Consider the following 62,153-nt stretch of genomic DNA (forward strand, 5'->3'; position numbering starts at 1 on the left):
TAAGTGTGTGTGTATATATATATATATATATATATATATATATATATACACACATTTATTTTTATATATGTGTGTGTGTCTGTATGTATATATATATTTATACAGTCAGTGGACTTTAAAGTCAGGCACAGAAACCAAAACAATCACATAAACTTCTTACATGATAATTTCATCCATATACTTTTTCTTAACAGTGGAAACAGTGAATTTGCATATAGCATGTGTCAGTATAACTGCAGCATCTCATTACTTTCACATTTTGCCATCCTGGAAGGAGATAATTCCTTTATGCATGCAAAATAGAGCTTTCTGCCTAAAAAAGTCGTAGCACGGAGCACCATGCTTAATGGAATAAAAGTGGTGATAAGCCATACCTGCCTGGAATTTCATGCCTGTATCCAGAACACATAAAGTTACAGTCTTCTGAGGCTTGGAGTTTTCTTGTACATAATCCAAGTGACAATCTAACCTTAAAACAGAAGACACTCCAGATCTTATTCTTCTTTCATGATCCATATTAAAACGACATACCTCTGCAAGCCACCTGGGGATACAGAACACGTCCAGAACGGAAGTGCGAGGAGAGTCACAAAGTCGTCTCTTGATAATACTAGCTTTATTATAAACACTCAGTGTTCTTCCATCTTATATGCTTGTATTGTAAAATGTTTGTCCAGACAAAGTGTTTTTAGAGTAAATGGCTAATGAGAAATAATGAAATGCTGAAATTCCTTCCTTCCTTCCGCAATTTCTTATTTAAGGCACCAAACTCCCAACATTACCTTATTCCCTTCAGAGTCATAGGACAGACTCTGGCTTACTAACTTCCTGCCTAATGGATCTTTCTACACAAATTGGGCTTATAGGGGTTTATTTTTCCCTGGAGAGAATATAGCTGGATTATGCTTTTTTGTTGTTGTTCTTTATTTATTATTTACATAGCAAAAACATTCCTGTTTTTTTCTTGCTGAAAATGTACAGCTATTCCTGGCACCCATAAAAGGATTTTTCTTAGTGTAATAAATGACCAGTTACTGTATTTTTTCCAAGTCGATATATTACAGAAATACATATTGGGTATACAGCAAGTCTAATTTTGACCAGCATAATCGATATAGGAGATGAGATACTGCATTTCGAAATATAAAAGATTTTTATGGGTGTGCCCAAGAAGGTTGGAGACACCTATGCATATTTTCTCTGATCTACAAGCCCTACTTCTCCATGATTCTCCTTTCAACACTCTTTCAACATTAGGCTCAGCTTTAAAATAGTGATATTTTGTAATGTCTTTTAAAAGAAGCTAATATATGCCCACAAATCACAAAATATTTTGGTTCGGCTAAAAGCAGATTAAATATTACTTTGGTTAAGCATTAAAGGGTAATTTTATTGTACTGACACAGAAAAACCATAGCATTGGGAATCTTAAGGTTTTTTTAGATATTCCTATTCTTAATAAAAGTTCCTTTCAGACCGTAGAGTCTTCTCTGCTGACATTTAGCTGTTAGCAAAGGTAACCTCAGTGGCTGACTAATATGAATGCCATGATTAATTGAGGCATTCACTCATGTGGCCAAGGAGACTGATGTGCTTCAGGTGAGATTGTGTCACTGGAAATGACTAGAGACAGAGAGCTGTCAATCTGTTGGTTAACCAGACCCAGAATCTTTCAGTCTATAGAGACCTATTTAAACGTACTGCCTTTCTCTAGAGGAACTCTAAATTTAATTGGGCAAAAAATCACTGATGTGAAAGAGATAATAATGCAGCAAGCAATTTAAATGTGAACAAAATAAGGTATCAAGCTTTCATGACTCGGTAAGGATTTCACAAGGAATGAGACAAATCCTTGGGGAAAGGCTGGTACCACTGAAGTCAAATAAAAATTCCTTTGGACTTCAAAGGAACCAGAGTTTTGCCTATATTTGTTGAAAATCAGTTCACTCCCTCTATAATGCCATTATATTTCACATCAATAGCTTACCTGACTGGGGAGATATAGAAATATTTCATGTATTTCTAAAATTCATGGTGTCTATTCTGAAGGTATGTGCAAATGTAATACTTGGATTGTAACGGATTCAAGAGTACACTTGTTCAGCACGTTCTTTTCAAGTATACGCTGCCTGTTCTGGGCAAAGTGCATCCAAATGCTCAAGGAATTATTACCATACTTGCTGATCCAGCCATCTGGCTCTCAGAAACTCACGTATCTGTATCAAAGGTACGCAATCAAAATCAAAGTTCTGTCTGAGATTAGTGACCAACTGATAAAAATCTGCTGGTTTCTGTAGCTGGTAGGAAAACTCATCTTTTGGAACAACGTGAAGCGTAAATGTGAAAGTCATTTAATGACAGCTCATCTGTAATAACTGTTCACCACTTGCCTGTACACATAACGTTTTCTGTGTGCTCACCTTTGGCATTTGTACGTATTAGCTGAACCCTTATCTGCACCCATACATAGTATTGTATCATTATTATGAACTGCCTGGCCCTAAAAGCTGACACTATAATTTGTATGTTGAGTATCAGCCTAGCAGTCTACGGTTTAAATTACAAAGGGTTCCTTATATGGTATGCTGCTTCACTTTTTCTAATATTTGCATTTTTTTTTAATTAAACCTTCAGAACACAATAGAACGTCTCATTTTTCCAATGCTCTTTAAAGTGACCAACTAATATAGTTTTTACATGCCTTTATAATGTTAAAAGTCTAGTGTTTTTATAATTTCCTTAGAACTTTCCAAGAAAGTTTCTCAGGGAAAAAACTTAAATGATCTGGCAGACCAGGATAATTCTCTAAAGTGGCAAAGTGATGTATCAAGCAAGGCAGGAAGGCAATACAGCTTGAGAGCAATGGTAAAAAGCTAGGTTCTGAGAACATACTGATAAATTGAAGATCAAGAATGCAGTCTTCAGAAAAGTAATACACATTGCTAGTATTATAGTATGTATTCTTTCACTCATTTTTTGATTAACAATATAATCTACTGAAGTTTTTGATATTTTCCATATTTTTCCCGAATGTAATCAGTCTATCTGCAGGTTCTATCAGTTTCACAGACACATGAGAGAGAATGACTATATTTTGGTAAAATTTTTCACTGTAGAAAATAAATATGGTAATAAGCTGACTCTGATCATTAACTCTTGTATAATCATTGGTTTCTCACATTGTCAATACATTGTCAATTACATTAAGATCTATGAAGAAAGCTAGCAACAGTTACGTTGTATGCCTTCCAACCTCCAGCTAAAATATTTTCTCCGATACATTTTCCACCTCTGAATTTTTAATATTGCTCATCTATTTCTGAAGAAAAACCCTACAGCTCACGTGTACTGGTGTGGCAAATGAGCAGATGCTAAGCACTCCTAGTAGATTTAGTTCATCTAGAAGCTCTCGCAAGACATTCTGCAGAGACTGCCATTTTAAAACAAAGTAAAATGCCTCCACTGTTTAATATCAGAAACCTCATCAGATAGCAACAAGCCTTTATTCCAGATAGCTACAATGGAGACCATGGAGCTTTCCTTGCCAGCAAAGCAAATAACTTTGGTTAGAACTCAGACCCCAACAGTAACTTACAATACCCTGAAGCTGGTACTGATGAATTCAGTGGTTCTCTATTGGTTACAGAAGGTAACTAGGAAAAGCAATTTGTAACGATACAGACTTCTGTTTCCCACCATAGGTCTCTGTTTACTGATTACTTACCAGAACCTAATGAATGAATTGTGCTGATGTCTTTCTAACCTGCTAGAATCAATTTCAAACTCTCATATAAATTGCCATATATGGTATGAATAGTTAGAATTTTTCCGCTTTCTATTTTAATGCACTTTAAAAAAATTGATTTTGAATGGAGCAATTGCCCTTTGATCTCTCGTACCAGTCCTTTTGGAGCTAAAAGACAGTCCTCTGCATGGATCACCAAATCTTATTTTCCATAAGGTAAGAAGCTAACATCCATCTGCAAAATAACGGGAAAGGACCAAGAGGAATTCTCTCAGGCCTGCAGAGTAAGAAGGCAAAACAGCTAGGTGTTCAAAGCTGAGCAGTATCTTTGGTAGCTGCTGCTAGGTGGAGAAAATATCTAAAAAGTATATGACAGTTGTTTGCAATTTTGTTTCACTTCTGCATTTTAAGTCTTTTTCAAAAGATATATGACTCCTTTTGGTGTCAGCGTTTTGGGGGAACTTTGGCTGATTCCTGTTTAAAATGAATAATAAGGCCCATTTTCCCACAAGAAGCGTTTCTTCCTTGCCAGAAAATTGCCTCCTGTTATTTACAGGAAGAACTGTGGACCTGGGTGCTGCTACACTCCCAATTCATATTAAAGAAAACGCAAATATGTTGCCATTTGAAAGATAGTAAATTTTGTAATTTTTCCCCTGTCCCATAAGGAAAATATCTTTATGAACACCTGGTGAACTCTCGCTAACGAGATTCCATGCCTGCCAAGACAGTTCCTACCACTGCTAGCTCTGAAATATGTAGTTCCTCTAACAGAGAAGGTAGGTTGGTGTTGAGTTCTAAGTGAATTAAAAATGATTAAGTGACAAATATGTGATATTATCTGTTGAAGAAGTGTATTTTATTAGAAGGGTAAATATATATACACCTGAAGCCACTTTTCTTAAGAATTTTTTAAAAATCATAAAGGAATAAGTGATAGTGAAGGAGCATTCATAAAAAAATTCCTTAACTTCTTAACGGCAAGAGAACTAAATTCTAATTCCATAATTGAAAGATAACTTCTTTCTAAAGTATGTTCAGACTTAAAAGAAACTTAAAATGATCCTCGGTTGTGACATTATACTCTTATTACTACTTATAGGACAATTTAGCTCTAAATAGAAGAAATTTCTAAATGAAGTGACTCAAGTTAATTCCAATTAAAACAATAATATGAAACTACAGACTTCATTTGAATTTACACCAAAAAAGCGTGAACTGTTTTATCTAAAACATTGGACTTTAAAATACAATAACATCAACCAGATGAGAAAGAATGATACAATCTCAGACAATTAAATTATTTTAACAAAGAAGTGATATGTTCTTGCTTCTGTAGATAACGTTACTGCCAGTGGGGCTCTGTCCTGATTTATCCAGCTCATTCTGAAGCCCTTTATAGATGCAACAAAAATATAAGGTATCAGACACAAAATATGAAAGTGATTGTAACAACTTTAATGTACATGTTTCTTTAATCTGCAAAATTAGCTATTCAACAGCACATAGGGAAAGTTATTCATAATACTCAAATTATTTTCAAACTAAGGGAAGAAAAGGTTGTTCTGTGTGATCTCTAGCACAACAGTCAGCATGTAGCTCAGATACCCATCCTAAATGCTTGGCCTAATAGTATGCATGATCAATGAGATTTTTTAAAGTGACTAATAAATTGCGGGTTTGACATTCAAAGGCAGTGGGAGTTGTGAACCTAAATTCATGACTATTTTGAAATTAAAGACTCACAGAATCATTCAGGTTAGAAGGGACCTCAGGAGATCTCTATCTAGTCTAACCTCTTGCTCAGGCAAGGTCAGCTGTGAGATTGGACGACATTGTTCAGGGCTTTATTCAGTCAAGGCTTGAAAACCTTCAAGGACAGAAACTGCACTCTGGGTACAGAGATAGACTCTGGGTAACCTGTTCCCCTGCTTAGCTGTCCTCATGGTGAAAATTATTTTCTTTTTATTTGGTCTGAACCGCCTCTGTTTTAACTTAAGATCATAGTCTCTAGCTCTCCTGCTGTGCACTTTAGTACAGACTGCCTGGCTCTGTCTTCTCAGAAATCTCCTCCTGGGTAGGCAGCTTCCTGTCAGGCTGCTGTGATTCCCCCGAAACCGTCTCTTCTCGAGGATGCACAAGCCCAGCTGCCCCAGCCTCTCCTCACAGGGCAAGGGCTCCAGCCCTGACTGTCTTGTTAGCCCCCTGCACTGAACTCACTCCAGCTTACCAATGTATTTCCTATACTGAGGGACCTAGAGCTGAATGCTGTTTTCCAGGTACCGTCTAATATGGATCTCATCTAAGGTGTGTCTAAAAAGTGCCAGATAAAGAGGAATCATGGCTTATTCCTATCTATTGGCAGTACTCCTGTTAATAATGCGTTCTCCACTGTCACAGAACGGCTGAGGTTGGAAGGGACCTCTGGAGATCACGTAGTCCAACCCCCACCCTGCTCAAACAGGGTCGTTCAGAGCACATTGACCAGGACCCTGTCCACACGGCTTTTGAATATCTCCAGAGGAGGAGACTTCACAACCTCTCTGGGCAGCCTGTGCCAGTGCTCAGTCACCCTCACAGCAAGGAAGGGTTTCCTCATATTCAGATGGAACAGTCTGTGTTTTAGTTTGTGCCTGTTGCCTCTTGTCCTGTCAGGGGTCACCACCGAGAAGAGTCTGGCCCCATCCTCTTGACACCCTCCCTTCAGATCTTTATACATACTATCAGAGCTCTCTTCAGTCTTCTCTTCTCCAGACTAAACAGGCCCAGCTCCCTCATCTCTTTCTTCAAGAGATGCCTTCATCTCTTCATCATCTTGGTAGCCCTTAGTCATGGATAAAGATGTTAAAAAGAACAGGTCCCAGGACAGACCCATGTGGTACTCCGCTTGTAACCAGCCTACAGGTAGAGCACAAACCTTTAGCCTCAGAGCAGGATAACTGATCCATTTTTTTACCTATCAGATAGTCGTCTCATTTAAACCATAATATCCCAACTTGGATCCAAAGATGCTATGGGAGATGGTGTTGAAAGTTCTGCAAAAATCAAAATAGATGACATTCACCTCTCTCCTTTAATCCACAGAGCAGCAGATTCACAGAGTATTTCATCAAAGAGGGCAATCAGTTCTACCTTTGATAAATTCATGCTGGCTATCCCTAATCACCTTTTTCTACTTTGTATGCTCAGAAATGGCCTTGTGGATATGACAGAGGATACAGCTTGTGATTTTTCCAGGACAGAACCACTAGTTCCCCATATACTCCTTCTTGCTCTTTTTTGAAGATGTGTGCAATGTAAGTGCTCAGAATATGACACATAGATGCTAAATAATATGATTTCAGATTTGAGCACTTTTTTATTATTTATATATGGAATACTATAACCTATACCTTGTAGTATAACACAAAAAACAGGAACTTCAAAGAAGTCATAATTCAAACTAGCTGAATTATCATTTATCAAAAGAAATTGAAGTGATTTTTCAAATATGTCTCAGCCCAAATGTGAAGGGATGCACAGTATTATGCCTAGAATAATGTAGTCTTTTTTCTATTGCAAAATAATACATGAGGATTTGCAAAAAGAACTAAACACACAGCAAATTTCATTATGAAATTCTCTAATGTCTGTATGTGAAAACCAGTTACCCACTCTATTTAAGTAGATCTCTCTGAATAGCATAGTAAAACAATATCTGCCAAAAAAACTGTCTAACAAATTTCAGAAGAACAATAACAATGAAAATAGGCTGGCACCACTCCATGTTACTGACATTCATCAATTTAACATTGAACTAGATGTCAGGGGACAAAATCAGTGAATCACCATAACAATATGAATAGTTAGAAGTAAAGAAACATTTTTTCAAATAATATGTGAACATGATTTGGGTATTATAGATTTTTTTTTTTCTTACAGGCATTTTGTTTTCTTTCAGTAAGCAATACTGAAAATCAATATTTACTTGCTTTTGTGATTACACAAACGTTCCCAATCAAAAAGAAAAAAGAATTGGATGGTACTGGCATTTGGTACTAAGCTTCTCTTATGGGAAAACACATGGAAATTGTTTTATCCCTAAAAAGATTGTTCTAGTTCCCAACCTTCTGAAAACAATAGAAAAACAACATTTCTTGGAGAACTCTTCCTTCCCCTTCTTCTTTCCCTTATGCATTCTTCCACCTTCATTTTCAGCATTTCCTGGCAGGAATATTGTCTTTTCTGCTGAAATGAAAATCAGTGTCTGCCTTTACACAGTCACTGTTAAAAGATCTTTATGCTATGCAGTTTACTGTGCTTCCATCATTGTTCGTTCTGACAAATGAGAGAGGAGAGAACACTGTTTGCTGTTTAAGAAGTGCAGAATATTATATTTTCTTGTAGAAGTTTTGGTCAAAAATCACCACTAGCCACTGTAAACTGTATTTACTTCTCCATTTTGGTTGAAGCGAGTTTAGAAGATAACAGAAATCTACACAATTCGTGTGTCCTTTACTTTGCCAAAGTGCTTATGAGTTAGAGCATTATGCAGAAACTTTGCAATCTGAATTTGATGATCTTTTCCTAATGACATGCTAAACTTATTAAATCATTCAGCTTCATTAGATAATGCACATGATGAGATGTTGACTCATCTACTACCCGCTAGTATCCACAGGAGCAGCTGCTCAGCAATTGCATTTTTTACCAGTAGAATAAATACATCTGGAACCAACAGACTTTCTCAACTGCAAATTTCTTCACTCTTGTTCCATTCAAAGGCTAGTACAAAATTATTTGGAACGTGATTCTTGCAATTGCAATAGGAGCTACAGGAAGGAGGGCCAGGAGTTGATAGTACTTCTGGTTGACATTGAGTGTCATGACCAGTATAAAAGTGATTGTCTTCCTGGCATTCTTAAAACACCATGGTTTGTCTGTGATTTTCCTAGTAACAGATTTTTTTTGAGCAATTAATGCCTTACTTGAAAAGATTTTAGATAACTAAATCAACTAAAATGAATGCTATAGCCTTAAGATTTCATAAAGATTGTGAGAATATGCATGTCAAGAAAGTTAATAAAAGTTAAAAAGTAAAGTAGCTTATGCAAATTAATAGCCACGTTAAACCTATGTTCAACACTAAGGTCACCATGGCAGCAGATGGGTCAAATGTTCAGCTGGTATTAATCAATAAAACTATCTGAGTTCCAATAGAGCTCTTCTGATTAGAAGCATCTGAGAATCTGGACTAATTACTTCCAGATAAATTATTCATGAAATAATGGGCAAAATTGCAAATAATTATTTTATTAATATGGCCTGACCATGTATAGAGTTGGCTGAGTAGGAGAGAAAATTTTTGTGAAAATATTACTTGATAATTAATTGACAAAAAAATCAGTTGTCATTCTTATTAACTGCACACAAAAAGAACATAGTATACTGCAATAACGTGATAATAATGATTGCAGACTTGCTTACTGGATAATTACAAGCTACAGAAGTGGAGGTCATGTCTACTACTTGCCCTGAGATACAAGTTCTACTGCTCAATTATATTATAATTACAATTCTATTAATCAAGCTAATACGAAACAGATCAATTTGACTCCAAACATTCAAGTAAAATATCTCTGAGGAGAATATGGGACAAATCTCGAGATACTGTGATTGGTGTAACTGCATGGCTGGATTTGAACTCATGCCTCTGAAAATCTTAGTCTGTTTAATTGAGAATAGAGAGGGAAAAAAGGTGGAATCAAATAAATATTCAATATATACCCATTACAGGGTTCCAAGAACAACAAAATACATTACTCCTAACATCAGGCCAAGCATCAACAGAGGAAATTAGCTGGAAATTTGAAATTAATTAAACTTGCCATGTTTCCATGGCATCCTGGATACGTCCCAAGTAAGTGTAAAAATTTAAAAAAATTTAAATACATTATATAAACATCTAGACCATTAATATTGTCATATACAATCAAATTAGAAAACAGTTACTCGGATTCAGTCAACTTTCTCAGGTACTAGAAAACCAAGCAAGTAAGTCTCATTCGTGTGAGTCAACATATGTTAGACATTACCATAACACAGAAGTATTCAACATAGCAGTTACATAGTCTCCTGAAGGAAATCATTATTAAAAGTAAAAACTTTAGTTTCCATAACTATCTCTGCTTCAGTATCCACGTTATTTATTTGTGAGATTTCATTAGCTTCTGTATGCATCGGCATCTTTGCTAGTCTAGAATATTCACAGAGCATTAGGCCCTAAAGAGTTTATTCAATTAAGTATTCAGATAAAAGTCCCCTAGCATCTGTTTGTATAAAGGGATGGCTAAGTCCCAGCATCAATAGTGATTCAGCTGTTGAGGTAGCTGCTGAATAGAGGTTCAGCTCTTTCTCTCCTTGTGCCCTATTTTGGCTCCAGGTCTGTTGCTATCTTCTCATCCTCTCCTACGGGGCCAGCACAGGTCAGGCAGCATTTATCAGCTTATGCTACATGTTAACAAAGCTCACATTTCTTGAGACCCCCACGGTTCTAGGGGGAGAAAAATGGAAAAAAAAAGAAGGCTTATGTTGGCCCCTTCCACTGCTGGCCCTACATTTACGACGTTCATTTATCAAACACTTTCTATGAAATTGCCACGGAAAGCAAAGCAGAAACATTAGCTTTTTCTGGCCAAGCTACCTAGTAATTTCTTTCCTCTGCTGAATTTTAAGGGCAGTAGTTCTCCACTGACACAGAAAAAAGGCTATACAAGTCCAGCACTCATATCTCACGGACAAGTCTGACAAATGGAAAAGAGAATAATTTTGTTTCAAACTGTTTTGTTGCCTGTATTTCTTCTGTTTAGATTACAGTTTTGCAGTGATTTCTTTTTAAATCTCAGAAAGCTTATTTGAGGATATTTTTGTGGTGAGGAAACCATTACACTCTTCTAGATCTGTCTTTCTCATTCACTGCCATTGTGATGAGTACAGAATGCGATCAGCTAACCCTGACTGTAGAAATGGTGAATGGTAACTACTTTTACTTTTACTTCTGTATACTGTCACATACTAAAACTGTGATTGTTTTAGGACTGCCATAACATTCTGTTTCACAGCCGGCCACATCATAGAATATCTGAAATAACTCCTTTGATTTCAGTAGAATTACATATTGTCTTCGTTAGTGCAAATAATATTGCAATCCAGGGTAAGATTAAAAAGGTGCTTAAATGTTGAAGGCACTTTATGTCACTTTGTCATTCTAAATCTAAATTTGCATTTCTAAATCTCTTACAAATCACTTTCAGCTAAATAGGGAAAAAATATGCAACACTACATTTCTGCCCACGCTCAAATTGAGTAGCAGCTCAGTATTTCAGCTGCAATTAAAATCAGAGGAACTAATTGCATAATAGTGACACTAAACATAAACCAGCACGGAATATAAGGCAGAATATAAGCATAATTTAAGGACTCTAGATCAAAGATGAGACTCACAAAATCCTAATAAGCTCTTAGACATCTGAAAGCCCACAGGGTCTGTGTTTTCCCCAGAAAATGTTATAGGGTTGAATTTCTCTGCAGGTATTGAACCGATGCCTTAAGGAGCCATCTGGTAAGCATGAACGAGCCTACTGAATTCAAATACACAGTTAATTTTGTTTATAAACATACTTAGAAGAGAAGATAATGCCCACTTGTGGTATCAGAGCTCAGACGGGTGATTTTTCTCAGTGGGGTCCGTAAATTGCTGGGCATCCACGGAAGTCAGAAAAAAAAAAGAGATACAAAGGAGATTTCACATCTCTGTTGCTGAAACTGGGGGACTACTGCATAGGATTCAAAATTTTCAAAGCAGTGGGGGGGGGGGGGGGAGATTCTGCAAGTGAGCATGGCTTCCTAATCCAGTGATACAGCTGCTCGCTCAAGAAAAGGGACTTCTGGCCGCTGAGCTCTACAGAAAAACTTGTTCATATATTTTGCCACTTTACCAGTAATTATACAAAAGGTAGCTAAAATAAAATAAATCTTGCTAAACCATGGGATTTTTAAAGGTGAGTGTTTTCACTCTACCGCTCAAAGCTATGTCTAGCCAGCAGCAGCTCAGCTTTTTGCTTCCAATACTATACCATGTTTTCTCAGCTGCTTTGATTATTTGACACTTTTTTTAGAGTTAATTCTGCCCAGCTGAGGGAGCAAGGAGCTGCTCATTGGCTTTCTTGGTGTGTTCCAGCAAATCAAATTTCTGTGGCCATTGCTGAAAAAGAGGCCATAGGTGGTCAAGAAATTGTGGTGACAGAGAAGCAAACATAAGATTCATGTCTTTTTGGTTTGGAATGGAAGTGACATTAGAAAGCTGTTCCCAGGGCTTGTGAAGAAAGCTGCTCATGCAGAAAGGTTGTGTTTATGTTTAATGCGGTCAAAATCTTTAAAACAGCTAATTTTATATCTCTGGAGTTGTCAGCATAGGAAAAAAATCTGTATTCTTTTAGCATGACTTATATTCCAAAAATATCTATATTGTAGTATGCTTCTGCTCTTTTTTTAGGACATGTGATAACATAGTACATTGGTTTTCACCAGAAAGTTTAGCACAGAATGGTATTTGAGATAAAGCAGTATATCCATATGGTAATAAGAAAATCCTGAGGCTTATAAGAATTCTTATATCAATATCAGCATGTATTTACATTTTCAGTGTAAATAAGTTTTCATTAAATATTTCAATAGAACTTTAATAATAAGCTTGATTTGTTTTTGGTTTTGTTTTAAATCATATTGTTATACTCTGTCACTGTTTAATACTTCATTTGTGAGCAATACACACAAACTATTTCGCTACATTTTACACTAAGTAATTACATCTGAGTGGGTCTTTTTTAGGTATCCAAATGATTAATCAGAAAGCAGAGCCACTCTGTGAGAAGTTGAAAAGATCCTCTCAAGATCATCTGCTCCAAATGACAATCTTCATTTTTTTTCCCAAAGACAACTGCAAACGCCTTGCACATGTTTGTCATCAAGTCAAAGCCACTATTTACATGAAGAAGTAGGAGCTGGAGTTATGCTTGCTGTTTTGCATCCATTGTTGTTGTTGTCCAATAAGAAAAGCTATATGTTGCTGTATTTACCTCACCATTTGCAGAAGAACCCGAGTAACAAAAAGGCTTGAAAATGCCTCTTTTTTTCCTTATGAGCAAGATATCTGACATCATCTTAAAGCCTTTATGGCCATAAATCTTTAATATACAAATTTTATGAGGAACCAGAACCACAGAGAGAAAAGCCACAAATTTTTTGTCAAATTTTTGAAAATATCAAAAGAAAAAATGTAGAAAGTCAAACTAGAGCAAGTACCAGAGACTGCAGGCTGACTAATGTAGATCCCATATATATACAGTAGGAAATAATACCAAGAGGAAACTGGATGGTCTAATTCAATAAAGGTCATACCTGATGAATGTCCCTGACGGCACTGGACTAATGCAGCAAAAATGAAGCAGTACACAACATGGATCTTGATTTTAGAAAGGCTTCCCATGGTGTGCAAACAAATCAGATTCCATAACCTTACTGCTGAGGTAATGGTGCGCAGCTGCCAACAATAGACCACTATTTTTTTTTTTATTGAATCTGACTGGAATTGGGCCAGAAAGGTATTTTGACTACTCACTACTGTTTAGGCATATCACTTCTATATCAGTTGGAATTCAGGAGAATAAGAAGTGAATCACCTAAATGACTCTCTGGACTTTGGCTCAGAGGCTTACCTTAGTGGAGGCATAACTCAATATGTTCTATCCTTGGTAACCAAAGACCACTTGAACATCTCCCATTGTTTCTGGCTTGCAAATTTGTATTTTAGCTGTTTAATTCAGAGGAAAATTTTCAGTACGAATCGGTCACTTTTTGAACAAAAAGGAACGTAGCAAATGTGTCAACAGAAATGTTTTAATAAGCTCAACATGGTGTAGAATTGGGTAGCCTGGTTCCTCTTTAGATCCATCTAACCTAATTTGATGGGCTTTTATTTTGGGATTTTCTGTAAGAAATCAATCAGTGCACTGGAGAAGATACATTTCCTTACAGGACTAAAAATGTTAAGAAAAGTTATATGAACGCTACAGGAAGAAAGTGTATGAGTATTTCATATATGTTTGGCTGTTTACCTCTTCTCCACTGTTCCTTTAGAAGCTATGTTGCAGAGTGGATGGATAATAGACAAGGGCTCAGGAGATCAATGTATATTTTCCTGTTCTACTGGCTAACTGATTCACCCAGAAAGCAGACCTGGAGTTTGAGGCCATTCTCAGTTTGCGAATCAGTCGAACGCTCATCTCCCAGCAGGTAGCTGGGATCAGCACATCCCAGGCGATCAGCCAAACTATCAGAAAGCCTTCTACCAAAGTAGGGCCACTGCACTGGGGCGAACCTAGGTCCTCAGGCAAAGACAGCACTTCTTAACTTTGTAATGGGATGGAATGGGTACTTCTCTGCAAGACAACTCAGAAACTGCACTTGTCTTTTGTATTAAACAGTACTTGAATAGGTGGTGAAAGCTAGGCCTAGTTCCTAGGGCTATTTTTTTAGAGGACTCTCTCTGGCTGCATTAATTTCTGCAGAGGTTCATTTCAGCTTCAACCGGGAGGAAGGGGAGAGTGCTCCAGCACTGCAGTATGGCCGGATACAACCAGGATACCGTGCTCCCGTATGGGTTTCAATCACTAATGTTTGAGGCAGAAGGGAACATAAAATCGAGATCTCGAGCCTCCTGACCATGAAAGAGGGCCCTTTTTACTCTCCAAGAGGCTGGATAAGCTAGTCATGCCTGTAGTGCTAGTGCACTGTTTACATTGAAGTCAGTGCTATCAATGTGTTTTAAGCTACTCCTAGCACACGCATTAGAAAAGACCCCTTCAGGGACCTGTGGAGATTCCTATTTTTTGACTCCTAAGCAGCACTGACATCTCAGCTGAAACAAAACAGTGGTGCAGGCGGCTTTATCGCTTTGTTTAAAGTCAGCATTTAAAAGATGCCTAAAGTAGTCCTAAGGCACTTGTGTTTTTTCTTTCTTGCTCCTAACTATAATGAAAATAATAGCTAAAGAAATGTATACTACAGATAGATGAGACACTCAGAGTAAAGATCTGAGGAAGTTAAAATCTCCTGTGGTCTTTGTCACAGTTCTCCTGACAGTCCTATATCTCTTGTGTTTCTTTAATTTCCCTTTTCATGATATGTGTTAGAAGAACTATGGGGTGATTTTGTTCTGCTCCTTATTGCTGCAATGCCAAAATCCATGAAGTGAGCTAAATAATTTAGTAACCTTGCCCTTAAACTACGAGATGTTAAAAGGTCTAATGCAGCAAGAATTTCTTCAATTATTTAATCCCCCCACCTGACAATATAATACAGTCAAGTAAAGGCCCAGTGTTCCAACATTCATCTAAATTGTATTTATTTTTATTCAAAATGTTTTGCCATCAAGCAATATTAAAATGGGTCTTAGTAATACAACTACTTTTATCCTGGCAGTCTTCTTCCTCCACTAACATTCTTTAATATTTATTGAAGGGTTTCCCCCATCACATAAAAACAAAAAAACACAAAAAATTTCCCATATTTTCTGCTTTGTCTCACATATTTTTATCATCCGTACTAAACAATGTAATTGTTGTAAGCATCTTAAATTGTAAGAATCAATGCTAGGAAGAGACTATAATTCAGCTCTAAAGACAAGATAGTATTATAGCCCTTAAAGCCGTCAAAAAACCACAGTGAATATTCTCAAGATTGGATAACTTTTGGCTGGCGCACAACTGTGTATCTTCACACTGCAATTTTCACGCTCCTACTCCCTTTTCTCTAATAGTGGTTGGCACTGCAGACGTGCCTTTATGGTAACTTAGTGGTTTTGTGGATCATATCGACAAGCATTGTCAACTCAAGTAGCTTTTATATGACAATTATAAATATGCCAATAAATAAAAGGCCTTAGGTAACCTTTTCCCTCTCTCTGGAGCTCACCCCACATGCCTTTTTCTAGACAGAATTAATGCTTATATTTGTATCATCATTAAAACATGGGTGTCATGAATATTTCAGGGAGAATTACTTTATGCAGTAGAAATATCTACAGATCTTATACCACAGGATCAGATCCAGTACCAGGATCCCCAGAAGTTGATGTAGTAATTCGTACATTTTAGCTGTTCATTCCTAGGAGCTAAATACAAGCCTGCAGCTAAGGCTGCCTGTGCAGGGCCCGGGGCGAGCCCGGAGCCCTGAGGATGTCCCTGGAGGACGAGTCCGCAGGGAAGGGGGTAGCTCAGTGCCTCCCTCCCGCTGGCGCTGGGGCCCCCTGGGGCTCCCAGAGGACACTTCTGCCCACCTCTGTGCTTCTCCTGTGGAAACCGGGCCGTGGAGAGAGGAAAATTGCAAGAGTCACAGAGACGGAAGATCAGATGAAGGGGAGCACGGCATGGCAGTCAAATGAGCAACGCAGCTGGCTAACAGGGAAGGAGCACTGGTACCCCTCCCTGCTACAAAATTATTTCTGGTTTCAGAGGATGACTTTTTGACCTGAAATGCAAAAGCGTTCGTGTAACTAGGACTTAAAGCCTAGGAGTTGCAAATAACTGAAACTTCCAAGAGAGTCAAGGAATGTTGTGTTTGCTCAGCACTTGTGGAAATCAAAGGGATTGATTAGGAAAAAAACAAAGATAGAAAATTTTCAACATTTCAAAGCCACTTGAAGTTTATAGAGCTCTTTTTTATTTTAAAAAAAGTTTGCAATTTTTTTTTGCTGAATCATTTACTTTTCTTTAACAGAAACAGTAATCACAAACCTTCACCAAATATTAATAAGTATATAAAAAAATCCAAACAAGCCAACAGTGTTCATCTCTGAAAAATATACATTCTTCCCTGCTGGACAAAATAGGAAAAGAGACTTTTCTTTCAGATCTATGAAAATATTTAACTTTTCCTTATCCTCTTCCACAAATCTATAATGTTATACTGATTGCCAGCATATTCCAGTGCAGAAACTGAACTTGTTTTGGTTGGCATGACTGGAAAAAATAAGGAAGTATATAAGATATTAGTAACTCCATATTGCCTTTATAAAACAAGCAAATATGGTTAATCCAAATAATAATAGTTAATTGAAAACTGGAATAATTTGGTATTTTTAAAAGTGCATGTTTGTATGTGTGCAAAAGAGAAACTAAAATATATTATTCCCGCTGTCTGCCTACTTTATCAGAATAGCACTTAGAAGAAGCTAGCAGGCTGTCACATATGACTAATATATCAAATTTCAATGCAGCTTTTATTCAAAGTTTAATAGAGATAATAGGAACATAAAAGCTACCCTCTGGATCTTATAATTAAAAGAACAAGAGCCTTATAGTCATAAGAAGGAAAGGTAAAGTTAATTACTTGCTTCTGCATAGAATAAGAAGTCTAATAATCTTAAGTAGTAGCCAATTTATAGGTTTGAATTCCTGAACACTAATGTATTAGGAGAATCATTTGAAATCTTTTGGATACTTTCTTCATATAACTATGAATAGACCCTTAGCTATAGTTTAATTTGCTGTGCCACTTCCCAACATGTCCCTTTCTCTATGGTTTTATTTACCATAGCAAAGATTTCAGGCACTAATATTGTCTGAAAGCTTACAGTAAATCTAAACACTGGAGATATTTTACAGTCAGTGGTAGAAGAAAATAAGAAGATTAAAAAAAGATATTTTGTATTAGAAATATAACCCTGTAAGTTAAAAATTATGTTCTGAAATATTAGCTTTACTCTATTTACTCTATTGATGAAATTCAGGTTGCATTTAAAAAAAAATACTTTTTTTCCACTGAAATTATTTTCAGCTAAATTTTAGTGTTTATAGTAATATTGCAAATTTCTCTTTCATTACTTACTACTCTAGAAGACCAAGAGTGCCAATAGATTTAATGCTGCAGATGCAGTGCCAGCAGATTCTTCAAAACTGGCCATGAGGTTTACAGAATGTAATGCCATTATAGAATATAATGGTATATACCCTACTATATATATAATGGTATATACCCTAGAATATATACCCTACTTCTTAAGGGACATCATTGACGTGTAGGGTTTTTTACATTTCCTATTGTACCTCATTTACAACTCTAATTCTTTTCTATTTCTGCTGAATCACAAGTCAGGTAGATATGTAAAATTATCTGGAACTTTCTTAAGCATGTGAAAAATTAGTGAAGCACTCGAAATCTAGAGGGAAGAAAACTTACCTGAAGATAGATACTAGGAATAAACTGACAGCATAAGCTGATGGAATGATGGCCAAACTGGTAAAGTAACTGATGGAATGATGGCAACATTGGCAAAGTAAATGAAATGTTTTAAAGATTGTAATATAGAGGGTCAGACTGAGAGGTGCTAAAGTTCCTGCAGACCATGTTTTTGTATTTTTTTTAATAAAAAAAAGTTTCTGTATCTGCACAAAACACAGAAAAAAAAAGTACAAGGAAAGAAACAAGCTTAATGAGCTAGGCACCTAAGATAATCTAGGCAGAATCTGAAAAATGAAATGAATACTTTGCTTTATATTGAAGAAGGATGAGCACATTGCACAAGGGAGCACAGGCTGGACCATTAATGGGAAGGAGAATACAGAAACTGAATTTATCACAGCTGAAGTAGGAACATAGTTTATATCAGTTGTGAAGTAATAGACAAAACGTTTGAGAAGGAAGGCAGGGTTTTTACAAATCTGTCAGAGAAGGTGGAAAGTAGCAAACAGTACTGACATTTCAGAAGACATAAAACAAGCTATGGGAAAGTGCAGAGCTACTAATTTCACCTCAGTAAACATACAATCTGGAGTACATTTTGAAAGAAAGAAATAAGCAACTCAAATTATATACAGTGAAAGTAACTGGATATGATAGGAAGATTCAGGAAAAATATGTATTTGAAAAAAAATGTTTGAAAAAATATGTATTTGAAAATAGCATTCGATAATGTTACATGTAGGAAGTTATTAAGTAAGGAGAAGATGGGGTTTTACGCAAGAACTGTGAAACAGGTGAAAATGTGTTAAAACAAATAAAAATAGAATTGAAAGAGAAAATATCAGCCTGAAGGGACATTGCTGACTGAATTCTTCAAGAAATCAGAAGGAAATGTATTATTTGATATAATAAAAAGGACTAGGATGTGGAAGTTAGGAGTAAAAGGAAACAGAATAAAATGTAGTATTCCAGTGTGTCCTTCACGGTGCCATCTATTTACAGTGCAGTTAATTTTACCTAGCTTTACCCAGCTAGGAGCCTGGCATCTGGGTGAAGCCAGTGGTTGAAAATCTCATTGCAATTACTGGAGGGAAGGAGTTATTTCTAAAAGGTGATTCACCTCCACCTGTACAGGTATCTCAGGATGCAATAAGCTGCCCTCTGGAAGTTCCCATCTCTGCTCACTGTGGGAGAAGCCTAAGTGAGCAGCTTAGACTGGATGCCTAGCTTATAAAGGGCAGAAGTTAGGCAAGGTGAAACACAGTAAGAAACAGTGACAATAGCTTTTCACAGGATCTGGAATTGTGTCAGTCACAGGGGACTATAAGCCACTAAAGCCAAAAATGTGAGCAAGACTCTAGGATGAGTCATGCAGGTACTTCCAGTGGAGGGATGTGTTAAAGTTAATGTAAAAGGTGAAACTACAATAATTACTCCTGTTCAAGGACTGCATTCAATCTGCATGGTACATGGCAGGACATCTGGGGCTGAGGAAAGGGAAGGTTGCTAAAACACCTGAGGTGATGTAGCTTGGGAAAACCCAGGCTGAGATGGGATATCATTGTCGCCTATGAAGGCCTCCCTATAAGGGGCACAAACTGCTTTAAAAAACTTTTTAAACAAGAAGAAATTAACATTGAAAAAATGTCAAGAAAAAATGTAGGCCAGAAATTAGAAAGTCACTAGCCATGACACCAATGTTATTTCAAAGCAATAGGAAAGTGAATGAAGATGGCAAGTCAGAAAATTTATCTAGCTTTAGGACACAGATGAATCTATTTCTGAATGGGTCTACATAGTTCCGTCATTTGACATACTTGAGAAAATAATGGTGAAGCTCTATGCCCCTGTGACTCTGGAGGTAAGATCTAACCTTATCTTAATTATATCCTTAAAATTAATTTGGAGCGAGAAAGGCTGTATGTCTTTCACAAAATCCAGAAATATGACAAAATAGAAACCTATTTAGCTATGATAAGATGGAGTGATGTTTCTGCTTGACTTTTGCACAGCTGATATGCCTAATACATATTTCAGCAAGACTAGCTGAGCTTTCTCCCTGTGCTATATATTCCACAGCTGTCTTTTCCAGGTTTGTCCGTAGACAAAAAACTACTCTAAGCATCACTAAATTTGCTGGAAAAATCTCATGTAGAATGCGTATTTGTCCATGGTGGTTCTGTGACTTCAGTTGAAAAATCATCATGTAAATATGAATGGTGAATTACTTTGCTAGGAAATAAAAAAGATTCACGAAAAACTAGCATTGCACTGAAGTCTTACAGGTCTTAAATTCTGATTCAATAAGTATGTGAGCTTCTCTTCTCTTTTTAATTTTATTCGTCAGGAATTTAAGACTTAAAACTAAATATTGAATGTGGTTAAACCAAGATATTTCTCCATTTTCATACTCCTAAGTATTGGATTTTTAAAATAATGTATATTATCTTATTATGCCTATTCATGTAATAGATAGATCTACCCAGCCACTTTCGCTGCCATTTATTTTGGATTTATAATACTAATTAGATTGTTCTCTGTGCTCTCTAAAAAAGTGTTGCCATGGCATATAGTTCTAGAAGCTAAAATGTTGAAACAATTAACTCTGTATAATATCTTGGATTAAAGTCAAATCAAATAAAATCATTTCCCAGAAGCAACATAATGCTTTGATGGATCTGTGTACTATACTAAGCTATTGGGACATAACTGTAGAGTGTATGATGCCTAACATACAGAGGCAGAGGAAGACAGAGGAATTCCACAGGATGGTGTGAAAATACCATTACTGAAATAATATTTCCTTCCCCTGAAATATGTTAGGGTATAAAAAAAGTGTAAATTATATTGTATAAATCATTAAACAAGTTAATTCCTGAATTCTATAAATGTGCTCACAGTTGATGTCACATTTATGCATAAACTTATCACTGACAACAGGATTACACACTTATGGGAAGTTATGCATAAGTGCATTTAAGGTAGGAGCCCCTTTGCCCAACGGAAATATACAGTGAAGAGACTGTAAACTTATACAGGATCCCATTTTAATTCAGGAGATCTGCTATTTCATGGGACTGAACATTCCTGATCATGATTTGTATTTTTAATATAATTATTAATACACTATAATGAACTAACAAATAGTTAATAAGCATTTTAACTAACGGTTAAAGAGTTAGAGTTTGGTGCCCACATCCACTGTCTTGCATATGGGCTTAACCATACAGAAAGTGAATATTTGTTCTTATGTATTGATGACACATTTGATACAGGTTTATAATATGTTTGTAACAAATATGGTTGTTATGTTGAGGATTAGTTTTATTCTTTAAGATGAATCACTGAATTTTACAAATGGTTTTGCAAAAACGTAGCCATTGGGTTCCCATTGTAAGGTATTTTCATGTGGAATTTTAAAAGTCATAAACTCAAAGAATGTTGCTCATTCCCAATTGACTTATATCTCATTTTTGAATACTGTTTGGTAACAGAAAGGAAATATTCTTTTTCAGAATAAGAGAACGTATTTCATCAGAGAAACATACATAGAAATATGGAATGCCATTGTTTCCTTATATTCTCAGATAAATAATAATAATACATTGAAGTATTTTGCATAAAAATGTAAAAATTAATGTATGAAAACTAACAATTACAATTCACATAAATATGAACAATAACACTATATATCATCAATATAAGTATCAAAATATCTTGAAGTGATCTGCAATAGGAAGTTCTTGCAGCATTGCATCACCAGGTCACTTATACTAATTCAGTCTTCCAAAGGACATACTAGACATCTGGGAAAGCCACGTAGCTCTCCTGCTGTCGCCTTCCTATAAATCAGTCAATACCTGTCTCATCTATCCAATGTCTCATCTATCCCATCAGTTTATCAGTCCAGAATGTCACATTGGTACTCAGTGTTTTCAGTGGTCCTGTTCCTTTCTTCATTAAGCACAATTCCTCTGCTATTTCCTGCTGTTCATTCATAAGCACCTCTCCTTTATTTTGTCTGCAAGTCAATTTGGGACCCAAAAGGTTTCATTTCTTACCTACAGTGGAAAGAGATGTGAACTGGGCAGCAGGGGATGAGTTCCATCACCCAGTTGTCCAGGATCATTCAGGAAGCATTTTAGTAAACAAAGTATCACATATTATCTCACAGCAATTTGTTGTGCAGTTCTGTAATGTAATGAAACAGATATTTGTTGTACATATATAATAATGTACTTTCTGAAGATAGTACCATATGACCTTCTGGATTACTTTTTCACTGGTTCTGAAGCTGGATTTGTACTGTTAGCTGGACTGCAAGACCTAGATCTGAATATGTATTACTAATAATATGTTCAAGGGTACTTAGATCTAAAGTTTTGGATCAGTTCTTGTCAAAGTCAGTCTCTTTTAAAGTCAGTTTCAGGGGTTTTTTTTTATTAGGTTGAGATCTAGATCTAGAACACTCTTAAAATATAACATTCTAAATACTCTTGCTTATCTGAACTTAGCAAGATTTTCGACTGTTTCCTTTCACATCCTCATAGACAAAATGATCAAAGTATGGAGTACATATGCAGACAGTAAGATGGGGTGAAAAATGATGAACTGCCAGGCTCAGAGGGTCGAGATCAGCAGCACAAAGTCAAGCTGGAGGCCAGAGGCTAGCGAGTGGTGTATCAAGGGGTTGAAACTGGGGCCAGTACTGTTTAATGTCTTCATCAGTGTGAATGAAGGGATGATTGCACCCTCAGCAAGTTGGCTGATAATACTAAACTGGGGGGAGTGGCTGACACACCAGAAGACTGTGCTGCCATTCAGAGGGACCTGGACAGGCTGGAGAGCTGGGCGGAGAGGAACCTCCTGAAGTTCAACAAAGGCAAGTGCAGGGTCCTGCACCTAGGGAGGAACAGCCCCATGCACAAGGACAGGTTGGGGGACTGGCTGGAAAGTAGCTTTGCAGGGAAGGCCCTGGGGGGTCCTAATAGAAACTAGGTTGAGCATGGACCAGCCAAGCACCCTCGTGGCATAGAAGATCAATAATGTCCTGTACTGCATGGGGAAGAGCACTGCCAGGAGGTTGAAGGAGGTGATCCTTCCCCTCTACTCAGCCCTGGGGAGGTCATAGCTGGAATGCTGTATCCAGTGCTCAGCTCCCCAGTACAAGAGAGACATGGAGCGAGTTCAGTGAAGGACCATAAAGATGATGAAGGGCTTGGAGCCTCTCTCCTATGAGGAAAGGCTGAGATAGCGGGGACTGTTTAGCGTGGAGAAGAGAAGACTCAGGGAGGATCTTATCAATGTCTATAAATATCTGATAGGAAAATGTCAAGGAGCCTGAGCCAAACTCTTCTTGGTGATGCCAAGTGACAGGACAAGAGGCAATAGGCGGAGACTGAAATACAGGAAATTCCACTTAAATTAAAAAATTTAAGGTGTCTGAGCACTGGAGCAGTTTGCCCAGAGACGTTATGAGGTCTCCATCCTAGGTAATATTCAAAACCTGACTGAATTTGGCCCTGGAAAACCTGCTCTGCTTAACCGTGCTTTGAGCTGGGGGATTGGACTAGATGATCTCCAGATGTCCCTTCCAACCTCATCCATTCTGTGCTTCTGGTATTCTGTGATTCAAAATTGGTTCAATCACTTCTTTAGTTGGCTTGTACTAAGGTCCATCAGAAGCATCTTAATTTCTGGAGACTGTTACTGTTCTCAGAATCAATTAAAATAAAGCACTACAGACCAAACCTAATTGTCCAATTTATATGCAAAAAATATATGTTGGAAAGAGGCACATGCATAGCTGAGGGCATAAATCACCTCAGGTACTATACATAATTTATGATGGAATTCAATCGTTTTTTTTTATTTCATTTCTCCTTCATCATTTAAGCCAGAGTGCTACTACTAAAGATAAATGAAAATATTTACAAGACAAGATCAGGAGAGGCAACATTTTAGGCTCATGATAAAAAAATAATGCATAGTTTTATGCTTTGGGAATTCATTTCCCATGTCCTGCAAAATATGGTATTGAGATGGGTTATAATGGATCTGGTTTATCTGGTGCAATACCGTAAGCTACGATTTCCCCTTCAGCTAACAAGAATTTGCTAATTATTAACACAGATGATTAAGTGTTTTGAAAGTACAGTGAGAAGGAAATTGCAGTGAAAAAATTGTATTACAAACTTGCAGCAACACTTATTATTCCCATTAAATATGAATCATTTATTAAGAATAGTGACTGTAAGTGATATGCATGCATTCACAGATAACTCAGTGTAAGGCTTATGAAATTAATGGGAAATAGAGCAATCTTTGCAATGTCCTGTTTAATGGCTAGTCCCTGCTAATATAGCATGAAGCACCCTGAAGGTCACAGCCCCATATCCTCTCCTAACTTCTGGTTATTGTGCAGCAAGCTTGGTATCATGAATCTCTGCAGATATACCTAGGATGTTTATTTTTGCCTTGATTAGATACATTCACTAGAAAAAGCACAGTCAGATCAGGTTAAGAATGAAGAAAGCTGGAATAAGTAATAATTAAATCAGTAACTGCTGGAAAGTAATAAACATGCTAGTGACTAATGTCCAGGTCCTAGTAGGCACTCAAGTCCCTAATTTTTATTTAAAGAAATGGGTGTAAGGAACTTGAGTCAGGAAAAAAGGATTTAATTTGTTAAAAATCCTATTTTACTACTGCTATTGAAAGATATAAAATGGAGACTAATTTTTGAGGATTAAAAGAGATGAAAGGTCAAACTACTCTCATTTCAGCATGGGCACCCATACAAGCAGTTATCAGCATTCAAAGGGATTATGTACCTATTAAAATAATTCAAAACAGAGATGTTTTGAATAAGTTTTCAACCACCACACTGAAGCTTTCTCTTGCTTTATTTTATAAAAGCTATTTGAACATCATGATACTTAGTGATGCTTTGCAGGGAAACGTTTTATACATTGAAATCGTTCAACTACTTCCCTGCCATATCTCCTATTCTGTGGATAATTCCTGAGTAGTAATGGCCCTAAAGATGACCTTATTTTCTCATTAAGTATTTACAGTGCATATGAAGGATAAAGTATGAAGGATAAAGTATGAAGGATAAAGTATGAAGGATAAAGTATGAAGTAAAGGATAGCAGATTGCAGGACAATCTGATTTGAATTTTTTCTACTGTTGTTACAGAAGTTGCAGTTAACTTGGTGAATATGTACATATGTATATGTCTTATGCATCTTAAGACTTAGCTGACATAGATGAACAACTAAAATATTCCCACAAAGATATCTCTGTGAAACTCTTACTAGAACACAAATATTTTTCTTCATTATAAAAAAGGTAAATCTTTCACATCCAACTTAGGCCCCTCTCTGTAATGACATTAACTTTAGATTTCATTATAGCTTTCTGAAAGTTTTTAATTTAATATTTAAATTAAGAAATAATAGGGTTGAGGTTATTGTTTTTAAAATAACATCTCTAGCACAAGTATTTTCTTATTTGTAAAGCTTAAACTTGACTTGTCCTTCATTATAAGCAAAATCATAAGGCCTACCTTCTTTCCTTTCCTTTCATTTATAATATTCAAAGTCCAAAAATGAATAGGAGCAACTATGACATTTTCTATTTGTAAGTCTGTATTTTGGATTTGACTTTTTTCCTCTCAATGCTCTTCCTTGCATTGATTTTCCTCTTACAGCTACCAGTCATTTCTCCAACTTACCAAACTCATTTTGAGCCCTAATCCTGGCCTCTAAGGTGCTTGCAATCCCTCCAAGATTGATTTTATCACCAAATAACATCTGATTTTATCAGTTACTGTAAGTCACTAAACATAGACCTTCTGTGTAAAAAAAGTGAGGTTTTCTACAAGCTCAGAGTTTTCAGCTGGGAATTTCTCTGTGATAGGGAAGAGACTTCCATTTCCAACAAAACCAAACACACTTTTATATTTAATTAGAATCAAAACTTGCAGTATGAAGTCAAAATTTGTAACTCAATTTTTTAGAGACACAGACATAAATGGAAAAATGGTGAGGTATGTCCAATTTTCACATTTTTAAAAGTCATTTGGAATGAAACAATTATCACTCCATACCAGAGCACTGATCTTGTATATTCCACTATCCTGTTCTTCTTGGACTAAATCTTTTAGTTGACTTAAAATCAGAATTAACTTTACTGTAAATCCCTCACCAGAAACCTGAGAACAAACTACTTTCCATGGCTGCTCTTGTCAAGTAACTCTTCCTCATTCACAAGCTAAAGTTTGACAATATTATTATGTGGAAAAGATGGAGACAGAATAAATTCAGGAAATGCAGCACTGAATAAATCAGCAAGTTCATTACTGGGGAAGTTGGCCACTCTGATGTCTCAAGATGTGGTTACATGGCAATTTCTTTCAGCAGGAGGGCTTGTGCATGCAGAAGATATTCCTTTCCCTCCCTTCTTACCAGCTGCTCCTTCCTATCCCTGTGCTGCCTCAGCAACCGGATTAGCACAGCAGTTTGTGAAGGTGCTTGATGGACCAGTCAGAAAACTGACACCACTGAATAACCTTTTAAAAATGACTAATTCAGGAAACAATTATTTCCAGCATCATAATCTTCTGTCCTTCACTCATTTTGCTCACATTTTGGCACCCAGAATTTGAAGAATTCAGATCATAGCAAGGTGTCCACAGAAAAGCTATTCCAGATGAAGAAATTATATTCAGGTGAGAACTAGGGAGGTTTTCTTCAGGGACATTAAGAAAGGTGTTGCAGTTTCAAATTGCAGCAATGTATCCTGCTTCTGCACTACCTACCACATCAGAGCTTCTCAGATCTACCCACCAAAAACTGAAATATTCAGTATTCAATACAAGTTAATTTTCCCGTTACATTTATGTCAAATTTCTATGTCTTTTTGGCTGCAGGCAATTAGAACAGATAATTTAAGGGCATCTATAGGAGAATAGAGGTCTTGGTGTGGTTCCACTTAAGGAAAGGTGAAGACATTTGAGTAACACAGAAAGACTAGACAGGGAAATGGAAATACAGGGCGCCGGTATCATCATCAGAATACACTGAAGCCAAAAGCCTTGATAAGAACTGAGAATAGGAATTGGCAACAAAGTACCTGTGGAGGATTGCTGGTTCTTACAAATGACTTTCATGGACTTTTTCTAAAATATTCTGAGAAGTATTCCTGTGTGCTTCTTAGACATGTTATGTGATACATAGTATTTAAAAAAACAATGTGCATCCATGTAATTAAAGATTAAGTTTAATGCAATAGCCTAAAGAAGCTGAGATAAGATGTTGAGGGAGCCTTAATTATGATCTTTTCAATCACTGTGATCTTTTAGTAGAAATTTTAATGGAATATAACACTTACATTTCTTGTTCAAATATGTAATTTCTTGTTTAAATATTCATGTTTGAGCATCAACATTCCATGCGATCTAATCTGTCTTTATTTTAATTTATATTATGGTCTGGTTTTCTATATATATCTTTCTTAGTCTTTATTCTTAGTTATATGTAAGTCTGTTTTTTCTACCTGGGCAATTTAAACCACCACAACCATAACAGAGAAAGGAGTTAGAGTAAAGGAAATCGTAGTCGGAGCTTCCCATCTGAAATTCTAGTTCTGAACTGTGCTTTGAATCGAGTGACTTTTACTTTCTCTCATCTTTCAAGAAAATCAATAATATCAGGATCTCAGAATTTTAATGATAAAATAATTGTTAAATTTTATTTCCTTCCATGTTGCCCCGCTTCCATGAACGTTCTCAGGGTACAGGTTATTACCTGTTATTTTCCTGACTATGAGATATTTATTTCCATATCCTCCTCCTTCCCTCTCAAGGATGTATTTTCTTCCTCTGCCTCTGATATTACCCCATTCTCCAGTCCATAGTGCATACAACAGAGCAATTTCTTTTGTTGAAACCCCAGATAACCTACCTAAAACACATACTTTGCTACAAATGGAGTAAAACGACTGAAGTTTCCTCTCTTGAAAAAGCAAAGCTGGCAGCCTAATTGTTATTTTCCCTGTAAGAAAATGGCTACACTCACAGTGCAATTACTTGCTTTCAACTTCCTTCAGATAAAAGAGGTACTGTTTTTCTTTAAGTCTATGACAAATTTATATTATGAGTCACTCTCCGTAAGGTCACTGTAGGTGCATTACATCACAGGGAGAGGCACAACTCAGTGCTGCTTTTCTGCATTATATCACTGGAACACTTCTGCCAAGTTTTGTCAGTGGCAGAAAGGGTCAGGTTCAAAATCTGTGAGTTCTTTGTAAAATTACAAAACAAAACCAGATGAGTATTCATTCAGGCACCTGGGAAAATGAAACCCTTCCTCTGAGGGCCAGAGATAGTTAATATTTTCCTATTCTCAAGAAGTGCATAATTCTGTGCATATATAAAAACAACAAATCTCTTATATGAAGGTGAGAGAGAGAATGAGCAACAAGGAATTAGCAAAATGTAAATAATGTATAAAACACAGAGCTCCAAACTAACGTGGCAGTTATCTTTTTCCTTTGCCTCCTTATGTGCTGATGCAAGTACCCACTGGATAAATGGCCCTTTGACACCTGAATTTCCTGTTCTTAACCTCTGATGAGCTGCATTTATTTTCTGTTAGCAGTTAATGTAAGGTTCAGACTCAGGAATCCACTTAGATGCTCTGTTTCTAGCCCCTCAGTAAAAATACTCAGTGACTTCTTTAGATATGCATATACAGGCTAGGGTTCCTCTGCTCTCACTAGTGGTTTAGTACTAAAGTATCCAATTTATTATCAAATCATAGTCTTCTCATACATGGCCTGCTCAGACAATGGACGAAGGATCACCAAGCTTTCTTCACCCACTCCATAAAGTGGGGTACAGATACGAAATGACCCCTTGAAGACACCTTCAAGCATTTTTGCAGTAGCTTAGCATGAGTTATAAGCATCTGCATTCAGCTTGGTAGATACTTTGCAGAAGATTCCTCATATCTTTTCCAGGTCAGCTGCTGTAGACAGAAATCTGTAGATGCAATGATGTCAAGTTCATCTGTAATCTTCTCCAAAAATATACTGATTTCAGCTCTGTAGCTGTTTGAGGCAAGTGTTTACCATGAGAGCTAATTCAGTTCGTGATCTAATCTACAGCTTCAGTAGAAAGCTCCAGTCACTTTCAGGAATATTTGAACTCTGGACTGCATTATGGACAGGGCTGAGAGAAACCCAGGTTCCCATAACAGACCCTATGTTTTGATGCTTCTCCCACGTCAGGTCAAAGATGGGCTAGCAAAGGCTGGAGCGAGCAGAGCCAAACCTACTGCACTACAAATCTTCAACATGTCAGAAATTTCCTATGTGGAGGCACACGATGGAGATTTTGGCATTCAGGACATATACAGAGAGTTCTGTCCTGCCTTAGTCATCTAATACAGTAAGAAACACAGTATTGTTATACCCAAAACTTATTTGAATTTTAAATTTAATGAACAACATGCTGGTACTGACAACGAGGAGGCTGTTCATTGCAAATTATGTCTTCCATGTGAGCTCTTCTCCTGGCTCAGCTGAAATTGCAAAGTACTCATTCATTTTTGACCCATGACTATGAATGGAAAAACATAATCCTTAAACACAGCACATTTGTAAGGTTCTTTCTCATTTCTTACAGCAGTGTCTAGATGTTAGAGAATGGTGACCCTAGTTTCTTTGCTTAGTGGGAAAATGTCTAGTGAAAGCTGAAATAGAACCAGACTTTAACTAGTTTTGGCTTAGATTTAGATTTGTTGGTTCACATCCCTGTTGAAGATCTGGACTGCAATGACTAGCTTAAACAAATACGATACTATCATCTGATAAGGGCAGCAAAAGAATAAGAAACTAAGAGATGATGGGTTCAAGTTCACACTAAGCCATAATTCATATAAGATATTAGAAATGTACATGATAAATTTCCATCAACGAAGGTGTGATGTCAAAAGCAAAACTCCAGTTGGTTTCAGTGATAGAAGATCAGACCCTAGATGTTTAAATACTATGAGTATAGCTCTTCTGTTTCTGTTTGAACTCATAGGAGACCTTAGTTTATAGATGATTTGAAACAGATGAAGCAGAAAGAAAAACAACTATGCTGCCAGAAGTTAAAGTTTAAGAACGAATTCACATTTTTGTCCATATGTTCTTTAGGAGGTGAAACTTCACCTTCTGGAGGTAAAGGCAAGTCCTGGATTGACTGATTAGCTAATTCATTCTGAGTGGTGGATAGCTTAATCTTCCATCCATTACTTGCCTTCATTTGATGGCTCAAGTTGTTTCTTTTTAGTTTGTTGTTTGTTTTTAGTTTGTGAATAAAATTAAATAGGGTGAGGTAAAAGATAATAGGAAAATAATTTCCTTAAAAGTTCAGAATTTACTCATTTTGCCATTTTGTAGCACTCAAAATGAATTCCATGCATATTTTTTCTGAGATAGCTCATGAACAGAAATGTAATAAAAAATTATTTTAAAATCATCAGAAGGATTCTATTCTCAAAAAATAATGCATTTCTTCCTGAAAATAGTAACAAAAAAATAGAATAACATAAATAAAAACTTATGCATGATTTTTTTGTTAAAAATGTTAAAGAAATATTGATTTAAAATAAGAAAAGTCAGGAAATGATAAGAGTTTTCATAAGGTTTTATCTTCCAAAGGAGCTCTTTGTAAAATAAAAGATATTTTTTGTGAAAACTATCCAACAGTAGAACAAAACAAGTTCAGTCCAACATGCCTGCATCTGTCAGTGCTCAGCACAGGGCATAACAGACAAATGGTATGTTTTAAGCAATTATATTTGACTTTGACTCATTAGAAATTTAGTTCTGTATCCATCCTGACTGATAACTGCCAATGCAGAAAGACAAGGTCCGTCAAGAGAGGAGCATGTCAATGCCATCTTAGACAAGGTGTTGCGTAAGGGTTTTGTTCACAAAACATCTGAAGTTAAATCTTCTCTTTAGAATCAATAACACGGAGGTTTCTGTGGGATAGCAAGCAGTATCTATTCCCTCATTGCTGATAATCCCAAAGAGCCTGCTATGCTCTTGCTCTTTTCCTCAGGGAACTGAGGTGCCCTATTTCCTAGGACTGCAATCGATTTCTCTCCCTACTAAATAAGCATAGAGAGCTGGCAGGAAGCTTAATGGGGAGATAGGGGCATATTTAGCACAATTAGCATTATATCTCCCCTATCAGACATATCCGGAACTCCTGAATAAGTGATTCAGACTAGATTTATGAAATCTACCTAACTAGGGCTCAACTATACAAAACATTGGAAAGCTGAAATCATTTACGGAAGTTATTGTTCTTGTCATATGAACCACTTTGACTGTCAATAGCTTGAAGTCCGCTTAGGCTGCGGCATACTGGCTCTTCAGCTCCTGGTAGGTGGTGCTTTACAAAGCATTTCTTGGAGCATTATTTCTTTGGGGTGATACATATCAATAATATGCTAACTGTATAAAATGAGCACTTACAAAAAAAAAAAAAAATTAACCACTTTTGAACATTTAAATTAAATTTAGTTTTTATTATTAATAAAATTTTATGTGGTTAGCCTATTTAACAGGATAATGAGGTTGTATTTCATGTCCTCCAATTTAAGCCATCTGAAAGCTAAGTGCCTAGTCTAATCAAGACCTCAAAGTACTCCATATACTCAGTGAAGAGAGATAGGCACCTCCAGAAGATGACCCATCCAAATCATGTTAGGCATCAGTCTCAGGAAATGCCCTTTGGAGGCACTGTTTTCTCTCCAATGATTATATAGAGGGCCTAGATGATCCAGTTATTTCAATTGTCTAACAGTCAGCTAAGTGGGTGTGAGACAAACCTAAACCATTTCCCAGAGCTAATCTGCACCTTTAAGCATCTAAATACCTTTGAAAAATCTCAGTTACACAAACCTGAAATGACCCATCACCTCTTGAACTGTGATAAATTATTTTCCGTATGTTTAACAAAGTGATTGTATTTAAAAGCATTAAACTTGTAAATAAAGTTCCCGAGTAACTAAGGACATTTCAGATCACTTTATTTCTTCTAAAAGTCTTAAAACGCTGGTTTTGTGTATGTTTTATTGAATTCCAATTCTTATTCAAATACAGCTTAACAAAATCCCAAACGGAAAATCATCGTCACATAATAGCAAATATCTCTCTTGTCCCGTTGTAGCATGCTAGAAGTACAAATTAGGAACTTGAATGCATATATATGTAAAAATAGATTTATAGATATTCCAATAGCATTATTTAAATAAATGAATAACATTGTGGTGATATAAGTCATTATCCATGTGGCTGTCTAGGTTCTGCCTACATCCTGGCATAAACACTGACTGCAGTACATGTAAGACATACTCAAGTTATCTTTAAATAGCTAACTCTGTTCTGACCAGCAGTATAAATGCATGAGCACGGTTTCTGAGCTCAGCTTCCAGTCACTAAATAGGCACTGCTGGATACCTTTCAGGTGGTTCTAATGCTGCACAGGACTCTAATGAAGAAGCTTTGGCTACTCTGATTTAAAAGGAGAAGAAGTAAAGAGTCAGTAAGTCTGTACAAACTACTAAATAATTCTTAAAAAAAAACAAACAATGATTATAGTACGTTTTCCTAACTTGTTATAATCACTATAGGATAAGTTGTTCATATTTTTTTTATTAACTGGAGATATAACAGTGAAGTAGCATTTTGTTACATGAGATTCTGAAACTAGCTAACAATTAATTTAATTTCTTTATGTTTAAGAAGAAAAAGAATAAATACCACAATAAAAGAATACAACTGTATTCTTTATAGTTTTATTGATGAATCCCCATCCAAACTGACTTCAAGTAATGGGTTAATCACTTCCTACTATCTGTTTTTCTATCCAATATTCAGATTTGATATTGCATAAAATTCCATTTCAAGTCTTACAAGGAAACATGAAAAGGAAGAAGTAGACACTTTTACTAGACACTTCAAAACTTTACTGACCTGAACATACTTTGCAATTGCCACTAAAACCAGTTAAGTGCACAATTGTTTAGAGTTTAAAATCATTTTTGAAAAGAGAGGACTGTTGAATTTAATAGTGCTACCTCATACTTTTTCTCCTATCTTGACGTTGTCTTCATGCATGGCAAAAAGCTAACTTTTAAAATAAAACTGTAAGCAGTTTGTTGGAGCAAGATCTTACGAAAATTTTCAGGTATCAAAAATTTCTTTTAGAACTAATGAAAGACACGTAAAAACATTTCAGTTTGTAATCGTGACTTTGAAAGTTATTTTGACTTTCTCTGTGAGTGAGAGTTGTCATTTGTATTAACTCATTTAGATAGCTTTCTGTCTGTTTTTTGGTGTCATGGTCACCCCAGAGGGGTGGGCACCCCAACAGAAGGGCATGATGGGGATAATGGATAGAGGACCATAAACCAAACAGGTTCAGGGTGGCCGTACAGGCGTTTGTGTAGCGATGACTGGATTCACAATATCAATAAACAGATAACCTTTTAATAACAATTAAAAATAACAATAGCAATTGTAACTGGTAACATCGATAGCTAGACAGATAGATAGATAGATAAACACATAGATAGTATTTACAACACGGGTGGATGGATAAAGCAATACAGAGATGCGCGCATACAGGGAGTAGTAGGTTTATCCAGAGAAAATAGGATATAGCAGACAACCAGTGGTCAAAATAAAGAAAAGGCTCCCGAAAGGCCGCGTCAGGTAATGTGTCTTTCCTCGGTACTGCAACCATTTTATCAATCAGGCCACACCTACGTGCATGCCGTCTCCCTGGCTCTAAGACCGTATTAGTGCTTACGTGTTCCCTAGTTCCTGATGTGGTGGCCCCTCTGGTGGCTCTTCTGGCAGCTCCTGGTCCGGCGTCCCGAATCAGCGTTGGAGTGGGGGGCTCTTCCCGTCCACCGTCCTGCGGCTTCTGGAGAAGGCCTTGAAAAAGGCCACTTAGCTTCTTGTGGCCTTTGACAAGGCCACTAAGCTGCTGGGATAGTGATTTCTCGGCTCTGGTAGTGATTTCTCCAGCTCTTCATGCCTTTTTCGTTCTTCCGCTCCACCATGGTCACCGCGTGCGCGCGCACACACCACACAAACGAAAGGCTGCAGCCAAATGGTGACGGTGGGCATGTCTCCCAGTGCGTGGCATGGGCTGGTTGGTTAGTTCTGATCCTTCATTTGCATGCAGACCTGCTTTAGGACTACAGGTGTTACGTCCCCCGTAGTGGTACAGTGTCACAAGTTGCACTTTGGCCAGTCAGGTTAAAGATGTTGTACCAGGGGTCATGTAGGGGCCAGCCTGATTGATGGGCTGCAGCTACTAGAACTTTCTATGGGCCCTGGGGTTAAACGGCTACATTGGGATACTAAATTAATATGTGACTCTTGCTGTTGTTGATTAACATCTTGGTCAGCTGACTGCACAGTTCTCCAGCTCTCACCTATCTTTACCAACAACATGCTACAGAATTAGAAATGCGGAAGTCTAGTCTAAATTTTGAAAACCAGATAGTGATTTAGAATTGTTGAACCAACACATCTTGATCAAGCCTATGAAGCAAAAGCTAGCTTTCAACCAGTGAATTGCAAGTGAATTGGTCAGCACTTTCTGAAGAATAAGAACTGAGTCATTCAAATGATGCACTAGCAAGTTCTGAAATGCAAGTGAGCTAACCTTTTCTGTGCTGTAGTCTTGTTCTGAATTGTTGTTAAAATTTACCATATGGAAAGTACTAGCAATATCAGGATATATAGGTAGAGCAGCAACAGGCAAGGAACAAAGTTTCCTCTATCTTGGCCAGCAACCTGCCTCATCTTTGTGTGGAAAGAACCAATAGGAAAAATTAGAGGACAGACTAGTTAGCAGATACAATACTTAGCTTTACTTTCTTCATATGAGAGATGCTTCAGTCCCTTCAATATTTTTGTGGCCCTTTTCCGAACTAGCTCCTTCAGGTCACAGAATCACAGAATGATTTAGGTTGGAAGGGACCTCTGGAGACCATGTAGTCCAACCCTCAGCTCAAGCAGGGTCGCCCAGAGCACGTTGCTCAGGACGCTGTCCTCACAGCTTTTGAATATTTCCAGGGAAGGAGATGCCGCAACCTCTCTGGGCAACCTGTGCCAATGCTCAGTCACCCACCCTCACAGCAAGGAAGTGTTTCCTCATGTTCAGATGGAACTGCCTGTGTTTCAGCTTGTGCTGGTTTCCTCTCGTCCTGTCAGGGGTCACTGCTGAGAGTATCCTGGCCCCATCCTCTTGACACCCTCCCTTGAGATCCTTATACACACTGATCAGATCTCCCGAGATCCTTATACACACTGATCAGATCTCCCTTCGGTCTTCTCTTCCCCAGATTGAACAGCCCCAGCTCTCTCAGCCTTTCCTCATCTGAGAGATGCTCCCGTCCCTTTGTTGTCTTAGCAGCCCTCCTCTGGACTTGGTCCAGGAGCTCCACCTCTCTGTTGTACTGCGAAGCCCAGAACTGGACACAGTACTCCAGGTGAGGCCTCCCCAGGGCTGAGGAGAGGGGCAGGATCACCTCCCTCCACCTGCTGGCAACACTCTGCCTAATGCACCCCAGGATATAGTTGTCCTTTTAGGCCACAAAGGCACATTGCTGCCTCATGGTCAATGTGTCATCCACCAGGACTCCCAGGTCCTTCTCTGCAGAGCTACTTTCCAGCAGGTCAACCCCCAGCCTGTACTGCTGCATGGGGTTATTCCTCCCCGGGTGCAGGACCCTGCACTTCCCCTTGTTGAACTTCAGGAGGTTCCTCTCTGTCCAACTCTTCAACCTGTCCAGGTCCCTCTGAATGTCAGCACAGGCCCCGATGTATCAGTCACTCCTCCCAGTTTTGTATCATCAGCAAACTTGCTGAGGAGGCACTTTGTCCCTTCATCCAGGTCATATGTCATATCCACATCTTTCTTTTACTGGGGATCCTAGAAGTGGACTCAGCACTCCAGGTGTGGCCTCCTCAGGGCCTCCCACAGGGAGGGGAAGGTCGTCTCCTCCAACCTACTGGCAATAATCTCCCCACATACTGTAGGAGGCATTTGGCCTTCTTTGCCACGAGAGCATATTGATGGCCCATGTCCAACATGCTGTCCACCAGGACTCCCAGTGTCTTCTCTGCAGAGCTGCTTTCCAGCCACTCAGCCCCAGCCTGTACTGGTGCCTGGGGTTGTTACTCCTCAGGCAAAGGGACTTTGCATTTCCCCTTGCTGAAGTTCATAAGGTTTCTCTATGCCCATCCCTCCAGCCTGTCGTGGTCCCTCTGAAAGGCAGCACAGCCGTCTGGTGTGTTAGCCACTCCTCCGAGTTTTGTATTATCTGCAAACTTATTGTGGGTGAACTCTGTCCCACTATCCAGATCATTAATGAAGATGTTGAAGTGCTGTGTCACCAACTGCAGGAGTTATGGCAAGATGTCAGAAGGCTACACAGCATCAGAAAGAAACATGGAGAGATAGACAGGATCTTATCAGAAACTCTATAGCTTCAAGAGCCCCAATCCCCAGCTGCAGTGGAGACACAGGCAGAGTCTGTGCCTTGCATGATGGTAAGTGGAAACTCCAAGGAAGATGAAGGCTGGAAACTGGTGACTTCTGGCACCAGGAGGAAGGTTCCTGCTCCACTTGAAGGCCTGCAGCTATGAAACAGCTTCACTACCCTCAAAGGTGAGGAGGAGCAGAGCATGCTTTCAAGGGAAGCATTGGGACTGACAGACCCTGAGCCACACAGAAGCACCAGGAGGAAGCAGCAAGTGATAGTAGAGGGTGACTCCCTGCTGTGGGGGATGGAGGGAGATGACCTGTCATCTACAGAGGTTTTATGCTTCCTGGGGACCCAGTTGTTATGCAGAGACTGCTAAAGCTTGTTTGTCCCTCTGTTATCCCCACTCCTTTTCATGTAGGCACCAATGATACCTCCAGGGACAACTTGGAAAGTTTCAAACATGACTACATAGCTCTGGGGACAATAATCAGGAGTATGAGAGTTTTCTCCTCAGTCCTACCAGTGAGAGGTAAGGGTGTGAGGAGGAGTGGACTGATACTGTCTGTCAACAGTTGGTTGTGCAGCTAGTGTCATCAACAGGGTTTTCGTTTCAACGACCACTGGACTCTCTTTGAGGACTGATGTGTGCTTGGGAGAGATATGATCCACCTCACTAAGTGGGGTAAAAGTATCTTTGCCAACAGGCCAACCAACCTGGTAAGAAGGGCTATAAACTAGGAATGACAGGGTGGGAGACAGTTAGCAGCAGCCATGTGAGAGACCAATGGACAGGGTTGAAAAGCAAAGGCCCCAGGGTGATGTGAACAAAAGGGAACACATAACCAACAAAATAGGGCTTACGTGGGGTACCTCAGTCATTTGCATGTAAGCAAGGAAGTGCCTACAAGCCAACATTATGAGGAAACCTCTCATACTCTTTCTGGGAAATCAGCACACGTGGATGCCTCTCTGAAGTGCCTGTGCACTAATGCATGCAGCACGGGGAATAAACAGGAAGAATTAGAGATCTGTGTTTCAGCGCTATGATCTCGTTGGGATCACTGAGATGTGGAGGAATAGTTCACATGGCTGGAATGTTGCCATAGATGGATACAAAACATTTGGGAAGGACAGGCCAGGAAAGCAAGAAGAGGGAGTTTCTCTTTATGTGAAAGAGCAGCCAGAATGTATGGAGCTGACCCCCTTGCCTAGGGGTCAATGATAAGCCGACTGAGAGCTTATGGGTAAGAATTAAGGGGCAGACCAAAATGAGTGACATTGCTGTGGGTGTCTGCTACAGACTACCTGAACAGGAAGAAGTAGATGAGGCCTTCTACCGACAGTTGGAAGTAGCCTCATGTTCACAGGCCATGGTTCCCCTGGGGGACTTCAGGCGGAACAACACAGAAGCACAGAAGCAGTCCAAGAGGTTCCTGGACAGCATTGGTGACAACTTCCTGAAACAGGTCATGGAGCACCTAACAAAGACAGGTGATCTTCTGGACCTCATACTTACGAAAAAGGAAGAACTATTTGGGAATGTGAAGGTTGGGAGCAGCCTTGGCTGCTGAAACTATCAGATGCTGGAGCTCGGGTTTCTGAGAGGAAGAAGCAGGGCAAAAATTAGGATCACAGCCCTAGACTTCAAGAAAGCAGACTTTGGCCTCTGCAGAGAACTGCTTGAAATAATCACACAGGATAAGCCTGTAGAGGGGAGAAGGGACCAAGAGCTGGGTGATATTTAAGGATCACCACCTCCAAGCTTAAGAATGGTCTGTCCGAATGAGCAGGAAGTCTAGCAACAGTGGCAGAAGGCTTGCATCGATGAACAAGGAGTTCCTGACTAGACTCACACATAAAAAGGAAGCCTACAGGAGGTGGGAGCAAGGAGAGGTGACCCAGGAGGAATACAGATACACTGTTCAAGCATGCAGGGAAGGGGTTAGGAAAGGCAAAGCTCACTAGGAACTGAGGGACTGTTCATGCAGTGAGGGACATGAAGGGCAACAGGAAGGGCTTCTACAGAAATATCAGCAGCAAAAGAAAATCTAGGGAAAATATGGGCCGACTGGTGGATGGATTTCCAAAGGACTTGGAAAAGGCTGAGGTACTCAATGCTTTCTTCACCTCAGTCTTTATTGGTAAGACTGCTGTTCAGGAATCCCAGGCCCCTGAGATTAGCGGGAAAGTCTGGAGCAAGGAAGAGTTACTATCCATGGAGGAGGATCAGGTTAGGGAACGTTTGAACAAACTGGACGTACATAAGGCTGTGGGCCCTGATGGGATACACCCATGAACACTGAGGGAGCTGGCTGATGTCATTATGAAGTCAATCTCAATAATCTTTGAAAGATCATAGAGACTGGGGAGGTGCCTGAGGCCTGGAAGAATGCAAATGTCACATGTAGCAGCATCTTCAAGAGAGACAAAAAGGAGGATGTGGGGAACTACAGGCTAGTCAGCCTCACTTCAATTCCTGATAAGGAAACAGAGCAACTAATCCTGGAAACCATTTCCAGGTACATGAAGGCAAATAAAGGAAGATGAATGGGAGCAGCCAATGTGGATTTGAGAAGGGGAAGTCGTGTCTGACCAGCCAGATAGCTTTTTGAAATGACATGACTTTCTCAGTGGATGATAGGAGAGCAATGGCTGATACTTATCTTGACTTTAGTAAGATTTTTGGCAATGTCTCGCATCACATCCTTATAGACAAATTTTTGAAGTACAGACTACGTAAGTAGAAACTGAGGTGGGTTTAAGACTACCTGAACTGCTGGGCTCAAAGACTTGTGATCAGTGGCATAAAGTTCATTTGGAGGCCAGTAACTAGTAGTGGACCCAGGGCGTGAAACTGGAGCCAGTACTGTTTAACATACCACAGAATCACAGAATCACAGAACGGATAGGGTTGGAATGGGCCTCTGGAGATCATCTGGTCCAACCACACTACTCAATGCAGGGTTACCTAGAGAAGGTTGCCCAGCACTGTGTCCAGTTTGGTTTTGCATATCTCCAAGGATGGAGACGTTCCTATGTATCTGAAAAACATCAGGCTGAAAAACAGTTAGGCCTGGGAATGCATTGATCTCCTGAATTCAGAAGATGTTAAGGAGCTGAGGGAAGAATTACAATATATATTGGAATGCATCTTTATGACATGTTTCAGACAAATTATGATCATAATCCTGTATTTTTTCAGTCATGAAAAACTCCCACCTTAGGAGTGAACATAACAGCAAACAATTTAAAGCTGTATTTCCAGAATGTTCCCCACAAGTCATTGCTGTTAGTTAAGTCTCTCTATTAGACCAGCAGTGTGACATGCTACAACAAACCCAGTTGACTCATGAGGCCATAGAAGTCCCATGGCATATTCTAGCTGTACCAGGGCTGGACTGACTGGCCATTTAAAGACACTGAAGAAGCCTGAAGAGGTTTCTTAATTTTGATCCAATTGTTGTCAAGGCAGGAGAGGACTAGGGTAAAACTGAAATAGAGAAAACTTGTCCAGCCAGAAAGCAAGCAAGGAGTCAGGTGAGTAGAGTTAGCATGAGATGCTGGGGACATCAAGGGTTGCAAAGTCTAATGAGTACTCAAAATTCTGGATACATGTAGTGCTTGAACCATCAGGATTTGCCTTTAACTTCTTTTCCACAGGCAGAGCAGGAGAATTTGAACAGGAATTGATATTACTTTACACGAAACTTGAGTGGAGAGAACATTGACACTTTAACATACCACAACAGCAAGTGCCACAGATATAATCTCCAGAGAAGTTATAAGAAATTCTAAAGATATGATTTTCTTTGGGATGGCTAACCCTTGTCATAAATACTTGATTACCAGCAAGTGATTTCCACAGAAAAAAAGCAATGTCTGTTACCAGGATCAGTAATGGCCCTGTTGGATTCTTTTTTTACTCCAGTCATTACATAATTTGCAGTAGCTATAGAGGGTCCAAGATTCAGAAGGCCACTGTGATCCTCTTCTCTGACCTCTTGTATATCACTGGCCACCAGACTTTCCTGAAATCTTTTCTTTAAAAAACACATTTTTTTGTTTTTAAAAATATATTTTTAAACAAAGTTATCCTAGTTGTTCAAGAGTGAATTCACTCTTGAGAATCATACCTTAAATTGTAATCCAAATTTGGCTTACCTCAGTCTCTAATCTTTACATCTTGTTATATCCTTATCTTCTAGATCTGGAGAGCTTTCTGTTAGCAGATTTTTGTTCCTTATGTAGGTATTTACAGACTAAAGTCAAGTCACGCTTTCACCCTTTCACCTTTTCTTACTGTAGGACTGTTCTGCTATCACATTGCACCACAGATCAGAGACAACAGGGAGAGGTTTAGGTTGGTTGGTTGGAGTTCATTCTTCTGCACTCTGCAATGGAATCATGAGCTAATTGCTCTGTAGAGACTTCTGTAGCTAGAGTGTAGACATGTATCATCTGTGAGTTTTTCAGAATCTTCTTGCTGACAACACAATGCCAAATATAAAGGAATATAAAGATTTTTAAGCAAATAAATATTTCAGCTTGTATACTAAAATCATAAACTTTAGGAAGGCAAGACACAACCATTTCTGTACACATATTTTACTTTCAGCATTTCCTCTTTGCTTTTTCCATTCACATTTTTTTTCCTGTCTCGGAATCTTTTTTCTATTTTCCTCAAAACTTTACAGTCTAGCTTTGATCCAAGATTTTAAAATCAGTGGAAAAAACTTAGGTCATCTTTAGCAGATTTTTGGACAAAAATAAAAGCTAATACGTATTTATGCAGTAAGATGATAGGTTATAGTGTTAGTTGTACAGTACAGAAAAGATTCATTTCACCAACAACCATGTCTAAACAGTAAGTTGTTTAATTATAACTTAGTCATTCCCTTTATGCAATGGATTTTAATAGGTATATTCACTAGATGATTCACAGCATCATAAGACAGACGTCTAAGATGAATTACCTGAGTCAAGCTCCATAAGTAGATTTTTTTCTCCACAGACTATAAGAAGGATAACTACCCTAGATTTAGAGGACCAGCTTTTAGATATTCCAAGAATGATTCAGGTGCCTACACAGAGATGCTGAAGATTATCTGGGGTGTCATCATGGAGCCAGCAGAGATGACACAGAGCTTAGAGGAGACCCACAGCCATCTGCAGCAGCAGGTAGAAACCAGAAAGAATTCCATACAGTATCTAATAAAGTACTAAATGTTTAGACAACTCAATTCCAGCCCTTAATTTTCCATTATTATGTGATTAGGTACTATGAACCTTATAGGCCTTTACCTAGTTATTTTAAATATTTCACAACTCAAAATTCTGAAAAATGCATTACAGTATTTGCTGGCGTGGACTAACATATTGTAACTGCTCAAAAATGCTGCTTCTATTAGCAAATGCAGAGATAAACGAACGAACAAGTAGACCAATAAATGGCCTGCCATACTTTTCTTTCTAATTATGGAGCCCTTTATAGAAAGTAAGTACACTGTGTAACTTCACTAAGATTGGACAATGAGTAAATGAAACAATGAATAATGAAACTTTTACTGAAGTCACTGAAGTTTTCTGCACAAAGGCACTGATTTTTTAAAACTTTCCACTGGTGAAAACTCAAATTAACTTATTTGACTTTTTTTTTCTCCACTATGCACTATATTCTATCCAGCAACAACAAAAATCTCCACACATGGCTTACATGGAGTGTGGGAGAAATGATCCAGCTGAAGAGCAGGGTTTCTTTGGAAGTTTTTCGTTTAACTTAGAACCGAGGATACAAGAGGCATCATAGCAGTTTTTCTTTTTCTTCTAGACTCAATCCTATCTATGGGTTAAACAGATATTGAGCTAATCTGCTATCTTAGGCTCCCTAAAATATTTAGGCATTTAGATATGCCACTTACAGAACCTCTGGCAGAAGGCAGGTGTGCAGGTGTTCAGTTCAGCCCAAAAGGTGTCATCCTGGGATGATGATAATAGCAGAACTTGAGATACCTAAACAAATATGTCGTCAAAGTTTAGGCTCTTCCAAGTCCTAAAGTATGCAAGCAATAAGTGTGAGTTTTATGACTTTACAAATCACTGTGCTAGACTTTGATGTCTATGTCCCCCCTTAGGAATGTCTTTGACCTAAATTCACAACTCACTGTCTTCTCCATCAATTTTTCAACTTGGCTTTTCTAACATAAACAGCTAGAAAGATGTGCGTATGAAACTGGCCATAAAACATATATTAAAGACAAACCTCAAAAATGCCCCCCAAAGAAGAATTTACCAGTATGAAAAATTACACTTCAAACAAACTTCCCCCCTGAGATGATGATGAACTATGGGAAACTACGTGAAACAGATGTGGTCATTGAACCTAATATAGCACTGGAAGGAGCTCAGAGGTGGTATCAAGGGCAGTTTAGGAATCTGCAGAGGAACAAGAGATGTTTTCTGATCAGGATAAAATTAATTTCTACTCTTACTGTTTCAATATGTTAGTACCCATTTATGTGGTAGCTTTGAAACACCATGTTACATCTGAGCCTACTAATCTTTGTTTATTTATTTTTTATAACTAGAAGTTTTATATAACAAAAGATGTTTGAATTGAGACCTAGAAAGAACATATGGTTCTCCATCTTTTTATGTGAAATGAGAGTTAAGACTGATTAATCTAATTCTACTTGAAAAGCTTGTGGATTCTTGGCATCTTTTTAACATGCATGCATAGGCTAGAAAAGTCTGGTAAATGCAAGGTTTCTGTGAGTTCAGGTGATTTCTCGGGACAAACAAAAGAAATGTTTATCTAACAAATTTAGTCAGAAAGTATCTTTTTATTTTAAAAGCAGGGAAGATAGCACATTTAGACTTAAAGAAAAAATATCTGTAGCAATGTGTGTTCCACAGTATATTAAATACTTCCAAATTATTAGTTCTTACAAGCTCAAACTCTATCCTTACTAACTTACTTGAGAAAAATGAAATTTCTGAAAACAGAATAGGGGCAGATCATGCAGTGCAAGCACCGTTCCCTTATATCTTCTATTATAAATACGGTATACAAAGTCATAACTCTATATTTAAGTCAATGCAACCTTCATTATTGCTGAATACTTCAAATAATAGGAAAATTTTAGAACACATAGTTATTCAAATGTTAATAGTTACTGAATGGTAATGTTTATATGCAACATTAATTATAAGGATTATATTAATAATTAATATATTGCATTAATAATATATAATATTAAACATATTTTTATCTCTAAAATCTAAGACAGTACCTCATGTTCTTATATATGCATTTATCCAACCTATCTATCTATATATATATGACTACATATATAATTTATATTTAAATATGTATTTAATAATCTTTCTTTTTAAGTGTGTATGACACACTTCAAGATGACCATTCTTATGCTTCCAGAACAAAATGTTATGATATTTTCCTCTAGTAACATTTTTAATGGTGGCTGAAAAAGAATAAATGGTGCATATTGTGATTGTCTTAAGTTTTCCTGAGGATTTTATAGGCAATTTACAGGAAGATAAAGGTAAGCAGATCTTGGCTCCTCGATGAAAAAATAGCTTGATAACGAGCTGTTCTCCTAAAGAGTGTATTTTTGGTTCTTTAGGTTAGGAAGACCAGGAAAGAAATCTTTGAAAGTGAAATGACTTTTGTAACGATGAGTCATATCTGAGAAGGAGGATACAGCGAATCATCCTCTTGGCTGTATTGATTACAGTGTACAAACAGCTCAATCTCTTGATATAATGGGAAGAAGTAGTGTCCATGGCACTTCCTCAAGGACTAAGAGGCTTTATGTTATTACATGAGTGTGCTCTAAATGAGGATGAGGATTAATATCCAAAACTCTGAAACAAAAACTAAAAGTAAGTTTTGTTCTTCCACACTCAGTTGGATTTATTACCTACTAACTCCTACCACTTTCTTATCCAAAACCTAACAAATTGACCATTGATTTTTTGAGAGTTTGCCTTAGCTCACTGAACCCCTAGATTAAGCCTTTTTTTAATTCTGTATTTTTTCTAAATTAGAATAGCAAATTATACAAATTGAAGTCCCTCCAAAATGTGTCTATTGAAACACTTCCCTAGAAATGCTGAGTCGAAAAAACCATAAATATAGAGGGCTGGAGCACCTCTCCTATGAAGAAAGACTGCAAGAGCTGGGCCTGTTGAGCCTGGAGAAGAGAAGACTGAGAGGGGATCTCATAAACGTGTACAAGTATCTGAAGGGGGAGTGTCAAGAGGATGAGGCCAGCCTCTTCTCGGTGGTGCCCAGCAACAGGACAAGAGGCAATGGGCACAAACTGAACCACAGGAAGTTCCACCTGAACCTGAGAAAAAACTTCTTCACTGTGAGGGTGACAGAGCATTGGAACAGGTTGCCCAGAGAGGTAGTGGAGTCTCCTTCCCTGGAGATGTTCAAAACCCGTCTGGATGTGATCCTGCGCAATATGCTCTAGGTGACCCTGCTTGAGCAGGGAGGTTGGACTAGATGATCTACAGCGGTTCCGTCCAATCTAAACGATTCTGTGATTCTGTGATTCTGTGATAAACTTCTGATTCTTTTCTCAATATCAGACATAAGATCTGAAGTCAATAGATTTTACTTTCAAGTGATACAGTGTGGCACCTTTACTGCTGGAAAGAGATTGATTAAATTAAACACAGTGCAACTTGACATTAAACTAAATATGAACAAATATGAGTTTTTTTCATAAAGAAATTCTCCCTTCTAATTCCTCTTACAGACTGATCCTTAGGAGGAACTGTGACAGAGCCAATAGAAACTCATCCATCTAAATCCCTCAGGATTTTTAAGGAGTATAGTGAGCATTTTCATTTCCTATTTTGAGACACTGTGTGGTATCTCTTTACATTTCCGCATCATGGTCCCTTACCCTTGTTAGAAATAGATGGATGAAGCAGTATCTTCTATCCTTCTGGTTTCTAAGGGCATTGTTCAACTCATCTCATTAACATTTGTACAGTGCTTGATGAGGGCTACTAGAGAAACTTGGAAGTACTAATCCAAAGCTCACTAAAGTTAATGAAAAGATTTCTATTGACTCCATTGGGTGCCACCTGGCTCTATCAGGCTCCAGAAGTGCAAAGACCTCACAGCCTTTTTAAGAACATCTCCTTTTGTACTCATGTCATGCTTTCATTATAAGGCCTGATTCATTCTGGCTGACATTTTCTCTCAGGTGCATATTAATGATATTGCACGAGTGTAAATAATAACACTTTACAAGCTGCTTAGCTCACAGTAATAGTCAAAATATGAAAATACACAGAGAAATAAGTGCAAAAAATAGTGGGTAGCATAGCTAATGCACAATTTTATTGCAGGAGCCAGACAGTGAAAGCCTCAATCTGTTCAGTTGTACTGTGTCAGCTAGAACACAATTGTAAACACAGGATCAGTGATCACAGTCACAATATGCAAATGATACAGCTGATGCCAGAACTATAAATTGACCCTGATCTTTTTCTGGAAGGAAAAGAAACAACTCAGAAATTCCTAATGCTATAATGCCTCTAAATGAGGAAATGGTTGGGAGGTTAAAGGTATAAGGAAGAACTGTTTCCTAGTAATTCTACTACTTGTTCTATCTTGACTCGCCTGAACCATCTGCTAGGGTTGATTGTCTTTAGCATCACAGTAAGAAAATTCCACATTTAACACATAACACCAGCCCAGAGTCCAACACAGAACACACAATACTAATGTTTGCCCTTCAAGAATATGCTAGGAGAGGAACAGAAATGTGTCACATAAGAGCCTGGCACTGCAGTTCCCAGGCTAAGGGTTGCAACTGGGTCCAGTGCTATGTACACATCCTCAGAAAATGGGTGACTTATTCTCTGCCCTTCTCAGGCTCAGTATTTTGACCCTCCTGCTTCAGCGTCCTAGTGGAATATCCTTACTTCCAGAGTACAAATAAGAATGCAAGGGTGCGGGAATAGAATCATATCCATCTTCCTGTAGAAGCTGTGCCACTGGGGGGCCAAAAAGTCATGAATCATAGTATGAGAAACAGTAAGGAGACGTGAACACATTTCTATCACTTAGTGATAAGGTCCTTCTGCTTGGATATCTTGATAACTTCCTTTGTCTTTTGCCTGCTAGGCTACTGGCTTGAAGCCTCAAACAAAAAATTTGCTTTTGACCTATCTTGGTAAACAAAGAAAAAAAGGAGCCCAGAGCTATTTAGAAGTGCAGATGGAGAGAAACCTCCCCAGGGAAAAACTGTTCTGCCAGCATCTGCTGGCAAATAAAGGTAACTGACAGGATGGGCTAATCCGCATTTGCAATCAGTTATGTAAGTATCTGAGGCATTACTAGCATTCCATTAAGTTTTGATGCTGGAGTAGATAAGATTTTTATTCAAAATTGAAAACTTATGGAAAGAGATCTCAGTTTGGTGTGCCTTGGTGAACAATCACATAACCATGCTGCAGCCTCTGACCAGATCAAATTTTAAAAGAATAAAATGGAGAGAATAAGAAGGAGATATCGGTGTCTTTTTCTTGTTGTGATAACAATTTAGTCAGGACCCTACATGTCACCAGTTCTGAAAGAGATGAAACCCTACTGAGTTTACTGCAGAAGGTGGGCAGAGGACAAGAGTGACAGTGCAGCAGTAAAGACGGGTAATGATGATGGTAGCTTCCATGACTGGGACAAGAAGGATACCAAATAACAAATTATTACAATTGATGGTTCTTCCAGGCTATTTTCTGTGACTCTGTAATGTTGTCCAGGATAGTAACATCCATAGTCACCTAAATGCTGTGCCTGCTTAAAGGGTAAAACAAAATAGAGAGTTATTCCACAAAATAGAATCCTGACAAAGAAGACTTTGGGCTGGTTAAGATATTTTATAGATAGGACGTAAGCACATAATGTGTTCTGGATTTATAAATTTTACTTATGTTAGCAGTGATTTTTTCTTTTCAAAATGTATCTCCACAATAAACAAAAGGCTTCATTAAAAAATGCCAATATAGGAATTCTATTTTGTCACAATATTTTATCATAATTTTAAACCACGTTTTATAATTAAAATTCATGCATTTTCAGAAGTTTTTAAATATTGACATATTTTTATAAGAATAACAACACATTATATTAAAAATTTCAGACTATAGCTGTGATGGGTTATTAAAAGTGAGCTGTAGTTCCGAGGAGGATTAAGAATTTAACTTTTTCATGCTTTAAGTAATGCAGAATACTATATAAAAATGTATTACAATTTAATACATTAATAAAAGTTACACTTTTATAATCTATTTGAAATACAGAAAGAACTAAGCTGCTACGGACCACCTGAACAGAATCACAGAATAGTTGAGGTTGGAAGGGAATTTTAAGATCATCGAGGCCAACCCCCGTGCTCAAACAGGGTCACCTAGATCAGGCTGTCCAGGACCATGTCCAGATAACTTTTGAGTATCTCCAAGGAAGGAGACTCCACAGCCTCTCCGGGAAGCTGTGCCAGTGCTCAGTCACCCTCACAGGAAAGAAGTTTTTCCTCATGTTCAGATGGAACTGCCTGTGTTTCAGTTTGTGCCCATTGCCTCTCTTCCTGTCGCTGGGCACCACTGAGAGTAGTCTGGCCCCATCCTCTTGACACCCTCCCTTCAGATAGTTATATGCACTGATAAGATCCCTCCTTCAGTCTTCTCTTCCCCAGGCTGAACAGGCTCAGTCCTCTCAGCCTTTCCTCATCTGAGAGATGCTCCCGTCCCTTCATCATCCTCATGGCCATTCGCTGGACTGGCTCCATTAGCTCTATGTCTGTCTTGTACTGGCGAGCCCAGCATTGGACCCAGCGCTCAGCTGTGGCCTCCCCAGGGCTGAGCAGAGGGCAAGGATCAACTCCCTCAACCTGCTGGCAATGCTCCTCCTAATGCAGCCCAGGATACCGTTGGCTGCCTTTGCCACAGGGATGCCTTGCAGGCTTATGGTCAACTTGTTGTTCACCAGGACTCCCAGGGCCTTCCTGCAGAGCTACTTTCCAGCAGGTCAGCCCCCAGCCTCTAGTGGTGAATGGGTTGGTGCCCAGAGGCAGGGTCCTGCACTTCCGTTGTTGAACTTCATGAGGTTCCTCTCTGCCCATCTCTCCAGCCTGTTGTGGTCCCTCTGAACCACAGGGCACAGCCCTCCGGGGTATCAGCCGCTTCTCCCAGTTTTGTATCATCAGCAAACTTGCTGAGGGTGCACGCTGCCTCATCACCCAGATGACTGATGAACAAGGGGAACAGGACTGGACCCAGTATTGAGCCCGAGGGGACACCACTAGCTACAGGCCTCCACCTAGATTTTGTGGCACTGATCAGAACCCTCGGAGCTCTGCTGTTCAGCCACTTTTCAGTCCAGCTCACCGTCTGCTCATGTAGCCCCTACTTGCTGGGCTTGCCGCTGAGGATGTTATGGGAGACAGTGTGGAAAGCCTTCCTGAAGTCAAGGGAGACAACAGCCTCTGCTCTCCCCTCCTCCACCGAGCCAGTTATGCCGTCAGGGAAGGCTATCAGGTTCGCTAAGCATGGTTTCCCCTTTGTGAATCCATGCTGACTGCCCCTAACCACCTTCTTGTCCTTCATGTACTTTGAAATGGTATCTAGCAGCAGCTGCTCCATCACCTTCCCAGGCAATGAGGGAGGCTGACCGGACTGGAGGTCCCTGCATCCTCCTTCTTGCCCTTTTGGAAGACTGGAGTGATGTTTGCTTTCCTCTAGGCCTCAGGCACCTCTCCCGATCACCATGACCTTTCCAACAGGCTTGAGAATGGCCTTGCAATGACATCGGCCAGCTGCCGCAGGACTCGTGGGTGCATCCCATCAGGGCCTGTGGACCTGTGGATGTAGTTTGCTTCAGTGATCCCTAAGCAGATCCTCCTGCACCAAGGGAAAGTCTTCTTTTCTGCAGACTTTCTCCCTGGTCTCTGGAGCCTGGGATTCCTGAGGGTTGGCTGTAGCAGTAAAGACTGAGGCAAAGAAGGCATGCAGTACCTCAGCCTTTTCTGTGCTCTCTGTCACCAGGGTCCCTGCCCCATTCGGCGGCATGCCCACATTTCCCCTAGTCTTCCTTTGGCTGTAGATGTCTTTAGAGAAGCCCTTCCTGTGGTCCTTGACATCCCTCACCAGATTCAACCCCAGCTAGCCTTTGGCCTTCCTAGCCCTAGCCCTGCATGCTCCAGCAATGCCCCTATCTTCCTCCCAGGTGAGCTGTGCCTGCTTCCACCCTCTGTACCCTTCCTTCTTAGGCTGGAGTTTGGTCAGGAGCTCCTTGTTCATCCAAGCAGGCCTCTTGCCTCCTTTGCTCAACTGCCTGCTCATTGGGATGGTCTGTTCTGGAGCTTGGTGTAGGTGATCCTTGAATATCAACCAGCTTTCTTGCACCACCCCTCTTCCCTCTCAGGCCCTGTGCCATGGCACCTTTCCTCACGGAGCAACACAGCCTTGTGCACCAGCGAGGTGCAAGCTCTTGTGCTGCCACACGCATCTCAGCCACTTGATCTAGGAGAGCAACTTGCAGCAGAAGCACTTAGGCATCCACGCATCAGTGCAGGATGAGAGAAAGACTGTCCCAGCAGGTTTCACAGACATTTGGACCGGCACTCAGATGCAGACGGCACATGTGGGGACTTTCATTTTCGTACCAGTGTGCAAGCATTTCCGTGAGCCTCCCTAATCCCCTGCGCAGTCTGCCTTTGAGTCTCTCTGCAGACTCCTGGGATGGACCTGAGTCCAGGTGGACTCAGCTGCCTGAAAGTGGCTGTCTATAGGCATTTGGGTATCCCAGGGCACAACAGGGAAATTTTCCAAGGCATCACAAGTGGATGCATGCTGGTGCTGGTGTTTAGGCAACTGAAACCTTCCCTAAACTCTTCTCAGACTAGGACTGGAGCCAAGATTCCCACTTCACGCCTGATGCCACCTGTAGACACTTGGAGTGGGGCTGACCACTAGGCTGACCGCCTGCAGAGGAAGCGTGAAACTTGGGATTTTGGGCACTGTCTGGGCCCTGGTTGTCAAGCAGGCACAGGCCTCCTGCTTGCCCTCTCCAAGCCTGAGTCCTCCTGTGCCAGCAGCAACAGGCAATGTTGCAGCTGTGTGGGAAGGCCTGTGCATTGCTGGATTGTCACCGACACAGAGCCAGCTGCTGAAGCTGGGAGCTCCTCCAGCACCAAGTCCCTCTGCTCCCTTGTCCCAGGCACCATTTGCCTCCCCGCAGCCACCATCGGGACACACAAAGGCAGCGCCTTGTCCCTGGGGGCATTGCGGGAGCCAGCAGCGGTGCCCCAGCCCCACCAGCTGTGCTCCCACATCACACACATGGCAATCCTGTGGCACCAGAGGCACTGGGTGTCCGGGGAGACTCCCCTTTGTGCCCACAGCTCCCGGCCCGTGCCCCTGGTGCTGCCCCACCGCCTGGCTGGCGCATCACAATGTGTCACAGTGATGCCCAGGTGGTCCCAGCCACCAGCACCCACCTGTCCCCCAGTGCGGCGCTGTGACAGTGCAGGGCAGCAGGGAGACGCAGGCTCCCAGCCCAGCAGCACTGCCAGCACAGGGACACTGCTCCCAGCCTTGCTCAGGCCTGGCTGGTGCCTGGCGCTGCTCGGTGCAGGGCACGGCTGCGCCGCAGCCGTCTGCCCGGGCAAAGCGCCATGGGACAGGCCAACTGCTGCCGCGCCTGGGGCGCTCCTGGCCCCGCTCCCGGCACGCAGGCATGGCCCGTGGACCCTGGCCGCACGGCTCCCGGTGCCCAGCTCGGGCTCATGGGCAGGGGAGCCTCCCAGTCCCCGACGGCGCTCGGCACCTTCGTGTTGCGCAGGAGCCCCCAGCTCCTGCTCAGCGACCGTGTGCAGGTGACGCGGCACCAGCGGACGAGGAACAGGCACCTCCTGCTCTTCCCCGATGTCATCGCCATCGCCAGCTTCAAGTAAGACTAGCAGCCACAGCTGTCCTTGCCCCTGCCACCTCCTCTGGCACCAGCCCCAGGGCACCGCTCCTCCCCGGAGCTGCTCCTGCAGGAGCAGAAAGTGCCTCCTCCTTGGGGCTGCCTGCACCGCACTGGCCACGGCGGACACGGGCTGGCTCTTTTTAACTCTGGCAGGGCTGCGCAAGCACAAGGAGCACGTGCTTTCCTGTCAGCCTGAATGCCAACGGAGGCGCCCACAGCTGGGCAGGAGAAGGGATTTTAGCCAAGCTCTTTGCGTTTGTTCTTTCCCGAACAGCAGCTCTCGGCAGCAAAGAGCAACGCTGCCAAGTAGTGCTTGTCGAAGCCTCTAGGATCCAAAAGCCCCTTGGAGGTGGCCCAGAAGGAGGCCTTCCTCCTGTCCTCGCTGCGTGTGCAACGTGTTGATGCCCTTTGCTCCTGACAAGGACTCGTGGTCCAAATGACCTGCAGTCCCCTGCATGGGTGTCCCTCCACGGTGGGGAGGGACACTCTTTCCCTTTAAATCGGGGAGGTGTAAGAGGAAAGGGGGCAGGCTCCTGACTGCTCTCCTGATCCGCAGCCCCTGATGGAGTGCCTGCTGCCATTGCTGCCCAGCAGTGACTTTTCAGAAGTGGCCTCTCTGTGTGCTGGGCCTGCGGCTCCTTTCTCCCACCCGAGGCTCGGGGTGGCCGGCCCAAGGCTCTGCCCCCGGGAAACGGCTCTGCCCTGGAGCGCTGCTGGGGCTGCCCCCACCACACAACCTCCAAGGCCATCCCTGCTCTTCCTCCCGGCAGATGGGGCTCCACCTTCCTGCTGCAGCACCGCGTGCGTCTCAGCGAGCTCTGGGTGCTGTGCGGGAAGGACGAGGCGGTGTGCGGGCAGGCAGACGAGGAGGAGGTTTTTGGCCTGAAATGTGCCAATACTCTCGTCCTCGTGTGGCCCAGGGACTGCTGCGTGGTCACTTTCAGGTGAGTCTCGGGGCCACATCCAGGGCCTTGAGGGGTGCAGGGCACTGTGTTGGCCTTCATTCCTCCCTGGGCTTGCTGGAGCTCACGCCAGGCTGTGGGGAGAGAAAGTAGAGGCCCTGCTTGGGTTTCAGACGCTCACACGGGCAGCTCCAGGTGTGCACAAGCCACCCGCCCCCGCCACGTCCCTGCAGCTCTGCTCACGCCAGGGACGCTGCTGGGGGACACCGACCGGGGCCTTGCTGTATGGTGGTGTGGAGCAGGGCCACACGGGTGAGATGTGCCTGGGGGCCTGTGCCTCTGCAGAGGAGGAGGAGGAGCAGTGGGCTCTGAGGCTGTTTCTCCTTTCTGCTGCAGGTCGCAGGAGGTGAAGGAGCTGTGGCTCCAGGCGGTCCTCAGGTGAGCCCTGCTGGGAATTCAGCCTGCCGGTGGTGGGTGTCAAGGCTGCAGGCGGTGGAGAGCTCCTGGGGGAGCTGCCCACAGCGGTGCAGCAGGGGAGGTGGGGGAGAGGGACACCCCCTGCACGGGGCAGCTCCCGGGCAGAGCAGTGGGAGGTGCTTTGCCTTGAGAGGGCACAGGAACAGCAACACAGTGGAGCTGTCACTGCAGCTCCTTGCTCGCCTGCCTGGGGAGCCTGAGCTGTCGCTTCCTGTTTGCATGCGGAAGAGGCCTGGAGGCAGCAGGGCCGGGGCGCTGCGGAGCGGTGCTGCCAGCTGGCGCTGCAGGAAGATCTGCTGTGGCCGGGTGGGCTGGAGGTGCGGGGCTGGGGTCAGGGCGCGAGCAGGGAGGGCTGGCTGTGACCGCGCTCTGCCTTTGTCCCCGCCCGTGCCCAGGCAAAGCCCCGGAGCCCCGGAGCCCCGGCTCACCCGCCTGACCTCCCTTCGGCTCCTTGTGAAGGCCGTTGGCTTCTACGGTCCTGTAAGTGTCCCGGGGCTTTCCGCTCGGCCCCAAGCGCCACGGGGCTTTCGGGAAGAGCCCCTGTGACCAGCTGCTCACGTTGGCTCTTTGCTCTCTTGCCTAGTCGGTGTCGCTGAGCGCCCGGACCGTCGAGGCGTTGATTTCGGCGGAGGTGAGCAGGGGTTCCCTCTGCCCCAGCCCTTGCTGGGGTGCTGCCGGGAGGTAGCTGAGTCTTGAGAGGGAAGATGGCAGGGGCCAAAGCCCTTGAGACACTGACGGCGGCCTTATGAGGCGGTCTAGGAGGAGCTACCCAGTGCCGGAGCAGCATGGGAGGGCAGCCTGTCTCCCTGGGCCGAGTTGAGGTGCCTTGTGCAGGGCTGCGCCTTCTCAGCATCCACCAGCCGCCCAAAACCACCCAGGGGGCTGTGGCCTGCAGGGCTGGGTCGGGCTGGCCGGCTGCAGCAGCAGCCTTTGCCACCAGCGCCCCTGTTGGGCAGAGAGGCAGCGCCATTCCCCACCCAGTGTCTCCTCCACAGGCGTGTGATGACCTTGGGGTTGTCCCTGGAGCTGCTCACACAGTTGTGCGTCACTGCAGCAACTCGCTGGCAGCCCTTGCTGCTGTGGGGCGGCTCTACGACCTGAATGCGTTTTTTGCAGGCTGACACCAAGCAATGCCCTGTCTTGGTCCCATCAGCTCCTGAGGAGGGACTTTGCCACTCGCCTGGTGAGTGTGAAAGAGAAGCTGAGGAGCTGCCTTCCCCCACAGTGCTCGACAGCGGCTCCAAAGCAGGAGCCCCTCCTGCCCTCTTGCCAGCCCCCCTTGGACAGGGGCATGCTCAGACTGTGTAGCCACAACTCCTGTCACTGCCTTATGGTGGTCCCAGAAAACCTCTGCCATGACACATGTCAAACATCCCACGGTTCTTTCTGTGCCCTGCGTGCTCCAACAAAGCAGGAGAGCTGGTGCGCTTAGAGGGATGGTCACACTTTCCAGTTTCCCCCGCGCAGTCCGAGTCGTCGTTCCCACACGCAGCTCTGCCCTTCATTCGGCATCCTGTGGCGCTGCACACAGACAACTCTCCTCCAGGTTCTTTCACCTGACTTTTGCTTTCCTCTTGCTTGCAGCATCTGGGCCTAAGAAAAGAAAGAGGTTGATCCCCTGGCCGTTTGCTCGGGGACGAACCTTGGCCAATGGGGACTGCCCAGGGCAGCCGGAGTCTGGCCTCAAGAGGCCCCTCTTTGGGCAGCCTCTGGCAAGTCTGTGCGGGGAAGAGGAGACCCTGCCCCAGCGAGTCCAGGTAAGCCAGCCTGGCCATGCAGTTAGCCTGTTCCCAGCTTCTCCGGCGAAGCAGTATCGCCAGAGCTTGGGCTGTGGCTCTCAGGAGACAGGGCATTTGGGGGTTTGGCCTCCACGAGGTCAAGTGTGCGGGCTTGCACAGCCCACACAGCTGCCGCGGGAAGTAACTCTGCAGTGGAGACAAGGCCGGAGCAGGAAGAGGAGAAGCAGGTCATGCTGGTGGCCTTGCAGAAGTCATTGAAAGGAAGCTCTCAGCAGCATAAACAGCCAGGGATTTGTGGATTTCCCTGAAAAGGGGTGGCTTGGGGGACAGCGGGTAACTGCCAGTGTAATCTACCGGCAGCGAGAACTAGATGTGAACCCAAGTAAAGTAGAGCGCGTCTCCCAGGCAAAAACTTGCTTCTGCCTCCAAACAAACGCTCCCCTGAGGCTAAAGGGCCTTTCTTCACCTGAGGAACTCTTCTCCCACCGCTGTCCGCTTTTTCCTGCAGGATCTCCTGGCTATATTGTACAGGGAAGGGCCTGCCACTGAGGGGATATTCCGCAAAGCTGCCAGTGAGAAAGCGCGCAGGGACTTGAAGGAGGACCTCAACAAAGGAGTCACCGTTGACCTGGACAGTAAACCTGTGCACCTCCTGGCAGTAATCTTGAAGGTGAATTCTTCTGCCTTGCAGCTCTGAGAGTACACTGCGAACCTGCAGGGGCCTGCTTGAGTGCCTAGATGGGCCCGGGGGGCGCTCAGAGCTGAAACTCTAGGGAAGCCAAGCCACATGTTTTTAGGCTTGGGAAGGTTTGGCCTTTTGAGGCCAGTCCATCTGGTTTTCAGTTCCCCTTGTTCTGCCACTGATTTCCTGCCTGCCCACGGGAAACTCACTTCCTCTTCCTCCTCCCCCTCCTCCTCCTGCCCTGCACCCTCCTCAGGGAGGAAGACTGAGATCCCTGAGTGCACTAAAGGCTGATAGGCACTGGGGCCTATTGCTGCACTCAGACAAGCGTGTCCAAGTAGGGCAGGGACTCACACAGCCCACTGCTCTGTCAGTGGCCATGAGCACCTTGGAGGGCAGGTAGCTCCAAGCAAGCTGCCTCCTTGGGAGCCCAAGTGCCAGGGTGCTCCTTGTGGGCTCAGGGGTGGTGTCCAGAGCCTCATCTCCATGTCTTGGCCTTGCAGGACTTCCTCCGCAGTATCCCCTCCCAGCTCCTGTCAGCGGCCCTGTACGACAAGTGGATGCTGGCTCTGGAGAAGCCAAGTAGGGAGGAAAAGATTGAAGAATTGAAAGAGTAAGTGTTGAGGCCAGTCGCAGCGTTATGGAGTGGCTGGGAGAGGCTGGAGCCTTCTCTGGCAATGGGGAGCCTCATGGAAAAATCTGTCATTTCTGTGAGGTTGCTAGCGCTGATCCTACACAGCACAGGCCCAGGCTTTCCCAGGGCCTTCGCAAGGCCTCCCGTGACGTCTCCTGACAAGCTTGCCTATCTTCACGCTGTCGATCTACTGAAAAGCATGCGCTGTGCTGAAACACTCACCTTTCAGTCGAGATCTGGTCGTTCCAGATCTTGTACTGAAGCATGCGCTCAGCTGCCATCAGGGGTTTCTCCACAGGACTTGTGTGAAGCAGTGGAAGCAAGCACAGGTGTTCCTCTCTTTGGAGGACTCACCATTTGTGGCAGTTTACTTGAGCCTGCTCACAGCAAGGAGCAGCGGCCACTGCCCCCTGAAGTCATGGCCCGTTGTGTTTGTGTTCACACAGGGTGGCTGACCAACTGCCTCGGCCAAACGTCCTCTTGCTCAAGCCCTTGCTCGCTGTGCTCCACCGCATCAGCCAGAACGCAGAGACCAGCAGGATGGGCTCCAGCAACCTTGCGATCTGCATTGGGCCCAACATGCTGAGCCCAGGCATGGACAGCCCACTCCCGCTGCAAGTGCAGAAAGAGATGAATGAGAAGGTATGTTGCACTCACCAGTCAGCTAGTTCCCCCATCGGGGCACAGTCAAGCCATCCCCACACATCCCACGGCCACTGCAAAAGCTAAATGCAGCAGCAGCACCTCGGAGCATGGAGGGGACGCTGCTCAGCTGGGCTGTCTGCAATGTGACAGGCAGATCTCTTGCTGGAGCTGCAGCCACAGAGCTACAGCCTTCAGGAGAGAAACAGCAGTCAGGAGCAGCAGAGACCGCTGAGCACGTTTTCAGCCCCTTGCACTGACACCCATGGTTTTCTCTGTGCAGGTGACGATGCTGGTGGAGTTCCTTATTGACAACTGCGCAGCAATATTTGGGGAGGACGTGGCCTTGGCTGGCAGCCCCTCTGCCGAGGAGTGCCCCGAGCACACCGACAGCTCTGCAGGTAGGAGGCTGCGCTCAGGACTGGCACCGCCCAGGGCTGCTGGTTCCAATTGTTTAGCTGGCTAGGGGAAGACATCTGCGGCAAAGCAGAGAGGTGCAGAGGCTTCAATACCTTCTGGCAATGCCTCGCCCCTGCAACACTTTCCAGAAGTTCAGAATGACCTTCCTCACACCACAAAAGGCATCCCAGATGCTAAGCCTCTGTAGAGCTCTGCTCTGCACGGCATTGCTCACTATGGATGAGAAGGGCACTCTCCCCATGCAGGGTATGGCCCCTGGGGTTCCTTGTGTTTCCTGGACTGCTCCTCACATCCATAGGTGCTCAGGTTGCAGCTTGCCATCTGCCCGGGCTGCATGGTGCCACCGGGAAAGTCCCCTTTTCCCTTCAGAGGGCCAGTACCAACTAGCTAACAGGCTCTTTCTCCCCACAGGACACCCAGGGGCTGCTCGGGAGGACGCTTCTGCCCACAACAACCCAGAGCCTGAAGCTGGATGCGGCCTCCCAACCTTGGAGATGCAGCAGCCCAGAGGGAGAAGCCCCAGCAGGAGCAGGACCTATGTCATGTGTGTCTCTGCCCCTCCACTGCCTCATCTGAGAAACGACATCAGCGTGATGCACAGGAGCCTCTCAGAGCCAGCTCTGCCCTTCCAGGACCATTTGGAAGGCAGCAGAAGGCCCCAGAAACGGAGCACAAGTGTGGACAATGTTGCTGTTGAGCAGCAACAGGTGAGCTTGGAGGAGGAGGCACTGGGAAAACAGCCTGCCGTCTTCCCTGCACAGTTATCACCTGGCGCTCCTCCTCAGATGTCCTCCAGGGACCCCCTGGAGAGCTCCTGTCCTGCTTCCCATGGCCCCTCTATAATTGCCCTGGGACCCGATGACGTTCCCTCTTCCTGCCTGCGCGCCTCCAGAACCATCTGAGCAGTCACCAGCCTTCCTATTGCACGTTGAACCTGGGTCAGGAGCCATCCGAGCCTCAAAGGTCGTCGTGGGCCCGGATCAAGTCAGAATTGCCTGCTCAGAGGTGCTTTTCATCTGAACTACTGGAGAGGCTGAGGTGGAAGACTCAGTAGCTTCAGGCTGTTTTGTATGAGCAAAGAAGACACAAAACCTGCAAGGAAACGTTCTGGATTCCTGTTTCCAACAGCTAAGCATGCCCCTCATTTAGGAAAAACAGGAAAGAAAAGACAAAAAGGAAAGCAAAACCAGGAAAGAAAGAAAGGAAAGAAAAAGGGGAAATAAAAGAGGGAAGAAATGTAAGGCAAGAATGACAAAGAAAAGGAAAGAAAAAACAAGCAAATTAGAAACAAGGAAAGAGACATGGAAAGAAAGAAGGAGCAAAAAGAGGAAAGAAAAGAGGAAAGCAAAAAAGGAAAAAAATAGCAAAAAAAGGAATGAAAGATCAAGGCAAGAAAAAGGAAAAGAAACAAGGGAAAAAGGAAAAGCAAAAAAGAGGAAAGAAGAGGAAAAAGACAAAAAGCAAGAAAAAAAGGAAAGAAAATAAAGGAAAGAAGGTAGGAATTAAATAACTAGGAAAGAAATGCACACAGAAAATGAAGAAGGAAAAAGACAAAGAAAAAAGCAAGAAATAAAGGGAAAAATGAAAGCAAAAAAGGAGAAAATGGAAAGAAAGTAAGAAAGAAATGAAAGAAAAAAGGAAGGAAGGAAGGAAGAGGAAAGAGGAAAGAAAGACAACAGAAGAAATAAAGGGGAAAAAAGAGTAAGTATACAAGGAAAGAAAAAGAGTGAAAGAAAAAAGAAAGAGAAGAAAAAACGAAAGAAAAATCGAAGAAAATGGAAAGATAAGACAAAGAAAGACGACTATGAAAGAAACAAGGAAAACAAAAAAGGAAAGATAATAGGAAAAATCAGGAAAGAATAAGGGAAAGAAAACAGGAAAGAGTAAAGGAAAGAGGAAAAGGAAAGAACAGCAGAAAAGATGAAAAGGAAAAAAGGAAGGAGGGAAAAACAAGGAGAGAAAGAAAGAAAGGAGAAAAGGAAAGGAAAGCTGAGGAAAGAAAAACAGTGAAAGAAAAACAAGGAAAGAAAATAAAGAAAACACAGGGAAAGAAAATGTAAAGCAAGACTAAGAAAGATAAAGAGGATGGTAAGAATGGAAAGACAAAAGAAAAAAGGAAGAAAAATAAAGAAAAAAATGAAGGAAGTGAAAAGGAAAGAGAAGAAGAAAGAAATAAGGAAAGAATAAAGGAAAGAAAAGAGGAATTAAAAAATAAAAGAAAACAGAAAAAAGAGAAAAGAAAAAACAGAAAAAAGCAAGGAAAGAAAAAAGGAAAGAAAATATAAAGAGAAGAGGGAAGAAAGACAAGGAAAGAAAAAAGGAAAGAAAGAAAAAAGAAAAACAAAGAAAGTGAAAGGAAAGAAACAAGAAAAGCGTAAAGGAAAGATAAGGGAAAAGTGAAAAAGGAAAGGAAAAGGGGGAAGGAGAAAGGAGAAGAAAAAGGAGAAAAAAGGAGAAAGAAAAAAGGGAAAAAGGAAAAGGGAAAAAGGAAAAAGAAAAGAAAGGAAAGAAAGGGAAGAAAAAACAGGGCAAGAAAAAAGGAAAGAAAAACAAGGAAAGAACAATAACAAAAACCAAGAAAGAAAAACAGGGCAGGAAAAATAAAGAAAAAGGAATGAAAAGCATGGAAGAAAAGCATGGAAGCAAAAAGGAAAAAAGAAAGCAAGAAGGGAAGAAAAAGGGAAAGAGAAGGCAAGAAAAACAAGCAAAGCAAACAAGGAAAGGAAATCTAAAGAAAAAAGGGGGAAAGAACAAGCAAGGAAAGAAAAGGAAGAAAGCAAGGAAAGAAAGAAAAAACCCTTGGCAGTACCCTTATCACCTTGCCACAGTGGGAACTCTGCTGGGACATGCAGTGTGTTTTTCCATGTTGAAACTTGGCTTTGGCTAGCACTTAACTGCCCGTTTTGGGCTCAGGGTAGCCTTGGACCCGGAGCAGGGAGACTTTTGATCCAGTCCCGCCTAGCTTCACTACAGTAAAGCCTTCAGAACTTTTGTCGTCCACCATCCCTTTCCTTGAAGACTTGCTCTGTCAGTCCATATTCTTTTCATGGCATGTCCCTTCACGCAGGTGACTGCTCTTCCAGAGATGCCCTGAGGAGGCCTCCAAAGAGAAGGACTCTGAAAACAGACGGCTTTGCTTTAGCGCTCAAAGTTCTGCCCTCAAAGTAGCACTCAAATAGCCTTACCCCACTACCAGAGCCCCCAACCACAGTCAAGGATCCAGCCTAGCCCTCCTGGCCTCCAAGGCTGAGGCACTTGAACCACCGTAGCCAGCAAGTGTATTATTGGAGGGCCTTGGTCAAAGCTGCCTTTGGCTCCCTAGCCAGGAAGACCAAATGCACATTTATAGCTGTGTCAGCAGGAGCTTGACACAAGAGCCATGCGTGGCTGCCCTCGCCACAGGGATGCCTTGCAGGCTTATGGTCAACTTGTTGTTCACCAGGACTCCCAGGGCCTTCCTGCAGAGCTACTTTCCAGCAGGTCAGCCCCCAGCCTCTAGTGGTGAATGGGTTGGTGCCCAGAGGCAGGGTCCTGCACTTCCGTTGTTGAACTTCATGAGGTTCCTCTCTGCCCATCTCTCCAGCCTGTTGTGGTCCCTCTGAACCACAGGGCACAGCCCTCCGGGGTATCAGCCGCTTCTCCCAGTTTTGTATCATCAGCAAACTTGCTGAGGGTGCACGCTGCCTCATCACCCAGATGACTGATGAACAAGGGGAACAGGACTGGACCCAGTATTGAGCCCGAGGGGACACCACTAGCTACAGGCCTCCACCTAGATTTTGTGGCACTGATCAGAACCCTTGGAGCTCTACCATTCAGATAGTTTTCAGTCTACCTTCTGTTTACCACTATACATCTCTAGTTACCTTAGTTCAGCCTAAGTCTTCTTTTCAGGACCATTAATCTTGGCAGCTTAACCAGTCATTAAAAGAAAACATAAGTCTAATGATTCTGTTATCCTTTATAAATGTATCTCACCCATGATGCTGTTGTTTTGAGGCTATCTTATTGAGGAAGTGGTGCTAAACTGAACAGTGGAGACTCCTTATGCTGTGATTTAGCTTCTTTTGTTCTCTGAGTTTCTGAAACTACTTCTCTGTGGCTACTGCAAAGAATGAGCAATATGAGTGTTGTCAAGTAGGGTACTGTAGCAGAAAGAAAGAGTAGAAAAGAACGGATGTCCTTAGAGAGAGCATCCTTTCATGCTTAAGAGGACTATGACTGATATAATGGAAAAAAAGTTTAACTCACAAAAGCCTTTCTGCAGATTTAAACTATAATCCTTAAGCAGATCCTTATCCCATTTACACAGTCAAATGTATCTGAAAATAAATCTCTTGCGAAGTTGGGTTTTTTTTAAGACAGAGTTTGCATCCATAACAAACTAGGGTTTTCACAGATTAGGTCTTGACTTTAAGGCAGCACTTTTGTTATGTGGTTAATTCTTTGACATGTAGTTCCTAGATTTCCATTCACCTTTTCTTGTATGTTTACAGCCTAGGATTCCATACTATAATCCAAAATTGTGCCCAAGGCATGAATCCCAGTACCTCATTCTTGCATTCAATTTCCAAAAGATAGCCTGAAAGAAAACTTTGGAGAGTTAAAAGGTAAATATTTTAAAAGCTGTCCTTTGCCCTTTTAACTGCTGATTTTCAAGACCTCTATAATCAGTTTTTACTATTTAATAATAGCAATTAAATACTATTATAGTCTAGAAAGATATATGACAATAATGATCATGTATCTTCAAATGCCATCTGTAAAAAGCATAGATTAACTTAATAATAAAGTCTCAAAGAATTATATAATGATCTAATATTATGAAAATAAATTCAAATTCTTTTATGAGTATGCAGTTTTAAACCAGTACGGAGAAATTTCTTCTTACAGAGTAAATTTTTCACCCATATTTGGATCTTTTTTTCATCTATATTTGGATCCTGCCATATTCCAAAGATGAGTAGGCCTACCTACTCAGCATGTTTTTATACCACTCACTTTATATCAGTTGCAACACAGTGACATTGCAGTCCTAATGAAACTA

At 41.5% G+C, this 62,153-nt stretch overlaps 1 protein-coding gene across 1 annotated transcript; it reads left to right on the top strand.

Moving 5' to 3' along the window:
• Positions 1 to 54,090: 54,090 nt before the first annotated feature.
• LOC138066539 (T-cell activation Rho GTPase-activating protein-like) lies at positions 54,091 to 58,008 on the top strand. Its single transcript, XM_068936415.1, has 7 exons — positions 54,091 to 54,172; positions 54,574 to 54,746; positions 55,237 to 55,398; positions 55,914 to 56,023; positions 56,491 to 56,686; positions 56,970 to 57,087; positions 57,518 to 58,008. Exons 1-7 carry the CDS (start codon positions 54,091 to 54,093, stop codon positions 58,006 to 58,008), a joined length of 1,332 nt encoding a protein of 443 aa, XP_068792516.1.
• The last annotated feature ends 4,145 nt before the right edge of the window (positions 58,009 to 62,153 follow it).

Source organism: Struthio camelus, chromosome 3 (assembly GCF_040807025.1).
Source record: "Struthio camelus isolate bStrCam1 chromosome 3, bStrCam1.hap1, whole genome shotgun sequence".
Taxonomy (NCBI): Eukaryota; Metazoa; Chordata; class Aves; order Struthioniformes; family Struthionidae; genus Struthio; species Struthio camelus.

Coding starts and splice junctions, on each gene's coding strand:
- LOC138066539 (XM_068936415.1), top strand. CDS start 54,091: ATGCGTTTTTTGCAGGCTGACACCAAGCAATGCCCTGTCTTGGTCCCA. Junction 54,747..55,236: donor CCCTGCCCCAGCGAGTCCAG/GTAAGCCAGCCT, acceptor TTTTTCCTGCAG/GATCTCCTGGCTATATTGTA. Junction 56,024..56,490: donor AAGATTGAAGAATTGAAAGA/GTAAGTGTTGAG, acceptor GTGTTCACACAG/GGTGGCTGACCAACTGCCTC.